The 72,089-nt window shown below is 39.9% G+C and overlaps 1 protein-coding gene across 5 annotated transcripts; it reads right to left on the bottom strand.

The window, feature by feature from the left end:
* Positions 1-15,576: 15,576 nt before the first annotated feature.
* brip1 (BRCA1 interacting helicase 1) lies at positions 15,577-70,326 on the bottom strand. 5 transcript variants are annotated; one of them, XM_086216153.1, is made up of 20 exons: positions 70,151-70,326; positions 69,369-69,465; positions 64,946-65,069; positions 64,077-64,295; positions 62,927-62,988; positions 62,239-62,376; positions 53,624-53,890; positions 47,752-47,973; positions 47,316-47,515; positions 47,099-47,231; positions 45,522-45,670; positions 43,286-43,463; positions 42,873-43,013; positions 41,818-41,979; positions 32,310-32,469; positions 29,901-30,022; positions 24,873-24,985; positions 24,719-24,801; positions 24,317-24,613; positions 15,577-23,471 (listed from the first exon to the last, which is right to left on the bottom strand). In XM_086216153.1, exons 2-20 carry the CDS (start codon positions 69,450-69,452, stop codon positions 23,056-23,058), a joined length of 3,270 nt encoding a protein of 1,089 aa, XP_086072279.1. In that variant the 5' UTR covers positions 69,453-69,465; positions 70,151-70,326; the 3' UTR covers positions 15,577-23,055. The 5 variants fall into 5 exon arrangements, with proteins under 5 accessions (XP_086072279.1, XP_086072283.1, XP_086072282.1 ...); XM_086216157.1 differs by having other exon boundaries at positions 64,167-64,295; XM_086216156.1 differs by having other exon boundaries at positions 64,946-65,057.
* Positions 70,327-72,089: the final 1,763 nt, after the last annotated feature.

Here is a 72,089-nt window from a genome sequence, read left to right as displayed (position 1 = left end):
TGGACAGGAAGAGAGAACAGGGACAGGATAAGGAAGACAAGGGGGGAGTGGGGAGACAAAAAAAACAACAACAGCAATAGCAGAAAACAACAACAACAAAAACACTAAAACAAACAAAGACAAAAAACAAATAAACAAACAAAGAAAAAGTAACAACAACAAAAGAAAAAGAAAGAAAAAAAACAAAAACAAAAAACAATGGTTGCAGAATTCCCGGTGCAGGCTTACCATTTGGTTTAATATAATTTTAAGATAAATGTCTGAGTATGTGTTTATGGGTCAGCTGTGCGCTCCATGCGTGTATGTGTGTATACGCGTGTGTACGTGTATGTGTATGTGCTACGGTTTATCTTGGATCCTGTGCGTAGCTGGCTGTAGCTGATGTGGGGGGCCAGGACATCGCATCCCCAGTCCAGGATGGCAGGTAGGTCAGGACCAGGTCACCAGAGCACCCCGAAATCCCCAGGACACGGGGAGCCCCAGGCCACCCCTCCCCCAGGAAACAGCCACAGGCCCAACCCATGCCAGGACCCATAGGAAAGCATAGGAGCAGCAACCCCCACCCGGAAGCAACCCACAGAGAGACGGGGCAGAGATGACCCCGGTCCCGCCGGGCACTCCCGCCGGGCACTCCCCCCCCCCCCCCCACAGCATGAGCAGAGCCCAGGGGCACAGGGCCCCCCAGCCCGAGACCCGACCAGAGCCCCCCAAGGGGTCCGCCAGCGGCGAGGCCGACACCCACCCACACCCCACACCCAGGCGGGGCAGCCACAGCCCACCACAACGACCAGGCCCACCGCCCCCGAACAGAGCTATCCCCCCCCCCAACCCTCGATCCCCTCTACTCATCCCCTGTTCTCCCCCTCCCCCCAGAGCAGGAGGGTTTCAGGCTATAGGGCACCACCAGCCAGCCAGCCGGGACCCCCCACTCCCCGGAAAGGTCCAGCCCACCCGCCGGGGTGAGCCGAAGTCACGCACGCCCAGGACCGCCACCCCCGGACAAAACAATCATACTCTCATCTTCCTCCATACAGGGGCTGAGAACACCATAGATGCTGATACGGTCCAGGGCACCTCAGACTTAGTGAAACCGCCAGCGAGCGATCCACCGTACAGCAGCAGGGCCCGTGACCAGCCCCAGCCCAACCACCATGCCGGGAAGAGCCCCGGCCAGGCCCCCAGGCCCGCAATGGTGCAGTTAGCAAAGGAGGCAGCACTGGACCCACTCCCTGCCCCAGCTGCCCCCCCATCCCAACATGGTGCAGGGTGCGTGTTGTGCATGGGAATGTAGATGTGATGATGTGGATGACTAGAATGTGGTTAAAATTGGCGGAGGCACCCAGGGCATGGGAGCCCCGCCGGTTGCAGACGGCAGAGTCTCCCAGTACATCCTCATGCACTCCCCCAAGCCCTAAATGTCTACGATGTGATTAAAATTGGGGGGTCCAGCCCCTCAAGGCCTAGTGATACATAAGATGTGATGTGATGGGACAGAGAGGCAATGGGGCTGAGGAATGGGCCAGACCTGCAGGGGGTCAGCTTCCAGACTGGCCCCGCTGACCACCCCGTCACCACTGCAACCAGCCAACAGGGAGTCTAGCCTCCCTGGTCCAGAGGTCAGATTGGAGCACCAAGGGGCACTGTCCGCAGATCCGGGCAGAGGGCCCACCACCGTGCAGTCAGAGGGCAGGGAGGGCCCAGGCCCCCAGTGCACAGCGGAACCCCCAGCCAGCAGCCCGTGGTCAGGGCCCCCAGTTCGATCAGCATCAAGGAGGTCAGCCCCCATCCTCAGACGTCCCCTAGCATCCTCCCTTTGTCCAGAGTGGTGGCAGTCCAGGACACCGCGCCAGGGCCCAGCCCGCCCGAGCGTGGGCCGAGGCTAGCAAACCCCTCCCAAATGTGGGTGCGACCCCCCCGGGGGAGCGGCAGGGCCCCAGGTCAGCAAGTCCCAGGCGCCAAGCAGTCCACCTCTACCTCACTCTCCAGCCCCTACCTCCCTCCCTCCCTCCCGATCCCCCTCCCCCTGACCCCCCTCCCTCTCTAACCCCACCTAACCTTCCTTCCCCACCCTCCTCCCATCGTCCGGGGGCAAATATGCCCCAGCCGCCACGGCAGGCCCCAGCACGCCCCGCTGGGGCCCGGGGACCTGGCGACCGCAGCCCCCCACCGCAGGACCCCACTGGGGGACTGGCGCGAATCCCCGGCAGCAGAGCACAGGGCCCCCGACCCCCCCATGCCGGGTGGAGGCCCCGACCCAGCCCAAGGACCCCCAATCCCATAGGGTGCCGCCATGATAGGGGAAGCCGCCCCCACGCCCCCCACGTCGTCCCTCAACAGGCGAGACCCAAAGCCGCCCCAGAAGGCAGTAACCCCAGGCCCACCAGCCCAGCGAGCCACCGGACACCCAAGGCAGCCAGCGTCCATAGCCACCCGCCCCGGGGCCAGAGCCACGAAGCCCAGCCCCCCCTAATCAAAACTATGTGATGGATTAAATTATCGGGGACCAGATTTGTTCGAACTCTGACGATCGACTTTCCTCCCAAGCAGACATTCTCTCCATGGAAATGTGGTCTAATAAAAGGTTTCTATATTGAGTAATGCTTAGGTTGTTCTTTGATTTCCAATTCATCAGGATGGCCTTCTTTGCGATGCTTAGAGCAGTGAGAAGCATGCAGGATTTGTTTACTTCCATATTAACATTAGTGAGGTCACCTAGCAGACAAAGTGAGGGGGAGATGGGGATGGGGTACCCTAACCACCGTGATAGGTCTTTACAAACCCTCTGCCAAAAATTGTTAACAGGTGTACAAAGCCATATAGCTTGCAGATAGCAGTCTGGTGAGCCAGTCACACAATATGGACAAATGTTTGTTTGTGTGAGGCCCATCTGGAACATCCTTTGTCCTGTGTAGTGTGTTCTGTGGAGAACCTTGTAATTTATTAATTGTAGGTTACCACTGCGAATCATTCTAAATGTGTTGGAGCAGATTTCTATCCAAAAGTTAGGGTGTGGGTTGATCGACAGATCTTTCTCCCATTTGGATGAAGGAATAGAGATTATAAGTTCTGTTGTTGAAACTATTGAGTTAATTTTAGACAGTAGCTTAGGGGATGAAATTTGTAAAAAATCTGTTATTCTAGGTGGAAGCTCTAAGTCTAACTGGGTAAGGTCAAACTGTGCCTGTATTATAGATTTGAGCTGAAGATATTCCAGAAATTTGTTTTTGTTGATACCATAATTTGCTGTAATTTGGTTAAATTCTATGAATTCTTTGTCTTGGAAGATATGCTCTAGATTTTTAATCCCTTTATTGGCCCATGCAGCAAAATGTATTGTTTTTTTATTTTGCAGGATGTCAGGATTATTCCAGATAGGCGTGAGCCTGCAAGGGGTGTTCGAGAGCCCATTGCTTTTGAGAAATTCCCACCAGGCTATGAGGGTGTTGCTGATGCTAATGTACTTAAAGCAGCTGTGATGCTTGATAACAGGGCTGATAAAAGGGAGATCAGATATTTGGATTTCTTTGCAGAATGTTTGTTCAATATCGCGCCATGCTTGGTCTCATGAGTTTGGCTTTAACCATTTTAGTATGTATTGCAATCTATTGGCCAAGTAGTAATTATAAAAATTTGGTAGTTCCAAGCCACCATAGTCTTTACTCTTTTGTAAAGTCTTTAAGCTTATACGTGGTGGCTTAGCTTTCCAGAGAAATTTGGAGATGTTAAGAGTCGAGTGTTTTGAACCAAGTCCGGGGAGGTTGGGTCGGAACCATCAAGAAAACATAGTTGATTTTTGGCAAGATCATCATTTTTACTGTTGTTATTCTTCCCATAAGTGATATGGGTAGTGTGCGCCACCGGGTGAGGTCGTCCTCTATTTCTTTGATTAGGGTGGTATGATTTAGCCGTGTCAAGTCAGACAATTTGGCAGAGATGTTGATGCCCAGGTATTGAATGTTTCCTGGCCGTAGTGGTACGGCAAGCGTACTCTGGAAACCTGAGTTGATGGGAAGAACAGTTGACTTGCTCCAATTAATAGAGTAGTCAGAAATGGTTGAGAATTTGTCAATGAGTGCTATCGTTTCAGGGAGAGATGATTGTGCATTCCGTAGGAAAAGTAATACATCATCAGCATAAAGGCTTATCTTATGGATCACATTTGTAGTGTCAATTCCCTTGATGTTGTTGTTTTGCCGGACTGCAGCTGCGAGTGGCTCTATGAATATAGCAAAAAGGGAAGGGGAAAGTGGACAACCCTGTCTGGTTCCTCTTTGGAGAGAGAAGCTTGATCATTTGTTCTGACACAAGCACTGGGAGCGCGGTAAAATATTTTGATCCAGTTCACAAAGTTATCTCCAAACCCAAACTTTTGTAATGTGGTGAGGAGAAAGTTCCAATTTACCCTGTCGAATGCTTTTTCTGCATCTAGGGAGACAATTATGGCATCCTTGCTCTGATTGTTACAGTAGTCTATCAGGTTGATAAGTCTACGTGTGTTGTTAGTAGAGTGCCGTCCTTTAATAAACCCGGTCTGGTCAGGATGTATTATGTGAGGTGTTACTTTTTCGAGCCTTCTAGCTAGCGCCTTGCTGATGACTTTAATATCTGCATTTATAAGTGATATTGGACGATAGCTTGATGGAAGTGCTGGGTCTTTGTCCGGTTTAAGGAGAAGGCTAATAATCGCACGGTTCATGTCGGGTGGCATGGTCGAGGTTTCCTGTATTTCAGTGAACATTTTGTAAAATATTGGTGCAAGCTCAGGCCAAAACTCTTTGTAGAATTCTGCAGGAAAGCCATCTGGTCCCGGGGCTTTCTTGTTTGGCATATGTTTAAGGGCTTCTTGAAGTTCCTCGATAGAAATAGGTGACTCCAGAGCCATTATTTGGTCTTGATTTAATTTTGGCAAGTCAATTGTGCTTAGAAAGTTTTCAATGCAAGATTTGGATGGGTTAATCTCAGGTGAGTAAAGTTTTTTTTATAGAATTCCCTAAAAATGTAATTGATTTCTTCTGGGTCACAGGTTGTTTCCCCATTGGAGTCCTTAATGGAGGATATTGTTGCTCTCTTTGTTCCGTTTTAGTTGGTTCGCTAAAAATCTGCTGGATTTATTATGTTCAAAGTTCTCCAAGCGTAGTCTCTGCAGCTGAAATTGTGTTTTGATGTCGAGTAAATTATTTAGTTTTAGTTTTAATTCCCTTAATTCTCTCAGTAGGTGTTCCTCTTGGGAGGCGGCATAAGTTGTCTCCAAGGCTTCAATTTTTTCATTTAATTCTGTTTCGAGAGCTTTCTCCTGTTTTTTCTTATATGAAGAGTAAGATATTATTTTGCCCCGCATTTGTGAATCAGAATGGCTACGCCTCTTTGCTTGGTGTTATAACTCGTTGTGTATGTGTGCGGGAACTGTGGGCTCAACACATGATTACCTGTTTTAGGTAGATGGGTTTCCTGTAATAGGACAATGTCTGCTTGTAAATTTTGTAGGTGTGTTAAAATTTTAAGCCGTTTTTCACGTGAGCCAATTCCACGTACATTCCAAGTGAGGGACAGGGACGTGGCTCTGGCCTTGCTGAACACCTGACCCAGGTCGTGGTAGATGTACGGAACCCCAGTCAGGTCAGGTGGCTCTGGAACAGGGGCTGACACCTGGAGAGAGCGAGAAGCATGGCGGAGACAAGATGCATGAATGACATGACAGATTCTCCTGCTGGCGTCGCCTCCGTTCCTCCGGAGTTAGCGATGTGAACTGCATTCGCTCCACCTCCGGCCCCCTGGAGTCAGTGACGGCAGTCCTTCCTCCGTGGGACCACTGGTGCTGGAGGAGAGCGCCCCCTGGTGCCTCTCTCGACGGCGAACCTGGACTTGGAGATCCACTGTGGTGGCTAGCTCTATGACGCCGTCCAGAGTCCGAGGAAGCTCATAGGCCACCAGCACATCCTGAAAATAGCTGCTTCTGTAGTGAAGGTGCGGGGCTGCAGAGAAAATAGCAGGGAACAATTTGTGAGAAATGCGTTACAGGTTTCTGGGTCTCCCTGGTAATGTTCCAGTGCCCCAATCCTTGGTTCGGGGCCCTCTGGAACCAGAATGGGTGCAGGGATTGCAGCAGCAGGAGTTGCTGCAGGAACCGCTGCCATTGCCACAGTGAACTGCTGCATCTCCTGGGCCAGCGCGGCTAAGGCCTGCTACTTAGCCGCCGCGGCTAGTTTAGCCTCTGACCATGCGGTCATCAAGGCCGCATGGTGCTGGAGAAGCTCCTCAACTTTCTCCAAGCGGCTGATAGGGGTAGGACTGTGCGCTGGGTCCATCGTTGGCCAGATTGTACTGTCAGGTTTCAGCAAAGGACCCACGAGCAGCACAGAGATAGAAGTTAGGGAGAGTTTATGTGTACAGTCTTAGATAGCCCCACGCTAGTAGGCTTGGAGCTAGCAGTGAAGCTGGGCCCAGGTCGAGGAGCGCCGAGCAACGGGACCGGCTGCCAGAGAAGCTCGGGCTGTAGCTCGTTGTCGGGAACAGAAGGCGAGTATCAGGGGCAGAGACAGAAAGGGCAGGTCAAAAACTCTCCAGGTTGTTTCCAGGCAGGCAGAGAAGATAAAACCAGGGACGGAAGGCAGACAGGTTTACCAGGACGGAGACGCAGGGAACAGGCCGGGAACAAAACAGGTTGATAACAGGAGATCAGGCTGGAGAGAAAGTGCTGGAGAGTCATGAATGAACAGAGGACAATCACTCATTGACTTGGAGCTTATATACTGGGCTGATTACAAAGGGGCTGCAGGTGTGGCTGGTTAAGTGGAGGTGTGGCTCAACCGGAGGTAGGTGTGGAGGGAGACACTAATGAGGAGAGACAACAGACGTGACACCAATAAGGGGCGGCACGGTGGTGCAGTGGTTATCACTGCTGCCTCACGGCAAGAAGGTTTCGGGTTCGAGCCCCAGCTCAGGCATGGGGTCTTTTTGTGTTGGATTTGCATGTTCTCCCTGTGCCTGTGTGGGTTCTCTCCTGGTACTCTGGCTTCCTCCCACAATCCAAAGACATGCAAGAGGGGACTAGGCTAACTGGATACTCTAAATTGACAGTAGGTGTGAGTGTGAATGGTTGTTTTGTCTATACAGTGGTCCCTCGCTATAATGCGGTTCACCCATCATGGCCTCGCTGTTTCATGGATTTTTTTCATGTAATTTTGCATGCTTTTTTTTACAGTGTACAGTCTGAACGCGCTTTGTGTTCGGCATCCTGATCGGCTAAGGGAGAACCGCACGTGTTCTGCATCCTGATTAGCTAAGGGAGTACAGAATGTGTTTGCAGCGCCAGGACAAAGAGGCTCCGTCAGAGGAACTGTGAAATATGCAAGTTACTGGTAATAATTTCTTATGTGTCAAACCTCGTAGATTGATCATTAAAATAAAATTTGTTAAAAATGTTTGGGCTTGAAAACAGGTTTTGATCTTTGGTTTCATTTACTAATATTGATTATTTTTTTTAAATCTGCAAAAGTTTGAACTTTGAGAGTGTTTAAATAAGAGAGAACTGTGAGAAAATGCTAATGCCTGTCTGAGAAAAGTGTATAAAAGTGTGTGGTTAGGGGTTTTACGGCCTTAAACTATGTATAATAATTGTAAAAAATAAAGCTGATTACTTCGCGGATTTCGTCTATTGTGGGTTATTTTTAGAACGTATCCACTGTATGTGTTGGCCCTGCAATGGACTGGTGACCTGTCCAAGGTGTACCCCACCTCTCGCCCGAATGCTGCTGGAATAGGCTCTAGCCCTCCTGCAACCCTTAGGATAAGCAGTAGAAAATGGATGGATGGATGGATACCAATAAGGCCAATACCAAGGTTCATACAGTACTGCTGTGTGAATCTTGACATTCAGGAATCTGTGAGGCAAGAGAGCACAAGACTCCAGGGAGGTAAGTTAGTACCATGCATATGCTGGATGTTATATATATGTAGTGAGAGGGAGAGATGCATAGGATTGCATTTTACAGTTGGTGACAGCTTTGCAACCATTAGTAACATGGGTAGTGTGTCTTACAAACATGTTTTAAATATGAAAATGATAAAAGAACTCTGCACATAAACATAAGTTTTCAAAAGCTCTTACGTCTTCTTTTTTAAACTCCACATAGCTTCTTCCTCCTCACCCCGTGAAAACTTAAGCAAAACCCAACAGTAAATCTATCCAAGTGGTGCCATAGTGCTAAATTTTTTCCAGAATCCTATCCTGGACTCAAAGTGACCAATTCTTTTCTGCTACCTGTTTTTATTTTAACCCAGGGTTATCTCCACCCTGTGCCCTTTGACCATCTGCAAATAAGTCTGTATGGAGTTACTGGCAAAACTAAAACAGCAAGATGAGGTCAACAATGGCAATGTCTTTCTGCCTCTGGATAAGGCCTTTGTATCAGACAGCTATGCTGGGATAGCAAATGAGCAGCATTAGCTTCAGGAACAGATGTCTCCTTATTACTTTAAACCCAACAACATAAGCCCAGCAGTGAGCCCTTAGCAGTTAGCACACCATTCACAGTCTAAACACGTCTCATCAAGTAAAATAGGGAAAGATTGCCCCTCTCTGTCCACAAAGGGTAAGACAAGTCACTCCACTCTGTGCTGGGAAGTGTATCAAGGGCAATTAGGCTTTAAGACTCAAGCAGAAGGTGGGCAAAGGCAAAGACAGGATGTCTGCAACACCTTCGTGTCACTGAATAAGGATTACCAGGTTGCTTCATTACCAGTATACACAGATGCACACACTCAAGTACACAGGCTTCCCTATTAGTTTGAAACCTTGGAATTATCAGCACGACAGGGGTGCAAGGAGCTTTTTTCCCCCCCAAAAAACTGGGTCATGATTGAAAAAGACAAGAGAAGATAATAAAGAAAACTGCATGCAAAGTGGTTGTGGGGGTTGGTCCTCACATTCTGTGACGCTTTGTCCATGGCTAAAATTTCACCCAGCTGAAGATGAAACTGCATTAAAGCACCCTTTGTGTTTCTGTCAATAATGATCATGTTTGCACTCTCATGGTCCTATGGCTTTAGCTCTGGTGGATTATTTGGTTGTGTACTTCTAACACCAACATGACTGACTGTTGTGTGTTTTATTCTTGTACAGGAGGATAAACTTGACAGTTACCAACTTGTTTTCTTTCCTTTGATCCTTCCATCTCTTCATTCCACCTCCAATGGCACAGGATCCCTATTAACCAAAATAAAAAGGAAATGCTCAGAGGTTAATATTGGGACTCTTTTAAGAAATGACAGGCCTTATAAATTTATAGAATTGGGCCTACACAGGAGAACAATTTATAATAAAACACTGGGCCTCTTTGAAGAGCTATTTTTCATGAAACATGACAAATCTGAATGTACTTTTTTTTACAGGAATCTTTTTTGGTGAAGTTACAAATCTTCTTTGTGACAGCATATGCGTTAATATCTAATTTTCTTCTCGGGAGCTTTTGGGCTCCCCCACTTCCCTGATCCTTGGTGCTGCTGGAGGAGGCTATAGACCTGAAGAAGCTCAAGCTGCCACCCGTAGCATCACTTCCTCACGTCTGTCCATCATTTACTTCCCCTTTCTCTCCCTCTTTATCTCTGTCCCTCTCTTTCCTTCTGTATATCCGTCTTCCTCCATTATCTGCCTTTGTCTCTGCCCCGCTCTCCTGCTCTCTTTCCCCCCAAAGCAAAGCAGATGACCATTCCTATGCAGCCAAGATCTGCTCGATGTTCCTGCCTGTCTAAAGGAAAAAAAGTTTTTTCGTTGCCGCTGTTGCAGGATGTGCTTGCTCATGGAGAATTGTTGGGTGTAAATTCATTGAAGGAGTGTGGAGCTCAACCTGTCCTACTTCCAAAGTGTCATGTGATAACTTTTGTTGTGATTTGGAGCTATACAAATAAAACTGACTTGAAATTGACTTGAAAGCAGGTTAATGCAAAAACTCCCCCTCTGATTGTAATAAAATGTGGTGAAGTGGTAGAACATGGGTCAAGAAAGGACCCACTTAGTTTCAGTTTGCAGTCTCTGAGTGCTTGTTTTTTATCTTTTTGCATTTGTTCAGCACATTGACCATGTGTGTAGTAAAGAGCTGCACAGTTCATACAGATAAAATTCTTCCCTATCCTTTATAAAAGCCAGCAATTCCATAAAGCTGACCTTGTAGTTTTATTTGTTCATCCAAACCTACACAAGATGGCAGAGGCTTATCATTTCATAAATAACACTGTTATTTAATGGTTTAATACAAAGTTCAAAATGCAAGTAAGTCCATCATTATCATGCATGCAGAGCCCATGATTCCACTAGCTGATGACAACAACCCCCAATGTTTTTGTTACTGTAGATGCATGACATGTACATGCTGGAGATAAACTTGCCAAATGATTGGTGCAGACTGAAAAACAACAGGCTAGGGAATTTTATTTGCAATGCTGACAGGCGGACAAGTCAGTGAGTCAGCTCATGTAGTTTATATCCAAGAGCTTAGTATTTCCTTGCATTACAAACTATTCTGTGACTGAAATGGAATGCTATTTCACTAGATTAAAAATGTCTAACCCACAACCCACATGGCAGAGGTGGGGAATTTTCATTTCTCACAATAAAACCTTTTTCAGAAAAGTGATGTAAACAAAAGTGCACATAAAATTTTAAAAAAGTGCACTTGCTAAGCCAAGCTTTGATTTCACCACACAAAATGAAAGACTGCTAGTTTGTGTTGAGTACATTGACAGAAATTTGCAAACAAAGACGGCTATAAGGCAAATATAAAAAGAAATGGTCTTTGAAATTTAGGAAACAATGAGTAAGAAAAGCAACCTCAGGTAGCACCTGCTATGATGCAGAAGGAGTGGAGGGGGAAAAAGGCTGAGCATTATTCTGTTGCTCTAAAGAGGAGGTTTGACTGTTTGCTTTGGAGGTGTTGTCTCAGTTGCTCCAGCAGCTATGTATTTCAAGGATGTCCATGGCTTTTGTTTTCCAGGGTGTTGAGAGAGAGTTATGGACACTGACATGAGTGAATTCTTATTACACTGTGAGTAGTGAGTATCAAGAGGACACTTGCATCATCAGCTTGAAGCTTAACAAACAACTCAGTGAGCAGGTTAGCATTTGTGATGAATAAACTGTATTTTTGCTTGTTTGTGATAGCCTTTTATTGTTTGGTGAGAACATATAGTAAAATAACATATAACCACAATACTCCATGTCTACAATGCCACAACCAAGTTAATTTTTATTTACTTTTATTTACTTATTTTACTTTTTAAATTTTTTATATTTTTATTATTATTTAGACTATTTTATTTTAATTTTTTATTATGCAGCGCTAAAAAGGTAAGGCAGATGAAGCTGACAGATGTCAAATTCATCACATTTATTTGGAATCTACTCAACTATACAATTATGAACCAAAGTTTCCACTCGAAATATCCATCAGTTTATAAAGTAAATCAGTTAAAGTTAGCAGGTTAACCCTTGAAACAAAATTTATTAAAAGATATTTACAGAACCCAATTGTTAATGTGTTCAAGGATGAACCCCATCATACATAGATACTGCATAGTGGATGACCTAGAATCATAAACTGATATAAGGAAGTTTGATAACATAGAAGACAAACATAAATGTGTGGAACTGGAGGGATCATCATAAGGGAATTCCAAAATATGTTTTTGCAAAATATGTTTGCATTTTATTAACATTAGCAGCAGCGACTGGATCTATGTATGTAAGTCAGATTTTCATAACTTATCATTTACAGTCAGAATATGATGAAAACAGGTCAAAATACTGTAGTTCTGACCAACAGCCCAAATAATCTCATCATAGAAAGCATAAGAGCAGCAAATCTTCTTCATAAAAAGTGAAAAACAAGAGGTTTTTTTACTTATAGTTTTAGTCTTGTGTTTTTTAGAAGTTTTTATTTTCTCGTCTTGAGGTAATCAGATGATTAATAGATTTTTCTTATGTTGTCTCACTATAAGCAGAAATCCTGCAAAGGCAAGACTTACAGATTGAAATGGATCTTATGCATGTAAATTGGTACCAACAGTGAAAAGGTGAGCAGGATAAGTATACATGTGAATTCAAAAAATATGTTGGGGAACTTTATAGAGCTCTGCAGCTTTTTGATTGATTTCTATCTGTCTTCACCTCTTTTCTCCAGTCAGCCAGGCTGTGAACATAAAACAAGGTTTAATTGTAATACATCAAACTGAGACAGAGAGAGCATTTGTGTGCACACGAATCACTTGTAGTCAACACTTGTGAACTGCTTTTGAAGTCTGAGCCCATTCATTTGCTACTGCTCAATTATAAAGCAGAAAAACTGCACATGCCGGGCAGCAGAGAAGGTGGAATCAACCTGTTCAAACATAGGTGGATTGAGTGTGTCATTCCCACAGAGAGGTGTGCCAGGGAGTATTGAAATTGTGATGAGTCAGGACAAGCTCTCCGGGATGTTGCCACAGAATTAAGCACTGAGAAAATCTTGTTTGATTTTAAGAGCTCCTGTTCTTAAATATTCTTTTCTGTCAACACTTTTATTCTATGTAAGAGGCCAGAACAAAGAACTTTCCTGTCATCACTCCATTGGGATTTACTTGAATGATTCCAGTGATTGTGTAAGGTGAGACCAGGTGTCAGCTAACTGGGACATTGGAGGGAAAATTATGTTCAAGCCATAACTATAGTGAGCCAATACTATAGTCCCTCATCTGTCCAAATATGAATGAACAAGCCAGGAGACTAATTATATTTTCTTCATTTATTGGCAAGCAGCATGGATCTAAGGTGTGTTTTGATACAGTGTCTCAACATTTAAAATATTGACACAGGTCTGGACCACCAACAGCACTGTGCTTTCATTCCTCCCATTTCATGTCTCTAATTCTCAAACTCCAAGCTTTGTGACAGCTTGTAATACCTTGCTTTTCACCAACATTCTCTCAAAAGAAAGGTAATCCATCATTTTGATAACAGAAAAGAGGGGCTATTAGTGGGAGATGAGTGAAAGGTTATGTTTGATCTGTTGACATACTTGCTCAAGGACACCCAAATGTCAGCGTATCAGAGGGAGTTTGCAAACATCTGCAAGCCCAGTTTGCGCAGCAAGAGATGGACCATCACTGAGGTCCAAACACTTGTTTCCCCTGAAGGTTACTAAGATATCTAATGCCACTGTCCTATGAGTAAAATGTTGATATTTAACAATGCTGTAAAACCTTGGATTTTTAGCATTAAATGCCTTCATTGACTTAAAAAAAACACTTTTGCACACATTGGTTTGATTATGACAAACCATAATGATGGTAACGTATAAAAGGAAACAAGAAGACAGTCACACTGCCACAGTGGCTCAGTGGTTTGCACTGTTACCCTACAGCAAAAAGGTATCAGGTTCCGTGTGGAGTTTGCATGTTCTCTCCATGTCAGCATGGATTTCCTCTAGGTGATCTGGTCCTCTTCCCCCACAATCAAAGACATGTTTATTTGTTAAAAAAAACAAAAAAACAACTCTGTCTGTGCACCAGACCAAGACACTTAAAGAAATAAATCCAGTAGGTGTCCAAGGGCTGCGAGCCAGTTAAATGCTTTAGACAAATTTTGTTGTATGTTCAATCACACTAAAGGCTTCTTTTCTTTTCTTCTTCAGGGATCTTGAGGTACAGAGGTGAAAATTTGTCATCAGTAAAGTCGGTAACAATCTAGTAGATAATTACTCCTTTCTCCAAGGTCAGTCAACATAGTGATGACTAAACAAGCAGAGTCTATTGGGCTCACAGCTTGCATTTTCCTGTCACCATTTCCACAGTCAAGCTTCTGTCGTGTTCTTAGTTGAGGCACCTCTCAACCTTATCTGTTCCTCTCAAGACAGATCTGCTACAGAAGCAATAGATATGCTGAACAGTTCTTTACTGTTTCAAGGTTTAATGCATACTTTATTAACTTGAAAGCGATGATCCATGCTTTGTTTCTTTCAAGACTGAAACCAATTAAAAAGAGATACTTACTTATTTATTGATTTTAAAAAAAGGCTTTAGGCCTAATTGAACTTTAACTTGAACTGCAAAGACCAGATCCTTCAGTAGTATTGACTCATTTATGGGGGTATACAACTTCTTTCAACATTTCCAATAAAAGAATGTTCACTTGGGAAAAAGCCAATTACAGAGGAAATAAGATGTAGATGGACGATTCCCTACTGTTTATTTGTTGTATAAGAACATTATTATCTTCATGAGAGAACTCATACAAATTCATATATTAAATGTGCTTTCATTATCACTTTCACACACAACTTACTCATATGACTGAACACCTCAAAAAATTATCATGCCACTGAACAAAGAAGTTGTCATTTAGGGATCAGATATTCTTACCTTGGAGAGTGTTCTAGAATAATGGGGGAAGGTTACATAAATGGCTAACTGCGAGCCCATAATGCTCTCCTGCTGAGACCCTACTACAATATGCACAACCAAAAAGGCATCAGGCTTTCAGCTGACAAATGGTTGCCACAATAACACTTATAGCATTAACCAGCTTATGCTGTAAGCACACTAAGATGAGCCCAAACAACGGATGTCAATATCAAGATTAGTCAATTTACAAAACCACAAAGGCAGATTAGGTGTCTAATTCCTCTGACCCTCTGAAATAAATCTGGGTTTATTACCCAAGAAGCTCCAAAGCTATGACACAGGCCAAGTTCTAACAGCTGCTCCAGTAGACAGACTGCTAAAGACCCTCTATTACCAGATGATCCAGTCAAGCAATCCTTATCAGGCTATACACTCTTAAAGAAATCAATTTCATTAGCCTTCTGTATATTCACCTGAAGTTTCACAGTGGCAGTATATTCTAAATTCTGTCATAAAATACATCAACAGCATCCACATATCATTTCTCAATTTAGAAGCAAAAGAATACACGTTAGTAAGTATCCTCTTCTAGCATGTGTTGTTGAAAATGCCACTTAGCCCATCTTACGTGGTAATTATATATGGTATTACTTTCCCAGTCATTTGGCAGAAATAAAGATTTTTCAGGTTTGCCAGTTTTTTTTTTCCAAACATATGCACCTATAATGTTAAAAACAGATGGTTTGTGCAATTTCCAAGATGTAATTATTATGTAATGTTACTGTTTCAGTCAAGGAAATGTTATTTCCCAAGAGAATATTAAGAAAAACATTTATGTGTTGGAGCAGATATCACATATGGCTTTGATATTTTATTCATTTTATTTGCATTTGGTTGTTTTTACCACTGAAGCAAGTCTTAATGCATCAGTGGGTATGTAACTCAATATAACATATATAAATAACCCTTCGTTCAGCGACAGAAATTCATAGAATAAGAATTAAATTATAAGTAATTTTACACAAAACTGAATACCATAAATTATAAAAATTTCAAACTTTCATTTTACATTCAAAATGAGTAATGCTCTGTCTTCTCAAGTGGATGTACTCATCTGAATGCCTTTTATTTACAAGAAATGAATCACTCAGATGAAAATAATCATCTTTAATATGCACTGGAGCATGAAGATTGGCTTTTATTAAAGGTCACTGTAAGGGAGCTTGCAAGCAACCAATCTCCTCTGTGACAAAACAAAGCACATAAAAACAAACATGGTGTTTGTATGCCCTTCTGTTTTGAAAGCATCAACATTATATATGTAGCTACTGGCAGGACAGACAGAGGAAGAGTGATATGTGTAGGTACAACTGAGTGATAAATGATGGTGGGGACTCATGGCAACAGTAACACATTGATATTAACATGTAGAAATGACAATAGTTTATGCCAGTTAAATTCTTGTGTGTCATGCTCAACACCAAGACTGTTGCATTCAGGTATTCTGGTTGTTGTCTGGCAATTGCAGCCAGACAGACACCAAAGCTGCACATGCAATATGGTGTCTGTCAAATTTACAGATGAACAGCAGGAACCTGAAATACCCCATGCAAGCATCCCAGAAACAATAAAGAGTGGAATCGAAGCCAAAGCCATCACAGTAGAGGGGAGCAGAGACGTGCAAGATGGGCTTAGTCAGATTCACACTATAATCCAGATGGCTGAGATGTTTAGGCTATTTAACAAACAAGCTGTCTGATCATGTCTGGTAGCAGCAGGAAAAGATGAAAGAGGACACTTCTCTTTGTAAAATTTTTAACGGTCCTTAGCAAAAATTCAAATTATTGAACATAAAGAATGCAACATAATAGCTATGACAGGGTAATGATTCAGTAAAACAGCAGCCAACAGTTTATTCATAATATAAAATAAACGCATTTCTTACATTTTCATGCAATAAATAGCGACAGATGCTTCTTCCCCATACACTTGGATTAACTTGCCGAAGTGTTATACATATTAATATCCACCCTAGAATCTGTGATTAGAATCAGTCTATGATTGAGCCTCCACTAGAATGATCTCTGTTAGTTTGGAATGTGTTTATCCATAAAGGTTCCTGAAAACCCATTTATTAAAACATTCACAATCAGCACCCAGTTGGATAAAATTCTGATGTGAGTAATACTTGGCAGAAATGATTAATTCATTTATTTATCAAATCAACACTTGAAATAATAATTTTTTACAATACATTTACGATACAAGTGTTGCTCTTGTTATTTTAAAAGTGTTTTTTTCTCATTGTTTTGTCAACCTGAATAATGTCATGATGAATTTGGAAAGTTTATTCTGAATTTATCAGCCAATCTGCGTTAATATATGTAGTCTGACTGGAATGATAATTTCAATGGTGTTTGACATTTAATATCTGTTGTAATGAAGATGACTTAAGTGTTGCTTATAAGATAATAATACTAATTAGACACTGATATTTATGGCCAAGTAGCCTTCTACAGCGACAGTTAAAGGTGCAGTGAGTGATTGTGATTCAGTACAATTTTTTTCTGTGTTCAAATTCATCAGTCATTGATCTCATCATTGTGTCATAGGTGCCCATGTGTGCTAAAAAAAAAAAAAAACAGACAAAAAAAAAATACCCTAACTCCTGTGAATGGGAAACAAAGAATGCATCTTGGACAGAATATTACTATTCTATCCAGGCAGCAGCAGGGGGCACTTTTGCTTGTACTTCAGAAAGGACAGAGTTACATGCAGAATGTCAGCAATGGAAAAATATCATGAGGAAAATTATCTTGCCACATTGATTCATAACTTTTCAGCCATTATGGTGCAGCTAACATTCATTGTTGGTAATGTTGTTGTTGTTTCACATTTGCTTCAGTTCTACCAAAAACAAGTCTTCTGCATTTCATAAGGTTTACAAATTGGTATTTATGACCACAGACAGTCTTAATTTTACCATAGTTTTGGTATAGTCAGCAAGCCCACTTATTATTAGTATTGTTGACTAGGCAAATGTGTATCATTGGAATTGGGGGGAGGACCTCTTGAAAAAGCTGTAAAATGAGGGGATCTATTTGCTCGGTGCTTGAGTTCAGATATCACCAATCTGTCTCCAAAGTGGCTTTTTCAACCTTTAATTGTGAGGACTCACATGGTGTTTAAAAATGTCAATTTACCAACTGAATTAGACATGGTCAGTTGTCGGTTGGGAGTGGTATCCACAGAATGTAGCATGCTCATCATGGCACCAGTTGTCAACCACACATCCCGACATGCCAGGAAAAAAGAAATAATAAAAACTATTTTAAAAATTGTAAAACAATATTGCTGATACAGAAATGAACATTTCAGATGATACATATGTCAATTGTCCCTGTGACAGACTGGCAACCCATCCAAGGTGTACCCTGCCTCTCACCCAATGTCAGCTGGGATAGGCACCAGCATGTACCACGCAACCCTTAAGCAGGATAGATAATGGACGGATGGATAGATGGATGAGTGGGTGGATGGATGGATATGTCTCAAATAAAGCACAGTAGCATGTTGAGTATTTAAATGATACTGAACAAAACAGGTCATCTCTTTTATCCCTTGAAGATATGAGATGAATGAATATGATATATTGAAGTGTAACATCAATACTCAAATACAACTGCCACAGGAAATTAGCATCAGGTCCAAAAACTACAGTGAATCAACTTAGACCCCACTGAAAACATAAAAAGTATCATAAGATTCTTTAAAACTGTTCTTGAGTCAACAGCACTGGCACTCGGGCAGTCGGTGGATCCAGCAAAAGCATAGCATCCACTTCATAGTCCAGCACAAAGGAAAAAGATTGCATTTTGCTCTGTAATACTTAAAAACATATACCAGAAAGTGTACTGGGTCCGCAATGCTAATAAAATTTGCAATCAGCAAAACAGCTAATGCACATATAACTTGCCCCAGTTATTCACAAACCAACACTTTAACTGAAGTTTAAAGGTATGTAAAGGTTGCTGCAAAATACAGAATTGCAAGTAACACACACAGTATCACACAATTTTAAAGCCACAATACATTTTGTTGAACTTTATTTTTTACATTTTTGGTTTTCTGCTTTTTGGTCTCATACATCACTTTTGTTATTTATTCAATCAAAAACATGTTTCAATAACTAAATATTGCACTAAGGCAGGTCCTGCCCGTAAACCAAATAATTAAAAGATCAGCTTAGAGATTTATAAATCAATGAGGTTGTAAGGTATTTCTACAAGCTGCGATAATTTGTATTGTGTCTCTGTCTTGTTATTGTTGTAAATCAGATTATGGATGAGTGGATATTGATTGATTTGTGGCTACTGACACAGCAGGACCTTGCAAAAGTTGGACATACAAGTGACAAACAGCTAAAAAAAAAAAAGCAGTACAATGACATTAAATACAGATAAGATAGATAGCAAATATTTAGGTGTAAAGAGCACATTACCATTTCTAAAACTCAGATTGCTACCTACATCTGTTAATTTGGAAAATAATTTCAGTAAAAGTATTGTTCCAGGTAAATTCTTGCCTCCATTTTCACTTCTTTTACCTTCCTGGATTCCTGAAGTCCTCATTAGCCATTTTTTAAGGATGAAAACTACCAAATCAATAGGAATCTCCCTCATAATTTTTTTCCAACAAACTAATTTACGACTAAATTTACAACATGTCTCACTAAATATTTATATATCGATAATGTATAGCTTCCAAACTTGTGCCACAGACCTCCATTTTTATTCAAAAAAATCCAATCACACAAAAAATGAGGCATATATGCAAAAATAGCCAAAAATATTAGAGATCCAGTTTATATCATACTGAATTCATGTCAGTCAAGCGTAATACCATGTGATAAAATAGTTCTTGTGTACAGTGCAGACATGGACATAAAATATAGTTTACCTTATGTGTTTTGACACATACAAAAACTACACAAATGTGGTATTTGAGGGGAAATGATTGATGATATGAATGATGCAACAGCTGGTTCTCAAGATTTATGGATATAATAACATAATTTGGACAAAATGACGGACTCAATAAATCTGCATCCTTTGGGAATGCAGAAAGACCATTTAGCAAGAATTTGATGACAACTGGATTAACTCAACAGCCTCTTGGTTGAGCAGCAAAACTAGCAAGATTGATTGTTTAGATGCCTATCGACTGATGTACATAATTTTTTCTCCAAAACTGTAGCTTTTAAATAATCTGAAAGAGGGCTGCCAGCATAGGAGTCCCAGGAGTCCAAGATGGCATATGCTGCACAAACACATAGCAATGGGGAAGCGTGTGTGGTTTCATTTAGAGGAAAACAATATAAAATCATTCAAAGTGAAAGACTGACATTTCCATTCATGCTAAAATTTATGTGCACAAAAGACATAGTCTGTAAGCCCTATTACTCCATCAATCCATCCATTTTCTATACCACTTATCCTCAGAGGCTGGAGCCTATCCCAGCTGACATTGGGCGAGAGGCAGGGTACACCCTGGCTGAGTCGCCAGTCTGTCACAGGGCTATCAGGAGCAAGGGGTTCCACAGCTTGCTCAAATATATTTCCACATGGTCACCAGGAGAACTGATGATCAAAACAGTGACCCTTCGGTTGCTTAACAGCTACTCTACCTCCAAGCTATTTCGCCTTCTCAGTCTGTAATGCCATTAATGCCTAAAAAAAAATTAACCCCTGCTGATAAAAAAATGTATTTTTAATGGGTCACGGAAAATCATCCATGTCTATTTATAGTTGTCTCATGATTGCTAAAAGGCTAGCACACATTTGGGAGAAATAGTCAAAATATGTTATCAACTTGTTAAACCGCAGGGGTATTTATATTTTGTGAGTAGCACTGAATGTAAGTTTCTTGTATACCTTGGAGGAGCACTGAATGTAAGGTTCTTGGATACCGGACCATTAACAACATTATATAGAGTAGTTGACCTTTTGGGGTGTTTTGTTTGCACTGGCTTAACGATTGACTAGTAGGAGCATGTGATATTTCAGCTTCTTGTAGACCCTCTGTGCTTTTTTGTTTGATGGTCACAATTCCCTGTCCTCATGGAACTAAGAGGGCAATAATCATTTTAAGAGCTTTCTGTTCTCCATCCACAGAGGGACTGACTTTTTAAGGTGTACATTCTATTTTAAAATGATTTCTGTCTTTCAAACAGCTGATACTGCTACATCCAAGCACTGCTTAACACAAAAAGTATTGATTCTGCTTCTTTTAGGAACCAGGAAGACACGTGATCCAAGAAGAACAGTTTGGCAATTTCTGCGTTTAAGAATGACCTTGGAAACTCAACTTTAGACAAACTTGTCCATCAGGCCACTTAGGGCCTGTAAAAATCATTATATTCTTGACAATAAGAAAAATGAATGACTTAAAAATGTAATATGGTTAAAAGCTCTGGAGAAGCTACCAATGGACTTTGAAGAAATAAAAGCTTATCAGCTGCTGTTTCCAGCGTCAACAGAAAATATTGCAATTCAGTTTTTGACCCTTTTAGACAGGATTTTCTACCAATACTGACCTGATTCCTAGAGCTGGTGTGTTATCACAGCTAAAACTGAGCTTGTTCCATTGAGTAGGACAAGGAAATCTTTTGATGCATGACTCTCTGAAGACTAAAACAGTGCCCTCAGAGTGGTAAAAATTTGGGTAGTCTGTAGGGGGAATTTTGTGTGATGAAGGAATTTGTTAGTCACAAGAAACAGGCTGGAGTCTCAGAGATGGCTTACACTGATGTCCAAAACAGATGTACATGGTTCGCTGTGAGATGAGGTTGAGTCAACTCCCCAGAACATCTGAGTTCCACCCCTTGTAAACAGTCATACTAGTAATGTCAGACATGACCAGACATCCTAGTTGGAACATCCAGCACAATGTCATCTTCACGCAGTCTAAATACAGCTACGCATCAGGATAACGCTGGCGTCGTAAGCGTCAGCTTTACTATCAGTAAGTATTCTAACAACAAATTTCATGATTATAAAAGAACTTATGGAAGATGCCACAGGTTCACTCCCAGTCTCAGGACAAGGTCAGATAAGCTCTTAGCCATACAGACAAATTACGAGAATAAGACCAAGAAAGCTAAAACAAAGGATGCCAGTTGAAATTCCTTATCAATTCCAAACAGCTATCCTTTATTTTTTTACTTCGCACAGCTGCAGGTTGGTGGGAGGTACAGTGTTTTAATGTACAGCCAGCTTGCTGCCCGGCAGGATGCAAAGGATCAGGCATACATAATCTTTCATATATGAGTATTCTGGATACAAATATAAGGGTTTAATACAGTAATTACACTCACTTGGGAATTTACGAGGTCCATCTGGATAAAATCTCCGAACACTCCAGCCATAAATTTAATATTTTTAGCAGGAGATGATCTATTTGGATGAATATTGTTTTGTGAAAGCTGAGCTCTTTTTCTGCCCACATACTGGCTTGAATACTTAGTAGTGCACCAAAATGTTCACCCCTGGACAGAATAACTGCTCTAGTTGATAAGTGTAGCCTGTCTGAGATTACAAGTGAGTTTAAAATGACTCTTTCAGACAAATGACAGTGGTTAGCACTGTCGCCTCACAGCAAGAAGGTTACGGATTTGAGTCCCCGCTTGGGCACGGGATCTTTGTGTAGTTTGAATGTTCTCCCTGTGCCTACGTGGGTTCTCTCTGGGTACTCAGACTTCTTCCAACCGTCCAAAGTCATGCAATTGGGGACTAGGCTAATTGGATACTCTATATTGACCATAGGTATGACTGTGAGTGTGAATGGTTGTCTGTCTATATGTGTTGGCCCTGTGACGCACTGGTGACCTGTCCAGGGTGAACCCTTTCTCTCGCCAGAAAGCCACTGCAGAAGAAAATGGATGGATGGATGGATGGTTCCAACCGCCGTGTCTTTGTGTGACAGAGACAATGTGAATGGATGGTCTCTACAAGCATGGATCCCACCTTGACGCATTAAGGAGGAAGTGTGATGGTGTGGGGGTTACTTTGCTTGTGACTCCGTTGGGGATTTATTCAAAATTGAAGGCACACTGACCCAGCATGGCTACCACAACATCCTACAGCGACATCCCATCCCATCAGGTTTGTGTTTAGTTGGACCATCATTTATTTTTCAACGGAACAATGATCCCAAACACACCTCCATGCTATGTTAACAGCTATTTGACCAAAACAGAGAATGATGGAGAGCTGTAACAGATGACCTGGCCTCCACAGTCCCCTGACCTAAACCTAATCAAGATTGTTTGGGATAAGATAGACTGCAGAGTGAAGGCAAAAGGGCAAACAAGTGCTCAGCATCTCTGGGAACTTCCTTCAAGACTGTTGAAAAACAATTTCAATTTAACATTTTAGGAAAACCACTGAAAATGATGTAACAGTGGTATGAACTGGCATCTCTGGTGGGACATTTGCCACTAGAAAAACTTTATTTGTACAAGGCATTCTGCTATGTTCAAAATATTTGATGTTCCCAAATCATTATTTACTCATTGGAATTGGAGGAGCTTCCTTGAGCCAACTCAGAGCCAAAAAGTTACTGTGAAAGCAGGGCCAAGCTCTCTGCTCCTCAAGCAATGCAGGAAAGTGGCTCCATTTTTGTGTCTCACAATGGGCTGTCCTCTTCTCCCTCACCATTGAACAGTTCTGGGGTGAAGAAGATAGTCTGGTCCTCGTCCTCTTCATTTGGATTGTGTGCTGGTGATAGCTCTCTTTCGTAGCTGAGAGGATCTGTTTCTGCAGAAGGCTCGGGAGCAACAATTTCCGTCTTGATGTTACAGGATCTGTTACAGTCCTCTCTCTTCATTTTCACAAAGGGGATATGCTGTTTCTCTGTGTGCTTGGAATCATGAGGTGTTTCTAAGTGCTGGCTGGATTTGCTGGGCCCTTTTTCTTTAAAGACTGGCTTCTTGAAGCACGTACTGACAGGGTTTGAGGTGAAAATGCTGTAGAGACACTGAGCTGAGCTTTTAGGACAACAGAATATCTCTGCTGGGGGATGGTGCATCATCTTCTGACATTCTGTATTGAGGGAAGAAACATATATCTTCTTATCAATTCCAAATAGACAGACAAGAGAGTGAACACATTAAAGGTGCACTAACCGTTGCTGCATGGATTCAGTGCAATTTCATTTTTGTCTCAAATCGTGGGTATCTCCCCTTGATCTGCTATCTGCTGCTGTTAAGTGTAAGATATTTTTATGGTTGAAGTTACTCGTCATAAAGTTGTAGATCATTTCAGCCTTTCACCATATTGCTCTTTTGGTAATATCTCATTGAGCTTGGAAAGTTTGGTTTGCATTGGAAGCTAGTTATTTTTTAAATTAGTGTGGAGTGTGGTGTTAGACCTCCTGTTGTAGTGTCATGAGATAACTCTCAACTTCACCATATACAGTGATCAATGAGTAGAGTTTGCCAATGGACTGGAACTGTTTTCACTTTCATTGATTTAAGTGTCTGTTTTCTCTGTGCTAAGTGCAAAAAAATGTAAAGAGGGAGAGGAAGCATAGTAAGGGTACAACCATGACATCCCCCTTTTGATAACTTGGTGGAATAATGTTGGGCTCAGACAAAACTACTTTATTTTATTTACCATTTAAAGTGAAAGAGCCATGTACTAATTCCATAATTTTCTTAAGCGCACACATGATGAACACATACAGAGAACTATGAGGAGGCATTCACAGACTTGGAAAAAGGTGTTGGATTGCAATCACTACCAGTACGCAATGGCAGTGGGCCTTACCAAATGAAAGCAAAAACCAGTTTCAAGGAACCAGAAAATAAAATTGCTATGTTCAGAGCTTTGGAATAAATTCAGCATACAACAATAAAGCTTTTTCTATTCATTTCAGTTTGGCTCACCTATTTTTTCATTTTGTTCAGCCTTCAACAGTGTAGGAAACAAAACAGGGATATTCGGGGGACTTCTATCCTGGTGGGGTTCAGGCAATTTGACAGCTGATTGGGGTGTTTGAGGCTCCAAAGCCTTCAGCAGACACTGTCCCTCTACAGCTTCTGGCAGAGGGCTGGAGACAACACAGGTTTGGCTGTCCACAGGGGTCCTACTCTGTTGCAGCTGAGTGAAAGCTACCAGAGACTGCATGACATTACTGAAGGTAACATGATGCTGGACGAGCTGGCGAACCCATTTGGACAAACCTGAAATATAACAAAACATATATTGAAAGAAAAAAATATTGTAATGGAGCACTATTGCCATCTACTGTTCATGTTTTGGAGGAAGAGTCAGCTGTAAAAAGTTACCTGTAGTGTACTTATTTGGATTATTCCTGTAACGGTCATCCACAAGAATGAGGGCACCCCAGTCATTCCTATGGCGAATACACCTAAAAATGATGTTTAATGGTTAACATTCCAAATACTTCAATGAAAATCTCAATGTATGACACATATTTACCTCCCCAGGGCCTGGTTTAGAGCTCGGTAGGCCTGAATCTCATACCAGCGATGGCCTGGAAGAAGACCTCTCGTCCTGCAGTGCTGGTCATTGTACTTCATCTTTAGTTCAACCTACAGTATTCCAACATAATAATGGGTCTATACATATGATATGGTTCAGTAACTGCTCATGTCCATCAAAGTTACACCTTCCACAACATTTCCATTGTCTGAGTTTGTGTTTTCATCCATTTGTCATGTGACTAATACACAACAATAAACAAAGTATGCACTAAAATAGATAACTAGCATTTCACCTACAAGCACCAATGGAGGGGAGGGAAAGACAGGAGAGGATCTCGGACCTTTGAAATTGACGGTATCATATTTTGCACTTATGATGATTCATTTGCAGATCATTTTCATGACTGTGAGTAAAGCAAATCACTGATCAACTTTGACCTTGTGTATGATTCACAGCACAACTCCAGTATAATAAACACTGGTAAATCTAAACGAAGGAGACCATTCACAATTATCATTCCCATATAATGACTCCCTGCTGGGCTTTAACATATCCTTTAAGTGTTTTAACTGAATTTTTTTTTTCAATCCTAGAAATAACTCTGTGTCGAAGTTGTTTGATGATAACAGGTGTGTGGTTGAGAGGAAGCGTATGTCTGACTGCAAATGAATGCAAATTAATTTTGAGATGATTTACTTGTCATGACAATAAGCATATTAGTGGCTGATTAGTGAGCATATGAGAGCACAGTAGGATAAGGATATTTACCTGCATTTCCCAAGGAATCATTTTTAAAACATGATACTGTTGCCGTTTGCAAATGAGCCTGAAAATAAATTATTTTTTGGAACAACAGCCCCAATTGTGTGGGTTTTAGGAGTGTCTTAAGGATTTATCTGGGACATGGGAGCAACCAAGTAGGCAGAGTTAAAAGAAAACCAGATCCCAAACAAATACAACAACCTAAACAATGGCTTGAAAATGACTGCCCCCACAGACAGATGTGTGCTGAAAGGGAAGCAGAGGGGCGAAACAGAGGCCGTGACAGAACAGAATGGAGGTAGGAGGGGGAAAACAAGGTGGTCTAGGGTGACATGAAGCACCCCTGCACAAAAATGCCAGGAAAGCACCCGTCCATTTGCATCTACCTCTTCTGATTTTAGTGCTAACCTTTCTGAATTGACAAGTGAAAAGTTCAGTTGGCGTCTGACGAGTTGCCATGAAGGGCAGGCTGCTGAACAGGGCTCTAACTGCTTTTGACAGGTACCATGTGTTCGCCCAGAGCCACCAAACACAGGGCCGTGGCAGGTACAGCCTGTTCCCTCACGCGCATCACGCAATGCCACTGTGGCCTGTCTGGGCTTGTATACATAAACAAACAAGCACAGTCACAGGAAATCAGAAATGTCATCCCAAAGTTGGACTATGACTAATCACACCTCCCCTATGAAGAATTCAATGCAACACCTGCAACCAAAGCAAAATGTTGAAGGGACTTAGATTATGAAAATAGATTTGGAGGTGTATAACATAGGTCTGGCCACGTTATATAAATATACTACAATAGTGAAATCAAACTTTGGGAGACAAATTATATAAACATGTCATGAAGAGTTACAAATGCTACTGACCTCTTGGTAAGATGCACATGTACAGTAAGAGACACCAGAGCAGTAATAGAATACACTTCTCAACCTGCAGCTCCAACAGAAAGGCCAGTAGCCTCAAGCTGTCAGTGTCATCTAAATCTAATCACAGTACATTTCAGTGTTCTGGCCATCACATCTGTGGTCTTTACCATGTCATCATCCAATCTAACATGACAGGTTACATATGTGAAAAAGCCAATTCTGGCTGCTAGCAAATCTCACAAATGTGCAAGAAACCACAAGCTAGAAGGGATTAGTTAAAATGTCAAGAGATCACTCGCTTGCTTTGGCCTTGTCCTCTACAGCTACCTGTTCATCCCGAAAAATATATATTTGACCACTAGGCATAATTCATAGCTGAGCGCATCTGTTTGAGCTACATTTTACACAGGGTGTTGAGGGGGGGGGGCATCAGTGTCAGTGTGCCCGCCTCTGGCAGTCCAGGACATCTTGTGCCTGTCAGTGAGATTGCTGAGCACCTCATCTGTCACATTAGGCTGAGGTGAAAGCAGAGTGGCTCATCTTGAAGTTAGATGTGTCTCTGTGTACACACTCACTAAGACATCAGACCTGTCACACTTTCTTCTCTCCACCATACTGTTTGTTCAGATGTTCATTTAAAGGCTTCCTTTAGCCAAAATTGTTGTGTTTTTATTTTTTACCACAATTTTCCCCTAAAACAGTCAAAGTAGATGGCCGTTCCCATTGAGCCTGGATCTGCTCAATGTTCCTGCCTGTTGAAAGGAAGGTTTTCATCACTGCTGTTACAAGATGTGCTGGCTCACGGAGAATTTTTGGGCGTAAATTCATTGAAGGAGTGTGGTGCTGGATCTACTAAATTCAATTCAATTTTATTTGTATAGCGCCAAATCATAACAAAAATTACCTCATGACACCTAACAAGTAGAGCAGGTCTAGTACCACACTTCCATGAATTAAAGCAGCAGTTGTTATTCTTAACATGTGGATGCTTCGTCATTTCACCCAGTCAGGAAAGTAGTTCCAGTTATGTATCTGACTCTAACATCTCATAGATTTCAACAGCTTTTTCACAGTGAAATACACGTGTGCACAGCCCTACTTCAGTTAATGTAGGCAAAGCCCATTTTTGGGGAAAAGTGTATTTATTGACAATATAGACAGTATGCCCCCTGGCTCTGTGTCGTCTGTTTTTGAAAAAATGTGGCAAAGCAAAAATGCATCACTTGCATTTAAGGCCACCTCAACTTATATTAATGCTCTACAAGACGCTTTCTCATAGTAAGACACTTAGTTTATTAGTTTCAATGATTGGGAACTGTTTGTTTGAAAAATTCTCCTTTCATTAATTTTAAATATCAAACATAAAAAATATATTGCTTTATTTTATTTGTATTGCAATATTAAATTAAATAGTTAATTGTTATACAGTATTTATCATAATAGTTCATTGAAGAACACCAATTTAATATCAAACTTTTTTTTACACCTTTTGCTATTGTTTTTTTTTTAGAATAGCACTCTCTACATAACCCTACTGGAAAAATAGTCATTCTGAACAGTTTTTCATGATACAAAGATTAGAGAGCTTTGTAATAATCAATGTTTTCTAAATGTTACTTTGTTTGTGAAAAATCAGAGAGTGGATCTCTGGCTAATACAGGCTTACATATGTTTTGTGTTAATCAAATATTTACTGTATGTATAACCTTTTATCAATACCTTATTTTCTCTCTGACTCAAAATATGACAGTGAGGGGAAACTGAAAAATCTCATATCGCATGCTGTGTCGCAACCTTACAATCACCACGGCAAATAAACAAGACATTAACACACCGTATTTCCCGAAATTTGACACAAGGAAAACCTTTAACTGCGGTTGAAGCCTCCCACTTGATTCGGATAGGCTTCTGGATACCTGTGGTCTTAACTAAACACTGGATTAACATTTCTGTCAATCTAACTGCTAACCCATGTCATTATCAAACACCTAGTATCAACATTTTTTTGAGAGTACCCTGCTGGAATCCTGCCTTTCACGTTTAATACGTGATACAATACATATAATATACAACATACACACGATGATTTAAAAAATAAACTATTTCCTGGGAGCTGAAACTGACAGCTTTGGCTATAATTAAAGGGTCTGGGAAGCTTCTATCAAGCACTCATCTTGCCACACTGACAGAACAGGTTAGTGAAAGCTCTATTGTGCTCTGGTAGAGGGATTTGGGGGATAAGCAGTGGGGGTGGGGGGAATCAAAAATAAAGGTCAACTATCTATCTGCTAAGGACAAGGCAGACACGGGAGCATCGCTTAGGGATTTTTTTTCACGGATCACCAAAAAGGGATAGTATTATTTGGAGTTGGTTTGAGTGTATGAATGTCTGATTACTTTACTCTATTAATAATAAACAAAAGTTTGAAACATGACCAAAAAGCAAGAGGTGGACATCATACAGGGTGTGTATCTATTGGTGTGTTTGTATGTGGGGGGGTGTTTAACTTGCTTTTATTCAAATTATCAATTCCTGCAAATGAATATTTGATCATTTTGTTCAACTCCCTAAATATTGCAGAAATAGTTGTTGCACGTGGCTGATGAAGAAGAGCTCATGTATCAATAAGAGCAAACTGTAAAGAGCAAAGGGAACATTTCCGTATCAAAGAAATCATAGCATACAGGAAGCATGTGTCACTAAAACAATGACAGACAATTCCATCATATCTCAAATGGTAAAGTGACAATTCCTATGAGCCCCGACACAGTGAAAAAAATTGTTGATTATTAGTTGTTATTACAGGAAAGTATAATAGACACATCTAAATTTTGTAGTTATTCACACTGATTTGCTTTGATAAATATTAATAGATAAGTGAATATAAATTAGTTTGCCTCAATAACATACATGAATAATTTTTTAAAATTTCTTTCAGTAAGGGTGTGTGTGTGGGGTCTTCTTGTATGCGTGTTCTGCCTCCTTAATTAAAAGGTAAGGAAAATACCTAATTTCAAGTACAAAGACTCACATTTTTATAGCTTTTGGAAATTTCTCTCTCTGAACAAGCACACAAATTGTTGAGTTTTATTATCTGAACCAGAAGTTCAAAAGGCCCTTGCATGAAATTGACATTAATTATCTGCATTGGACCAGATGAGCAGATTGGACAGTGTGATGCTTACTGTCCAATGTGTCATTGTTCCCCTTCGCCCACAGCATATGGTCAGATCATGATAAATTCATGATTACTGTTACATAACCACAGATAATTACAAAATTTTCCATTCATACCCTTATCTCAAAGCCCAGAGGAGAAGGTTCAGAACCCCAGAAAAGAAAAGAAAAAACTGAGGCAAGATAGTAGCAAACTGCTTACCAACTACCTACCTGGAGGTCTTTAAAGTTTGGAAAGGGAATCCCAACCGTGACAACTGCTCTGGCATAGTCGTCTGCAAAATCCAGTCCTTCACTCACTTTACCTCTACAGACCGCAATCAGCAGAGCACCATCTACAAGTCATCCAGAGCAAAGGATGAACAATTTATAGCAGCCCTCTAAACAATTACTATCCCTGTTCTACACTAAACTTATTTCAGGTCTAACTAGGAGGACACTGTAGAGCACACACCTCCGCCAGGGTCATAAATGAAAAAAATGTAGCTTGAGAAAAGGATCTCCCACAAAATTGACTGGGCTCCCTCCCTGACCCATGCTTCATCTATGGTCCAAGTTTTGGGAAAATCAACCTGATATTTTTTGCACAAGGTGGGTGGGTTATTTTACGATTTTGTCCTGTTAAGGCGTGTTCACACCAAACGGGAAGCGAATTTGCGCAAATTTGATCGCTGGATCATTTGTTTTTTTTCACATCGTTCATGCAAACTTTTTTCCCCTGCGAGGAGAATTTATTTCTGACATTTCTTTCCATCGTCAAACATGGCTGACGTAACAATCGTTGCTGGCTTGTATCTGTTGTTGAAGTCCCAGATACAGCAGAAAACCAAACCCCCCCCCCCCCCCCCCCCCCAAAAAAAACCCTGCTGTATCTGGATCCATGTCATAATCCGGAGGAGCACATAGCTGTGTGAATTTCACCGCTTTCTCCAGGAACTGCGCCTGGATGACAGTTTCCAACAGTACTTCAGGCTGACGAGGGCCCAGTTCGATGACCTGTTGGCGAGGATCGGTGCCAGGATATCACAGATGGACACCAACTACAGCACCAGGACCACTGACGTGACTTCACTGACACCAGAGTCAACACTGATTGGCTCTCTCGACACAACGTCACGCAAATTAGTCGTGCAAGTTGAAAAATTCAACTTGCGTGTAGACACGAATACACAAAATTTGCATCGCAAAATTCATGTCGCGAAATTGGCGTCGCCCGGCAAGTATACACACAAATTCACGTCTAATCACCTCTCTACATAGACTTTACATGTAAACTTAATGTGTGAAAAATTTGCACTGTTTGGTGTGAACATGCCTTTACAGTTACAAATTATGTGTTGAAAAATGAGGTGGCACGGTGGTGCAGTAGTTACCACTGTTGCCTCACGGCAAGTAGGTTCTAGGTTCCAGCCCTGGCTCGAGCACAGGGTCTTTCTGTGTGGAGAGTCCCTGTGCCTACGTGGGTTCTTTTATAAATGACATGCCCATCTAAAAATGTGTTTATAAAATTGCTATGTGCTGTGAAATTTGTTTTTGGTGTGGCTGCCCCTGCTGGATGGTTGAGGATGAGAGTGAGTGGTGCATAGAGAGGTCACGTGACCAGGAGCAAAGTTAATCTGGAGAGGGATATAGACGGAGCAAGACTAACTCCAAAATTTGTCTTTTGATTTATGGTTAAATAGTGAAAGACAGGAACAGAACCCCATAATTTCTCCTAAACTCAGTTTGGAAGGAGAAATGGTGTATGTGTGTGCGTGAGACCATCAATGTTGTATTCTATTTTATGTTATGATATGTGCATATTTTATATTTTGCATTTGATTATTGATGAGGAGAGCTAGCAAGTCTGGCATAACGTTACGTTAGTTAGTAAGAGAAATGGTGTCCTTGTGTTGCATGTAGCTAATTATTGCAGTGTGTTGATGTGAGAGGTATGATTCATGTGTGTATTTTGTGTTACAGTTTTTCACCCAAAAACAGTGGTTCTACAGTGGCTTGAAGGAGAAAAATGTTTTTGCACACTAGTGGTTGACTCGTCAAGTCTGACTGAACTGAGGAAAAGTTTTGGGAGCAGTTACAGACAGCAAGAGGGGACTAGGTTAATCGGATACTCTAAATTGACCATAGGTGTCACAGAGTGAATGGTTGTCTGTCTTTGTGTGCTGGCCCTGCAATGGACTGGCGACCTGTCCAGCGTGTATCATGCTTTTGCTCTTAGGCAGCTGGGATAGGCTTCGGCCCCACCGCAACCCTTAACAGAATAAAGAGTAGGAAATGGATGGTGTTGAAGACTGTATTCAGTAAATTATCCCAACATTAAAATAATGTAATCTGGATGCTGTCAGTTACTTTAGGATCATTTCCAAAATACAAAAATAACACCACAGTTCATTGTAAAGTAACCCCAAGGCTGTTTCTGTAAAATTAGACCTTAAATGAAAGACTGATATTACATTCTACCTCAACTACAAGTGCAACTACACAGCTTACAATGATTACTCTCCAAAAAAATTCCTCATTAGACTCATTGTACAAGGAAGCAACTCAAATTTGTGTTGCTCAGCCATTATTAAAATTCATCAAATCACAATAGTGACATGTAATGATGTGAAGCTGTCTCACCTCTTTCCCCACAGTATTTAATGGCATCATAGTAAGTCTGAAGTAGTTCATCAAAATCCCCCTTGGCACCACCGCGGGGCTCTGTAATCACAGTTTTCTGATTTTCAAGCGTCTCCCAGAGGCCAGTACTGGTCCATCGATCCCGTAGCTTGTCCAGCATCTGATTAAGTTACAGGATATATCATGATGTAAATGTAGACATTTACCAACATGTGACAGACAGCCAGACAGACAGACTACTTTATTAATCCCTTTTGGACGTTCCGCCAGGGAAATTGCACTCTCCTCAACATTCATTCACAGCACTGTTATCATAGAATAGACATAAATGATACCTTATCAAAAAATGTGTTAGTTTGTTGTTAAATATAATGTAGAACTGATCACACAGAAATCCTAATTATGATATTAAACTCGCAAAACAAGAGCAACATGACAAAGGAACTGGCAGGTTCCTGGTCACTGCATACATACTGCAGGGGGGTGAACGATTGTGACATTTCACTGAATATTCACCCCATGCCTCAAGTTTGCTTGATACTCACCAGGATAAAGCAAGGTTTTCTCTGGAACACAAGCAACACATCTCTGTGGATAGCAATGTCACATAGACCACCACTTTGGCCCACAAGATGAAACCTTCTTTTTTTATGTTATCTTTATTAAATAAGGACTTTGCACAACAAATATCTCAACGTAATAGATGCTTTACAACAGATTTAGCAATCGGGTCATATGCTGTCCCTGGGGGCATATACACAGGATCTTTAAACACACCATACACTGAAAGCATAAATGCAACACCAACTTAAAAAATATGAAGACTATTACAGGTGCACATCAACATAAAAGCACTTTCATTCAGTATAACTAGCAAATCAGACAATTTAGTAAATCTGACTCACAGCCAATTGAATGTTAATGCAATATGTATTTTTGATGAATCTTGTATAAAAGTGTTTGTCCAACTGTTTTCTGGCAATAAAAGCAGATTGTTCATAGAAAGTCCTTTGCAGTACGCTGTATTGTGCCCATTTCAAGTCTGATTTTAGCACAAATCAAGAGTTCTGTTTTGTTAGAGCAAAGCTGGAAAAAAAAACTTTTTGTTGGGATTTTTTGTATTATGATTTAGCATATAAAACTGATGAGACTAAACTGCAATGACAATACAGTTAATTGCTTTTTCAGTCCATTATATGTGACTGGATTATATGGCCCTGCCTTATCCCCTTTTCTGTCTTTCTGCTCTGCAATAAATACATTAACAAGTAAGATAGCAGAGAGACAACTTCATTTTATCAGTTTTAAGAATTATAAAATCATATTATCGGCCTCTGGTGATTTTCACTCATATCTAATACATTCAAAAATCTTTGAATTTGCTCATGTTTATTCATATATCATATCAGGTTTATGTGCTCCACTTGCCCTGAAAGCTGGTCTGTTCAAACCACCTCTGTAATAAAATCACTGTTGCTGTACTATTGCAGGTGCAAAAGTCAGCTGCTCTCTGGGGAAGCACATTGATCTAAAAGCCTGCATCCTTGCATAGCATCGCTCATGTCTGTGTGTGCACATTATATCCTTGAATAAGCATGGCTTCACAATCAAAAGAGCAGCTCCAGTGGCTTGGAAATGTGTTATAAGGGTCGAGTGGAAGTTCTTGTAATAGCAGAAACTTTTTGAACACTAATAGTATTGTAATCATGAGCCAGATGTAGAAGATAAGTAATATTTACTGAAATCTTATCTTCAAAATTAACCATGTCCTGTTAAGACACATGTATATCCAACTAAATTATTCCTGAAAACATCACCTGCATGAACATAAAAGACTGTTAATTGTTGTTTCCATGCCAGTGTGATTGCCTCATAATAGTGAAATGAAGCATGGTGAAGCTTTTGTCAGGTTGGTGCCTCCTTGAAGGAAATGAAGCCAAGATGGTTGCATCAATAAAACATGGCATATTCACTAAATACGCAGTGTTACTTCAACAAGGACCCCATTCACATGCATCTTAAACTCAGCAAACTGTTTGTCCTGCAATTGCTTTTCAGTGCAATCCTGAGAGAAAGATGAATAATTCATGTTATGTACTTTAGGCAGGTCTACCACCAAGCAATTATCTGCCAGGGTACACTTGGTAAGGAGCTGATTCCCGAGTGTACAAAAGCAAAATGGTCTGACTGACAATGATGGAACAAGGTCATCCAAGGCACATTTAGGGATAATGTCCGGCAGACAATATCATCATATCTGCACAGCTAATTTGTAAGTAATATTATTTCTGACAGAAAAAGTTCAGCACAATTTAAAAAAAATAAGAAATACTTTCCCTATGACAGTAATTTCTGAATGAATAAAAGTTATGAGTTATGGCCAACAATATCTTTAATGTGCATTTTTTTGCCTGTGTCACAAAAATTCTTACAGGAGAAAATGTTCTCTTTCCTTTAAGGATTTGATCTGCTTCTCGATATATTCTTGCACTGATTGGTTGGCTTCCCACTGATATGACCACTGCCCACTGGCATATTCAAAAATCCATTTAATTTCCATGGCCCTGACACCGAGGGTTGATAGCAGACAACATACTCTCGTAGTTTGTTTGCTCACTAGCCCTAACTTTAGTGGTAACATGATGCATTGTAGATCTAATTTGATTCATGTTGGTAAAGCACCTTGAGGACAAGCTTCACTGCCTGCATGTTAATATTTTCTGGTCTATTTTTTCTCTATTTTTCTTTTATGTTGTGTTCCAAATCACTCCATTTGATATAAAGATCATATGGACCAACCACTGCACAAATCAAAAATGATATCCAATCTGGATATCTTGAAACCAAAACACAAGCAAGCCTACTTTACGCATATGTCTGTGCTACAGTTAGTATTTTTCAAATTAGCTCAACAACAACACTCATTTCATTCACCCATATGGTTTAACCAACACTTTGTTTGTAAGTCAGAAACACAAAATGGGTGCTGTTCCAGCAAATCAGGAGTACATGCTCTGAAAGTGACGACAGGTCTTTTTGTAAACATGTAACTTATAAAATAACCCACTAATACAGAGTAGCTCTGAAACATATTCTAAGTGCATCTGTATTGTTGCCATAGCGTTCTGGTGCGAGCTGATACAACAACAAAAAAGTCTTGGAAAGACAAGATTTACAAGTACACTAAGGCTGAAACTACTGAGACTGCATGGTGTGTTATTATTTTTATTACAGTACATGTGTTGCTTTCATCGAGTTCAGCTCTGACCAGCAATGCCTTGCTGCTTCAATCAATTCAAATGTATGGATGTAAGTACAAAGCTGGCCCTTCTACTGTGTTGTCAGATGGATCTTCTGCACCTTCAAAAGCTGTCAACCATGCAAGTGTTTAAAAGGCTCACACAGAAATATGACAAGAGCATATTCATAAATAATTTATGGAAACATCTGAGAGACCTGCTGTTAAGTTGGCAGGGTCGAGTGGATCACAAAATATCAATCTACACATTTTTGTACGCTTTTTCTTAGAAAATGCCACGCAAGTAAATAAATAACAAAGATTAGTATAGCTGAGAAACAATATCATAACCATATCATAACTAGAGGGCAAAGAGACAATACTTAAACCAAGCTGAACAAAATGTAAAGGAACATGAAGTGAAATCCAGTTTTTCACATTGATTAGTATTTGAAAGTGTGGCCAATTAGTCACAAACTGTAAAATCCCATATAATATTAATCTAACCCTTATATTTGCATTCACTATTCCTTGTCATGGTCTCAGTCATATTTGTTGTTAACACATAAGATCACCAAATGAATCCCTCTGAAATTCTATTTGGTACAATCTAATTCACAAAACTACTGGTTGAAAGGGCAACCTGAAAACCCTCACCATCATTGCTGAAAAAAGGCTACATAAAGATGCTATGGTGAGTTCCCCTTGTCTACAGTGAATTTCACCACTAACGGCTACATTGGAAGGATTTGAATGGAAGAGAACTACTTTACAACTGATCTTCTCTCTAAGATTCATCAATAACTGTGCATGAGCTACTAAGTTTAGAGTCAAAGTTTGATAAGAATCATCAGTTGTGAGGTGCTCTTCGACATGAATGGTCTATAATTTAAATTTATAATGTTCCCTTGACAAAGCAAACTCTACACTGTTCTTTATTAATGTGTTTTAAGCGCATATGTTTTACAGATATTTGGCCCATAAAAATATTTTCAAAGTTGGAAAATGAACATTGACTGTCTAAACTGCAAGCACATAAATTGCTGAGAGCCATTTATTGTTTTCAAACACTGTAAAGCCAAAACAACACTATAAAAAAAAAGGACAAGCAAAAAATATGCTATTCATATGCTGAATGAATTTGGTAGAGCTTCAGAAACAATTTTCTAGTGTGGATGCATTTTTTTCAGACGAGGTGTGTGTTACATGAATGGATAAACTGCACTCTGTTGGACCAGTGTAAAATGATCAGCATATAATGTAATGAGTTTTGGCCCAACAATGAGAATAGGGTTTGGGTAATATTATAAATATGTTTTAGTATTGGAGGAGTATTGGAGTATAGGAGGATGCAGTTACAGGCTGGCCAAAACACACCTTTGTCTGAAATATTTTTTTTTATCTATTGCCCTGCAATAAGGTCCTGAAACTGAATGTCATTTGCCAGGCAGGATGAGACCTTTGCTTCATCAGCAATATAACAAAACATTTTAAAGTTCCACTTATGCTAACATATTTTTTGTGTAAATATAAATCATGCTTTGCTGCAACACACTCTGAATCTCAGGTTTATATAATCTGAACTTCATTGGATTTCAGTGCAACTCTGAGATCTATGAGAGAATTCTATTCATCTTTGAAGAACGGTGTATTTGTCAATTGAAAGAAAGATTGTTATGCACTCCCTATAAATGGGAGCACAAGAAACATAAGTGGAAATGAGTCGTATCTAGCATGTTAGAGGGCATGACAAAGTGTGAATAATTTATTGTCCTACTATCCCTGGTAGTTGCAACACTCAGCCTATGCCTGTAATATGGTAAAGTGGGCCATATCATCTTGCCAATTTGGAGGGGGTGGTGAACTACCAGATAGAGGCAGTGCACTGTAGTTTTTCTAATGCTTTTACACTTTCTCCTGTCCTTCCTGTTTCATCCCGTTTTCATCCAGCCTCTCTCCATCTCTTTTCCCATGTCCCTAGTGTCAGTGAGCTGTGTGGCGACACATCGCAGCTCCACTAGTTCCTGATGAATTATAGAAAGGAATTGGAGGCAATGGCATTAATGAAACATGCAGCCAGGAGCCACATTTCAGTGTAGCAAGGGAAGATGTGTTGTTGCGGAATAAATTATTCAGCCTCAAAATATCACAGTAACCATCACGCCAAGAAGGGTGGCAAGAAGCCACCTGCCACCTCTGGCCTGCCACTCTTCTCTTGTTGTATGCTCTACACATTCCAGCCAGAGTAGTGTTGACAAAATAAATAAATAAATACTGCAAAAGCACTGACAACTGCCTGGAAACGAAGATTGGTATGTCGTCCTTTTATTCTTTTCAAGTCATTGAAAGGTGAAGTAATAAACAGAACTGGGTAGTGTATGCAGTTAATGTATGGTTCTCATTTCTCAGAACACCTTCATGTTTCCTGGAAAACACACGGTCTCCATGTGTTTTCAAAAAAAAAAAAAAAAAAAAGATGAATATCACACACTCACTATTCACAGTAGAAGAATTTCACAAACATACACTCAAATCCAATTTATCATTGAGCCAAATTATTCCCAAAAGTTTGGTGCTCTGTTTATGCAAAATGCTTTCAAGTCCTGAACAAGTTGGTGATCTTGTTGATCGATCGAGACACATGTATATATTTTTAAATAATACATGCACACATAAAAACATATGTATACATACATATAAACACATAAATATGAGTATGTGTACATATATATTACATACACATACATTACCAGTCAAAAGTTTGGACACACCTCTCCATTCAATGATTTTCCTTATTTTCATGACTTTCTACATTGTAGATAAACACTGAAGACATCAAATATATGAAGCGAGATATATGGAATTATGTAGCAAAGAAAAAAATGTTAAATAATTGCAAACATGTTTTATATTCTAGAGTCCTCAAAGTAGCCACCATTTGCTTTGTTGACAGTGCTGTAAACCCTTGCCTTCTCCCAATGAGCTTCATGATGTACTCATCAAATGGTTTTCACTCCACAGCGGGCCTTGTCACCTTGTTATCTGGATCCATGGCATAATCCAAAGGCACACACAGCTGGGTAAATTCCAGGAACTGTGACTGGACGACGGCCATTTCCAGCAGTACTTCAGGCTTACAAGGGCCCAGTTTGATGACCTGTTGGCGAGGATCGGTGCCAGGATATCAAGGATGGACACCAACTACAGGCACTAGGACCGTTGATGTCAGTGACGTCACGCCAGGGGAATCTCAAAGCTGAAAGGCTCTCTCGACACAACATCATGCAGATTCACGTCATGCAGATTTGTTGCTCAAAATGAATATTTTCAACTTGCATGTAGACAAGTCACGAATTTTGCATCTTCGCATCGTGTTATTAGCATCATTTGCGCCCCCCAGAGCGTCTAGTCGCGTCACAACATAGACTTTACAGGTAATCTAAACGCGTGAAAAATTTACGTCATATTTGGTGTGAACACACCTTAAGGGATATTTGGCCAAGAGGGGGAGTGATGGAGTGCAGCGTCAGATGACCTGGCCGCCACAGTAAACAGTCACCTAAACCCAATCAGATGGTTTGGGAAGAGATGAACCTCAGAGTGAAGGCAAAAGGGCAAACTAGTGGTCAGCATCTCTGGATCTGCATTTGCAGTCTGCAGCTCTGTTGGAAAACCATTTCAAGTGACAACCTCATGAAGCTCATTTGAGAGAATGCCAAGAGTGTGCAAAGCAGTAATCAAAGCAAAGGGTGACTATTTTGAAGAATCTAAACCATAAAACATGTTTTGAGTTATTTCATTCTTTTTTATTTTACTACATAATTCCATGTGTTCATTCATAGTTTTGATGTCTTCAGTGAGAATCTACAAAGTAAATTGTCATGATAATAAAGACAAACCATCAAATGAGAAGGTGTGTCCAAACATTTTGACTGGTAGTGTATATATATATATATATACATATATATATATACACATATATATATATACACATATATATATATACATATATATATATACACATATATATATACACATATATATATATACATATATATATACATATATATATACATATATATATATACATATATATATACATATATATATATACATATATATATATATACATATATATATACATATATATATATACATATATATATATATACATATATATATATATATATATACATATATATATATATATACATATATATATATATATATATATATGTATACACACACACACACACGCAGAATATATATGTGTGTGTGTGTGTGTGTGTGTGTGTGTGTGTGTACATATTAGGCCTTGGCGATATGGACTAAAAATAAAATCTCAGATTTTTTCACAAAAAATTCAATTCACTATTTTTTCTGATTTTTTTAAGAAAATAAGAAGTACAAAGGACAGAGAGAACTCAAAACAAGTTCTGGTTTTACTTTATTAAAAACTTAACTAACCACTGTATATATGGGTACCATATCTTTAGCAAAGTGCAAAGGGACCACTTCAGTGTTTGCTGTCCATCGTGCCCCTTTCTTATCTTACATGGTCCCGTGGGTAAATGATTCCACCACAGTAAGCTGTTTTTTAGTGGGAGTTTGTTGGTTATAGCCGTCTTGTTCCCCTTGCAAAGAGTGGCATTTCTCCCACTTGGCTGGATGCCTCTGTTTTAGATGCTGAAATAAGTTCGTTGTGCTGCTGCTTTGTGTTGCAATGGGCTTAAGACAAACTTTGCAGCGTGAAGTTACTTGTTCAACATCTGTCGCTGCAAACCCAAGTTATACTGCTGCAACTGTCGTCCAAGTTTATGAAGTCAGTTTTGTGTTTGTTATCTTGGTAAATACATTGTGTACAAGGCACAACACTTTACAAAGTATAATTTTAGTCAGTTAGTTTACAGTACATGCTTGATAATTTGCTTACATGTGCAAATGATAAAATCCACACCTGCACATTGCCTCAGTCTTCAAATCATTATGTATTGTCTATGAATGAGTCTAATAACCTTTAATTGAAGGTCTCAGGCCTCAATCAAATAACTTTTATGCAGGAACACCCAACTGTTTCTTACAGGCATGAACAAAATATAAAGCAGCTATATGCTGGTGAAAAAATATTTTTCATGTCATAATTTTACTTCACTAAATAAATTTAAACTCCCAAGCTCTGCGTTCTCTGCTGTATGTTATATTGTGAACTGGCAAGTTTTACTAAAGCAATTTTAGCAAGTAATGTTCATCACATCAAAATGACTGATGTCCAATTGAGCCTTAGTAAGCTTAAGTGACAACCAAGCTACAGTGGATATTAATCATTCATGACCAAAAACGGACAACTGACAAAAGAGAACAAGATGTCTATGAGTGTGCTCTTAAGAGCACCCTTATTAATTGAAAGAAGATACAGTTCAGAGAGACTGACTGCATCCAAGTACTCAACAAGTACCTCGATTTAAATGTAGGCCTCTAATGTAACATAACACCAGCAGCATCTGTACTTGAATCCAAAAACTGTAATAAAATAGTTGCATGAAGAAACATAATCAAGAACTAAAGCAGCAGTCCTGACTACAATGTTTGGTCTCTAGCTCCTCCCAGTGGTCAAATGTAAAAATTATGTTTTAATTAAAAAAAATACCTCTACCAATATGACACCTTTAACTCAGAGAATCATTACTGTATACCTCCAAGCTTCACAATTCCTTCAATAAAAGAAGGCACGTTTATCTGACTGTTACTCACTGCAAAAGAATGATGTTGGTTGTCTATGCCCTTGAAAACAAAGAAGAATAAGAAATGTAATTTATTTTTAACAGGTTATAGGCTGTCAGGCATACCTTTAAGCTACATTGTTTCAACATTATTTTCACACTGTGACTTAATAAAACTAATGAAATCTAACTCTTTTGTTGCACAATTAAAATTGATCAGGAATCATTGAGAGAATTGTATTCTCTACTTAAACCAAATGCATAAAACAATGCAGTATTTAAAAAAAAATGATACTAATGATTTTGTAAAACTATTTGCACACTACTGAAAATGTGATTTAAAACTGGCATCAAGCTTAGAACTGCTTAGAACATCCTCAAAGGACACAAAGTTTAAATGTCAAAATTAATTCCTACATTTTAAAAGCAATAAGCATATCCATCATGACATATTAAGACAGTTTAATGGACATGTACACTTCTTACTAATGATTTCATAGCCAGCTATGAAGAATTGTTCTAGTAGAAAATGTGCTAGAGGAATACTTACCTTGTAGGAGGGCAAAAAACAGAGCACACCCTTGGCAACAACTTGACACACATGCAATAGCAGGGCACCCAGCTCATCTTGGAAGGCAAATGTTTCAGCATGCTGATAAGTAGCACAGAGTTTTCTGCCTTGGGGTCCTGCACCCACAGTTCCAACCCAAACCTGGAACAATTTCATATGACATTATATTTTCATTATGATGTGCATGCCTGCACACCGACATCATTTAAAAACCTACTAAGTAATGCTGAGTAAAGTCTAAGTCATCATAGTTATGTATAAGTCCTAGGTCCTTTGTATATGATTTCAACTCACATTATCCGGGACATAATCTTCATAGTTTTTATCATAAAAACTGACATGCTTCTCCTGCTATTACAGCATCTAACTTAAACAGTAAGACTTGTGATTATCCACAAATGCCTTCAGCTGACTGCAAACAAATGGCATGACTATGACACCTGCTGGACAATGTTTAGCACACATAATCCATTTTTCATACGGTATAAATTACTTTTATCAATTTTTGCTAAAATTAGATTCAGTGTTCTCCAAAAGCCTAACCCAACATTAAATAAACCCACAGGTTTGAATGCAGGTACATCAATGTAAAGCATATGAGCATCAGAGATAGATTTTTCACCATCTGTTTTATGTTTTTTTATCTGCATTTCCACAACTGTGGTTCAATTCTGTCAATAACATACATTATTAATAGTGACCTGCACAGCTCCCCCAAAGAGCCAGCTGCTGGAACCTCATTAAGGTCATGCTCCCCCTATTTGTTTTCCACTTTGAAGCAACATATAAATTATAAGTAGAGGAACAATTGGCACATTTTAGCTTGACGAATGACTCTGCTCACTGAGGAAACCAAGTAATTGTGCAGAGCACTGAGAGGTAGCTGCATTCATGCATAATCACTAAAAAAGTAACAATAAATGAAAAGTAGACCTAGTTGAAATACTGCACTACGACAAAATAAAAAAGCAGAACTATGCAGGGACATACATAAAATGAGACTTCCTCAAGGCATAGTGACATGGCATACTGACCTGGGACTTGTTGATAACATGATTGGCCTCCAGCTGAATGGAAAATTTCACCCCAAGTTCTGAGGAGAAGGATTCCATTGGTGCCAGTGTCCCTGAGGTTAGAATAATGCTGTGCACTGTCCCATGTAAGTCAGAAAATATCTAAGAGACAAAGACACAATGAAAATCTGGTAGGTGCTTCAGCTGTTATCCTCACTTCCTATCAAAAGGATGTGATGGCTCATTTGTGATTAAACAACAGGAAGTCTTTATATTTTATAAATATGAAATGACATTTTACTTTTATCTTTATCTTCAATGTCAGACCTTATCTCTCATTCTTCAAGGTATAACCTCTTCATCTTTTAAGACTTAAATTATATACAAGTAGACTAATCTGGACTACATGGCAGGTGTGCCATGTCTGACCTCACCATAGCAGGGTTGAGGCACCAGAAGCTCAGTGTCAGGACTTCTGTCTTGATTCGGATGCTTTGGCGTTGTCTGTGGCGTGGCCGGACTATGAAGCCCTGTGCATCAGGGATGTCAGGTGGAACTCTGTTCATCCAAATGTAGCTCTTCTGCAAAGCAATTTGGTAGTCTTCAGAAAACCTGCAGACATAAAAAAAACTGCACTGAGCTAATGTTACATTCTTCATTGTCTAACACTGTGAGCCTTGCTTCAAACAAAATAACAAATGCACCTCCATAAAACATCCCTCATCTAGTTACAACACATCTGATGTAGCTGTGCATCTTTTTTTAGGGCCTGAGCCAGAAGGTACTTCTGGCGAAGACCCTATTATGTTTGCTAGGCAGAGCAACACATTAGCAGCACTAAAAACACTAAAAACACACACTACACAGTGTCCCAGGCCCCCCCAACACCCATGAGGCAACTGGGTCAGATGGCCCGGAGCCAGTTTTCACATACACACCCATTCAAAACCTGGTATTATACTGTTCTTGCTCTCAATGAGTGCGCGCTATATGCGCATAATGCGCATAACGCGCATAATCTAATTTGACCCCCTGAACATGCATGAAATTTGCTGAAATTCGGCACAATCGTTCGGTATGTCTCAACATTCACTAATCAAAAACAAAAACGCCACAAAAGTCTATAGCGCCACCGAGGAAGCCACACAAAAAAAAGATAATTTTTTTTTAATTTTGCGCGCTATAACTCCTCACACAAAACTCCCACAAACATGGGACCAACACCGTTGGACTCATCTCATCAAGACGAACAATTCTTACACTCTGACCCCTCGCCTATCTCCAACAGAATGTCCACAAATTGGACAAAACTGTCAAAATCAGGACTTTTTTTACTCCCCGAACAAAATCTATCTCCTCCTAAACCGTAAATGCCAGGGCTTCCAAACTTTCACACATTACTCTCCCAACTGTGCTCTTCAAAAATCTTTAAAGGCTAATATACTACGCGCTCGGTTTGGATTTTATAAGCCCTCAAAGTGGGGGAGACACGTTTCACGCTTACAATGGAAGTCTATGGGGGGAGCGTGTCCTCTCAGGGTACATACTCTCAAACAAATGCTTCTCACGTCTATACCATACATCGCACAGCTTTTAAAAACATATCACTGTATTCCTGACAAAAATCCCTACAAAAATATGGTATTTTGTGTTACTTTTGACCAACGTAGGCCGAGTTATTCAGCTTTTACACACTACATTTCTCTGAATCCTCCGCTCTCTCCACTCTAGCACAGATCAAAGAAAGTGCAGCGGTGGAGGGATTTTAATGAGCCAGCTGGCAGTTCTGCTCTCAGCTCTGACAGAGATGGCAGAGATTTGTTTACTGTAGTCATGGAAACCACAATTGGAGCTTCTCTGCCCTCATGTACATACTCTCAAACAAACACTTGTCGCTTCTAAATTAAAACACTCACACCTTCAAAAAGCACACCATTGAATTCCTGAGAAAAAACTCTACGCACTGATGTCTTTACATTACACTTTTGACCCATATATGCAGAGTTATGACTGTGTTTCACAGTAAAACTGTCAAATCCTCCTCTACTCTCCACTCTGACAGAGATGGCAGAGAGCGAGCAGAGAAGGGAGGGGCTCTTAAAGGGCCAGCTCTCAACTCTACACTCACACTGTGCAGCACACTGAGGCTCGTATCTCCTAAACTACAAGGCCTAGGGATTTGCCGATTACACCGTTGGATTCGGGCCGGTGTCAAGGACGCGGCCGTAGGCCGCGCGGGGGCTCAGGCCCTAACAACGCTGCTTGCAGCTTTAATTTTACTTTTTTTTCCCTCTGTATGTCCACTTGTTTTCAGCAGAGTTAATATTTTTATAAATGGAAAGATTTTTTTTCTAAAAGGGTAATGAAGATTTCATGGGCTCTTTATGACGGATGCTGTCATAAAAATAAAGCATTTAATAAAAAAGTTCCTAATTTCCAACATCATTTCAAATGTCATGCATTCAGTGATATTATGGGTGGAAATTGAGCCTTGAGCTTTGACCCTGTTTGCTGTGCACCCAAAGGTGTGCAGACAGCATTGATACTGAAGAAAACAAAGCAAAACACATTTTGAGCATCCTGTCTTTGTTTTATGCATCCTATCTTCACCTCCTTGCAGTTGAAACTGTGTACAGTGTTTCATCTAGCAATCACTGGGCTGTCTCCAACCTGCAGTTATCTCTGTAGAGGAAGTTGAGCACCATGAAGAGGCCTTTGAGGACAGTGGATGTGGAGGAACTGATGGTTGCGACCTGCAATGTGTCCTCTTTACCAACACCAACACGCTCTTCTTTTTCTAATACTGCTTCCAAGTTTTCCTGCCACACAAGAACACAGCAGAGATGGCATGTGAGACTTCTGTTAATACCAGAATATCTGCATTAAAAACACAACATTAAAAAAAACAAGATAGGTTTTTTTTTGTTGTTGTTGTGTTTGAGGGTGAGACACTGCCCTAACATGAGCATAAACATAAGAAGGCGCAGGTCTGTTAGAGCAGACTAGATACACAGAAATTTCACAATTTTACATGCTACAGGCAAAACATTTGCACACCTGTACATTGACTGGTGAGGGAGAAGATCGTAGAAACAATTGAAGATAAAACTACCGTAGTGTCTTGCACTTGCAAATAGTTTGTGGGATTTTTTATCCCCACACGTTACAGGTGTTAAACAGAAACATCAAAAAAGTTATTTTTCCCCAATCACACAGCTAAAACTGAAAGAAGGTAACAGATTACCAGTAAATTAGGGCGTCCCCCTTATATTTAACTTTGCCGAAGGGGATTAAAGGCTGCCCTTCGGCAAAGTTTCCCAGTTGAGTACTACAAACTTATTCCAGCATTTAATCCACTAGTCAATTATGTTTATGTCTATTCAGCTGTTTAAATATATTTCTTAGGAGGAATCAGAAATGGATTTTAACTGGATTGAGGAGCTGATATGTGGTCAAATGGCAAATTAAACAGTAAACAAACTCTTCACCAAGTGGATTAAACTCTTCTGTGGTTGAGTTACAAATGTACACTCAATGACAAGCATCAACCATTCTCTTCTGTATCATTATCTGATATCCCCATACACAACAATACTTAACTGTTTACCTCTTTGACTGAGGATATATATCTCTTGTTACTTTACCCTCAAGTCCCTTTGCCCTTGAATGTACATGACGAAGCATCAGCTAAGCCAGAGATGCAGAGCAACTACTTCAAAAGTTGTTAAAAGTGTTAGTGACCAACAATAGAATTGGAAGATTTATTATTTGCAAAGGCATTTAATGTTCGCACAATATAATTAAATGATAAGTAGTTCATTCAGGGGGCGGCGTGGCTCGGAGAAAGAGTGGCTATCTAGCAACTGAAGGGTCATTGGTTCGATCTTCACTTCCCCCGGTGACCATGTCGAAGTATCCTTGAGCAAGACACTGAGCTCCTAATTGCTCCTGATGGCCCTGTGACAGACTGGAAACCCATCCAGGATATATGTAACGTTAGCTGGGACAGGCTCCAGACCCCTGTTATTTGTGAGGAGTGACATCCTTTACCTTGATACACACAGTCAGGTTTCAGTTTGGTTTTGAAACCTGATTGGAACTGCACTGTGGAGTTGATATGTGCTAATAGCTGTAATGAATGGAGAGGTTAACAAAATTAACAGTCAGCTAGCAATTTACAAGAAAATAAGATTTGATTTGTAAGCATTTGGTCAACCTTATACGTAAAGCAAAGACTTTTGTTGTACCTTCAGCATGCAAAAGGTGTCAGCATTGATGCCCAGGCTGTGGAATATGCCAAGTATATCCTTCCCACTCCAAACTTTACAGGCGTTCTCATGTCCTCTTTCAGTCATTAGGCTTTGGCTCTCCTGGATCCAACTACACCATGAAAAAACACCAAGCAATTATCAGCTAAATTTTTAAGGCACAGAATATCAAAAGTGTGCATTGCTAATCACCAACTTCAGCAAAATATAGCAGAAGTCCCGAAGGGGCTCGTGTTTGGAACGTCTGATATTGCTGTTGACCATGCCATCAAGCTCGTCCCTGCACATCTGCAGACTGTTGTAATTCAATGTGAAGCTGGCACTCTCCCTAGCACAGTCCTCAATATTATGGGCTTCGTCCAGCACCACAATGTGACCAGCAAGATCGATCTCCATCTGTTGTAGGAGGACAATGAAAGCAGTGAAGAGAAGTACAAGTGTTCATCCCTTAACTGTATATGCAATATCAATTTGCAGTTATCACCTGTAGTTACTTCCCTATCATTTGAAACAGGGTAATTGTTATATCATGCCTACTGTGGTATATTTTAAAGCTGGTGACATATAATCAACATCTGTACATCCATGAATCTATTAGATTATTAATTCCTGCCGCTCCAAACTCTACTTACACTCTCCCTGATCATCGGGTCCAGCAGGTAGTTATATGGACAAAAGATGATATAGGCGCCTTGCATGAGTTCACGGGCAGCGTAGTACGAGCATGACCGGAGCCGTTGGCCCAAAGAGACCAGGTCCTCTATGTCCCAGGCTCGATGAAGTTCATGGACCCTCTGCAGCGTGCTTTGGTCCCGCATTTTCTGGACACCATGGTAGAAACGGCATGATTTGCCCTAAAACGCAGACAACCTTTTTCAGTGACATAGTGACAAATAAGATTTGATATGATAGCATTTGTTAGTGGTCATCCAGATGGAACCTGGCCAGACCCTTACTTTTAGGGTACTGATTCAGAAGTTTTGGTCACAACACTAAGACGCTAAGGCTATGTATCCTATTTCTGGACAGATTTTACTCTTGACCAAAGTGACACACCACCAAGACAAAAATTTCAAGTTAAGAGCGAAAGAAAAACACGCACACTCAACAAAATGTCACAAAAAAATTCAGGGGTGCAGGGCACAATAATACATGAAAGAATACACTTCTTAAGATCATCATCTACTGTTGATCTTAAGAAGTGTATCAAGAAATATTGGTACATTCTGAAGAGTGATCCTCAAGTAGGCCATGTAATTCAGGAGACCCCCAATTTTGCCCAAAAATGTGCTCCCGATTTAAGTGACTGATTGGTTAGAGCAGGTTATTTTGCTCGTCTTCAACATTTCCTATCATGTCTTCCAAATGGTAACTTCTCTTGTCATAACTGTGTTCAATGTAATACTATGATTAGAGGTCATCACTTCTCCCATCCCCATTCAGGGCACAAATTCCCTATAAAAAGTAGAATTTCATGCAGAACTAAATTTGTTGTATATCCACTTAAATGTCCATGTCGCCTATGTTATGTCGGCAAGACCAAGAGAGAACTTAGAAGTCGCATTTCTAAACACAAGTGTATCATTAGGAACTCTGATTAGAAATCTTGTGTAGCTAGACACTTTAATAGTGCTGGCCATGGTGTGTGCTCATTGAGATTTCAGGGCATAGAAGAAGTTAAACTTCTGAAGAGAGGGGGAGTGAATGAGAAGCTACTGTTGGGTTGTTTTCTATAATGCTATATACTCTGCTTGTGTGTGGGTTGCATTATTGTGACAGTGTATCTTGATATGTGATTAATATTATGTATGTAAGGCACTATAACTATTCAGCGCTTTATTGCCTGACTGTGCTGATCTGCTTTATCTCTTTATATTATAATAATTGACCTGCATTTTTTTTTTTTTTTTTTTTACTTTAGATAGTCATCCTTTGGTATCGTTGATAACTTGATGCATTTATCTGACTTAATGAATATCTATAATTGATTAACTGACTGACTACTGCTGCGAGTGTGCCTGCTATTTAAATGCACCACCCCCGTTTTAGGCTACACACTGATGAAGACGCTGTCGAAACCAGTCTGTGTTAAGCCCTATGTGCATTAAAAAGCTCTTTTGAGTTTAGACGAACACAAGTGTTGCTGGCCTTTCCTCTTCTTACAAAATTTTAAGTTAAAATGGTTTTAACTATTTCACTAAATGATAGCAGACAGGAATAAAAAAGATGGCATCCTCTGTCAACCAAACATCATTTTTGAAAGAAAAAGAAAACTGCCTCTTTTTTTGTCACATCTGGTCCACAGAGAATATAAAGTGCCTGTAACATTTTCAAATTTTCTCCTCTTCTTTCTAGTTTCAACTTTAAGCAGAAGTAATGTACAGTATTTCAGATGCTGCTTTAGATCAGGTGTCCCTGCTTTTGAAGGGGGTTACATGTCTTGACACTTACACAGTGGATATAATAGATGTGTGAAGAAATATCATCTAATAAGCCGCAATTATTGGATCACCAGAGGTGCTTTCTGTAGATGTACCACCTTCTTTACCCCTAAAAAAATGCTTCAGATGACACTGTCACACAAGTACTGCACACTATTGCACTCAGTAACCTCCAGACACAATTGTAATCACCTAATGAAATAATGGCTGAATTAACTGACTGAATAGGAGTCATTGTCCTTGTTCACATTTTTGAATGAACAGCCAAACTCTCATCTCTAAAAAAGTATGGGGCAATTTACTGCTCTATCAAAGGACAGTAGTACAGCAGCAGGAAAGAATTTAGTGGCATCTTAGCACAGGGCTCTAACTAAACTAACTTTTCAACTACTCGCACTGGTCCTACCAACTTTCTCAGTTACACTCTCATTACAATTAAAATATAATGTAACCCGATCAAGACCATTACATTATACCCCAGTCTCCCTTCTCATTTTTCAATTACTGTCTATATTACTTCTAGTTGTGCACAGTTAGTCTTAATAGCAGTACCAACAATGGTACTGGTAAACACCCCCGCATGTGTTCTTGAATAGTCACTCAGTGTGACTCTGAGAAGTTTCTGGCAGGTTTTGTACCAACAAAGTGCTTTTTTTTTTTTTTTTTTTTTTTCAGCCTTACATGTCCAAAACCGAGCATCTTGGAAAGCAATCTGCTATAAAATATCTTTGACTTGGACCACCAAAAATTTTCCAGTTCATCCCTAATCCCAAGAAGATATTCGTGCAAAATTTGAAGAAATTCCTTCAAGGCCTTCTTGAGATGATGCTTTAAAAAGAATGGGGCAGATGAACAGACATATAGACATACAATCTGAAATCATAAAGCTGCCAACTCTCAGCTAAACCATGCAAAGGCATAAATCCAAGTCAGAGTTTCTGTCATTTAAGATGTTATCAGGCTGATGTACAGCATGATGCAAGAAAAAGGGTGGTATGACATCACATCTCCAACACACCTCCCAGGTTCTACACGGATTCTTAATTCACGGAGGTAGCTGTAGTTCTTCAAGACATACATACAGGACAATCATAAGAAATTTTAGCTGCTATCCTCTGTTTTAAGTTTCTTCAGATACATAATTTGTCTTTAAGGTTAAAAGCTGGCCTGACCCCATGGCCTTGACCCGGGTCGGGGGAGTAAACCTGTAGTGCCTTTCATAATTGTAAATTTGAAGTCAGATAACTTACTGATAGTGAAGCTGACACTTAGGGCACCAGCGTTGTCTATAAACGTAGCTGTGTTTAGACTACATGAAGGTCACATCTGTACAGAATGTTCTAATTCAGAAATACTGGGTAGTGCCTGACATTATAAGCATGACTGTTAAAGGTGGTTGGACAGAGATGTTCTGGGGAAGCTGACTCAACCTCATCTCAGAGTGAACCTTGTATATCTGTTGTGGACATGTCCAGTAAAGTGGTCCAGAGTAACCCATCTCTGAGTCTGCAGCCTGTTTCTCATGTCTGATGAATTCCTTCACCACAGAAAGTTCCTCTACACCACCTTGGTACCGTGCTGCCCTTTAGAAGATGCTACAAAGCATTAGAAACTTGCACTTCAAAAATTCAGAAATGTTTTTACCAAAATACCATCAAATAAATAACAAGCTTAAGTATGTGCAAATTGTTTAGTGTATATCACATATACAATACCATCCTGACATGTTAAATATCTTGCTCATTACAATTACAAAATTATGATACCCTACCAACACAATGTGCAATAATAAGCTGCTGCTTTTCACACTCATATTTAATTGTGGTTAATGACAATGCAATGATGATGACTTGAAGTCAATTGAATTGATCTTTGTTACATGTGTGACCAAGGAACGTAACAATCTTAAAGTGGAAAGGAGATATAACAAATTTTCATAACCATGATAGCTAGCTGTTTTACAGAAAAACAATCATTTGTGGTTGAGATAGACAGGACTATTTTTGGCTTAACTGTTGTACAGTGAGATGATGTAGGGAAATCTCTTCCACATCTAATATACAGTCTCTGCTATATTGTTGTGAACTGGTTTTTAATCCAATTTCTCTTTTAATTAGTATATGGACAAAGTTTGTTCAAGACTAACTGTCTGCATAAAAAATATGCAGAGACAAATGGGGGACAGAATCTTCCACCACTGACCAATGGCAGTCAAAGTAGCCATAGTGCTGTATTATTATCTGTTTACAAAGGACAGCCAGTTGTATGATGTGTCATGCCTCTGACTGCAGAGCACTGGAAGAATATACAGAATCAAACAATGGGGTAGCAAAAACTCAGCACCATCCCACTGTATAAGTGGCTATTGTATAAGTGTACTTAATAAAATTATCCTTAATTTCAGATGATTGTACACAAATACAAATACAGTTTACATGGTAATGTATATTTAGTTCCATTTTTGCCCCTCGATCCAACACAGTGGACCTTTAAAACAGGGGATGGGTCTTCTGACTGAAAACATAGAGAACTCATGAACAATATGCATTTTTGTTTATGAAGTACTGTCAGTAAAGCATGGGAACTTGATAATGACTAGACAAGCCCTAAGGCAATGAAAACCTATATCATTAGTAACTCCCACTTGTGTGGGGTTATGACTGGGCCAGCCCTTTCATATGTAAGAGTGAGACGGCTGCAATGAGGGGCAAACACCTCCAATGACAGCATAATTGTCCTCATTACAGTACGTGTCTCAATTTTAAGACAGTACAGGGGGTAACGAGTGTCTCAGGTCTCTGAAAAAGGTTGCTCAATGGCTCTTGACATTTCAGTTTGTCAAAAATAGTCTGTTAGAACATTGTAGATGTTGTAACAGTATAATTGCAGCTCTGAGGTTATATTGTTGAAAAACTTTCGTGTCCAGCTTCAGTTACTTGTCTCTTTGTGTTACTGGGTGAGTCAAAAATTGTGAGTAAAGGTCTCTTCACATTACTTTATTTACGGTACAATTATTTGTGTTGTAATTTCTTCAGAAATATAAAATTTGGGTTCTGCTGGTGAGCAGTTAAAAAGTAGATGTGTTCAAGTTTAAAAATATCAGATAAATCTAGAATTAATTGGTTTCTTTTGGTCATTTTAATCTGTGCAATGTCATAATTCCCAAACATGGCATCACAACAATCCCTTTTATGAATCAGCAGGTACTGTACTTTACTTTAGGTGGAAGTATATATATACTCCTATTCCATGTTCATTGGGAACTATTTGAACATTTTTCTTCGGCTCTGGAAGAGCCATAGCAACCCACTTTGTCTCCAAAGACACAACTCCCCCAATATTCTCTGAATTTGGACTTAATTGGATCACAATTACGGTTTGTATTTTAATGCATGCTCCTGGCCTGACCAAATACAAGAAATACCTCCAAATATAATGAAGCCCAGTTCAACACAACAGCAATACAGCCTCAAAAATAAATATATAGTTAAATTAATGAATCTTTGACAGCATCACTTGAAGATGAATAATATTCTTTGTGAAAGAAGAATTCATGGCAAAGGTACTGAATTGGGTCACAAAGTGAATGTCACTTTACAATTTATTAGATATTCCTGAATAAAAGTTAATAAATCCTTGTTCAGTTTTTACTGAACTGTTTGTGATGAGGTGTATTTCGATGGTCATTTTAGAGGATGCCATTTGCCTTGTTGTTGAACTCTTCCTGACAATACGGATAGATGTTCCTAATACTTTGTTCATCCCAATATATATATTTGTGATGTTTTTTAAAGATTCAAACCTTAAATTAAAAAACCTCAAACAGGCTGCAATCATCAAAAAATATAGAAATGGACTAGAGTTGTGATGCTTGTCGCAGGAAATACACTAGATTGTAAACACATCCATGTGTATTGAAGATAAATACAGTTGCTGTCAACCATTTTATTATTTAAAAAAATCAACCTTTAGTATTTAATAACAAAAACATTAAAAAGCTACAGTTAAAAATTTGGTTACACTGTGTGTGTGTGTGTGTGTGTGTGTGTGTGTCCATTCTCACATCCTTGCCCTCCAGTAGGTCTTTGCAGCGTTCATTGCGGTTGGAATGGGGTGCCACCTCTGGATTGACACACGTATGATCTCTGCTGGATAGGATGGTCATTGGCACACTTGAGTAAACAGTGCGCTTCAGCTCATGGGTAATCTGCGTTATCTGTTTATGTGTGCGTGTGCCAAAGAAAATCTTTGGGATCTTCTTTTTGCCCTCAGGGTCCTTCACTCCATCTTTAGCAGGATAACATGGGCATAGGGTGCATGGTTCAGAGGACTGGATAATGGAAAAAAACAGAACAAACGGTAAGACACTCCTCAAATAGTATGCTTGCTAACTATGAAGTCCATTAATACTTTTAATTCATTGGTAAATGATGTAAACAGCTGCATGCAGTGCTATTATTTTAAGCAATCATGAAAGTTGAAGTGGAATCAAACTTAAGGGCAGTTGTATGTTAAAGTATTTAAAGACCAAAGCCTTCCAAATTACTGGAGTAATTTAAATTATCACAAAGCAAAAAAGATGGTGTGTAAACTTTGCGACATCCATGGCAGTCTGCCTACTTGACATATTGCATATTCAAGAAACAAAATAAGTTAGGTCTGCATTAAAGACCTTTACTGCAATGCCATGCTTAAGAGAAATTTAGTTTTCAATGAGTGTGTCAAGCAAACATAATAGGGTCTTCGCCCCGGAGTACCTCCAGGCTCAGGCCCTAATAAAAAGATATTGGTAGAACACCATATTCTGCTAGTGTAATTACGTTTTGCACTTGAAATATAAACCATTGTTTATATTTTTTGTTTTGCATTAAATGAGAGATTTTGATTTTCCAATGCACCATGCATACACTGGCAGGAGTGAACTTTAATTTCAGAACCCTCTGCAACCTATTTCATGATGGCCTATGGTTAAGTGGTTAAGAATGAGGACAGCACCCGTCAGTCGAGATTCCCGGGGTTCTCTACTCTCCATTCTACTGTTCTATTCATCCATTTCTCACACAGTGAGGATGACAGCCATATTTTTGTTAATAAGGCAGAAACCTGAATAATACCCCTTTCGCACTGCACCAAAAAAGTGGGTAAACGCGGGTTTTTCGGCACTCTGAAAGGGTTGACTCTGTATTTCGACCCGCATCGACCGACTTGCCAAGCGAGCCGGGTGTTTAGCGGCTCGGCTCGGCTGCAGTGTGAAAAAGGCAACCCACGTCGTCTCAGGTTTCAGCCAACCTTCCTGTCGCATCCTGATTTTGTCACTGTGCCGCCTGTCAGGCTTTGCCTGTATCTTCTTCGGTTCCCTTCCAGACTAGCCAAAAACTCCATCCTCCTTCGCTGCATTAGCACTCTGACATTTTCCAATTGGTGCCAAGTTTGTATGCTTTGCAAAAGAGACAACATTGCAATGCACGCAACGACAACGCTAACGTTCGACTCAGACTCCACGTTGCCATTCGTTTACCTCTTAGTGTTCCGGCGCAGTTCTAGTTTATGTGAAATGATGACGTCAGCGCAATGACGTGCGAGAGAGGAAAACACAAGCATGCAGCCCTCACAGCGGGAGTTCAGACCTGGGTCTTCTGGAAGCTTGAATGCGCCCTAATGCCGAGCAAACGCGGGTCCAAATACCCGGTAAGGGTATAACACAACTAGCATTTATCAATTTACACACTGGAATGATGTGTGCTGTCATGCATCACAAGTTATGACAGGGATTAGAAGGTAGTACTTCCGATGACAAACAAGTAGATAGGATTACACAGAAGCTCAGATTTTCCAAGCATGTTTGGCCATCAAATATTACGAAGTGTGGTGGAGTGAAGCCCAAAGAAAGCCCCTAGAGGGCTATCTCTGCGTTAAGAGGGATAACTAGCCCTGAGCAGATGTGAAAAATAAACAGAGGGGCTATAGGACCTCAACACATGATCAAGTTACCTTTCTCCTCTGGAAGTTACACTCCATAGCCTAGGCCATGGGCCTGATCACCTTACCTGCTGCTGCCACATTAAACAGAACCATCCAAATATCCTGCCACAAGATGGCCAATAATTACTTATTCATGGACAATGGGTGGGGGGGGGGGGGATTTGGGCAGTGCAGAAGAGCTTGCTGATGAATAGGGGCCCTTGTCAAAGCTACAGCAGGAAACAGCTGACACAGGAGTATCAATTTACACACCTTCCTCCTGAGATGCCAGGACAACAAGGTTTTCATGCATGCCCCCCAGCCCTTAGCAGACACTCCTTAGAAAGGAACGTAGATAACTGGCAAAGGGCACTAACTGGACACCAGCTCTGTTCAAAAAAAGAACGTGAGCTCTTTCAGTGCAGGACAATCACACTGGTGTTGTTAATTGGGTGCTGCGAGGAAAATAAGAATATGGGGAAATGCTTTCTTATCAACACTTTATTTAAAAAGGTGCACCGCAAATGGAAAGTGAACTACTAATCAGATATATACCCAGAGTTACAGGTGTAAATGTAATGAAAAAACTATGTGGAATTGACAGAACTGATATTTCAGAATATTCACATTCAGCTGATCGTTACTTTAACATCTGCTAACACATGAGAGATTCAGTTCTCACACGTCAAAAGGCTAATCAGAGGGCACTGAGAGGCCACATGCAGTGGGTCACTTTGGTATCACTTGCACCCCTTGCTGGACTTCAATTTGCTCTTCATTCCACAGCTTTAGAATGCTAGTGTGTGTGGTCATTCCACAGCTTTAGAATGCTGTGGAATTCATTCTAATAAGCATAGGATTTGAAAGCCAATGTCTCAGAGGACATGACACCAAACACCTCCTCCACCTCCTGATATAGTCACACTGTGCAGGTAGGGTCCCTGGCAAATATCTGCCCTCCAAAGCACCTGTTTATCCCTCAGGCACAGTAACCAGCGGGTGAACCCCATTCAATATTTATCCCTTTAGCTTTCACAGATCAGCAGGCCAGGCGAGGCAAACCCTCTTAATTAAAACTGGAGCTTGCTTCAAAGGGCCCCATTCAGGCCATCAGTCAGCACTAGTGGGACAAAGGAGCCTGGGTCATGTAGCTTCAGGGGAAACCAGAGACAGACACGCTTTTTTGACTTCACTTTCCCTCCTCCTCTTTTTCCACAATCCACAGCTCCAAATCTAAGCCACACACCTGTGGCAGGTTTAAACAAAACGGAGCAACAGCAATCTATGACTGAGCATGTCTAGTCTGTGTGGTAAATGATTGGTCTTTGGGACCAGGACAGAACTCAGGAACACGGGATTCTTCACATAACATCATATTGATATTATAAAGAACATGGTGCAATACCATGGACCTGCTTTTGGTTGCTTCAGATTATTATTTTACATCACCTTCTTCGTCATACTGACCACAGATATGATCTTTAGCAATGGTGGATATTGCCTGTTTTTTACCGATATGTGATATTTTTATTCTGATCTTGGTCGAATATTTAAACTGTCACAGTCCAAGGACCAAAGCACCTCAAAAATATGACAATGAATTAAGTGTCATGGAAGTTCGGCACATTATGAGTAATATATAAAACATATGAGTACATTACCATATGATTGGCTTATTACAATTTCACATTTTTCAGCATCTACTTATTATTTATCCAATTATAAAGTTATACAATTCAATTATGGTTAATGGTTCCAAAATGATATTACAGTAATGATAAGTTATCAATGTTTGGCTTGTATTTTTACAACGACTAAAAAAATATCATGTTATTGACAGTCGTTACATTATTAGAAGCTCCATACTTATCCTGCCAATTTATTATGTAATTGGTTTGTGTATTTATATCAGTAATTACATTATCAACTACTCGAAAATCATAAAGAAAATCGAGTTATTGGCAGTTATTATGTTAATGGCTGCTACATGGGATCAGTCATATTTCAATTCATTTTCTTCTACAATTTGAGAAATTTACTGTGATTAGAGCTGATTTTCCTGAAATTCATAAAAACTGTACGATGAAATCAGACAACAAATTGCCTGCTGATTCATGCCTGATTTTTCAAAGTAGTGCAATAATATATATTATTGAGCAGACATTTCATTGAGCCCTGTCAAAACAGGGACACAATAAATAAATATCAACTTCCTTATCATTATACACATACAGCAATGACCTTGCTAAACAACAACTAAACTAAACAAACTAAAATTCGCAAATTTCAATATTCTTTTTCAACTAAACCTGACCCTGCCATATGCTGGAATTCCAACTTTCCAGCACAATGGTTGCCACAAGTCTTACAAATGGTATGCAGTCTATGTAGCTCTAGAAGTTGTTTACCTATTACATTTCTTAATGTCAGTATTCAAAAAGGTCAAAGGTGATGCCAAATTCTCAAGCATTCAGGCTCCAGGGGGAGCCACTCAGCCAAGAACATCATGGGATATGTGCAGGCTCTATTGATGGGATCAGGATAGACAAGAAAACTTCTTGATTAATGTCCCCCCACAATTATCTTCCCTTTACAAATGTCAACCAGGCACATTCTCAGGAAAATAGGAACATAAGTAATTTAAAACCTCATATTCCAAAAATGAGCTAGGAAAAAAGAATGGATCAAGTAGTAAATTTCTGAAAGTTGTAAGGAAACAGAGCTGCATAATAGTAATATAATACTGCATCATTCACCCATTCAGACTCACATTCATACATTAGGGTGGTGAATACCATGATTTATCATTCCATATCTGTCCCTGCAATTCTTTGAATTAAGGGTTCCATGTCCTGCTCAAGCACAGTCTCTGGAGGAGCTAGCATATGGATTAGTAGACTTTAGATTAATAGTCAGACACAACCCCAAGTCATGACACCCCACACATGCAAAATCCACTGAATAAGTTTCTCAAAGGGATATTACCATTAAACTGTTCTACCAAGATTGTGTTTGTGTACCTCTTTCAATAAAACATTTGTTTATAAAAGCATAAATTAACTATACTGTCAAAATATTGTCCATTTTAAAACAACATTAGAACACACTGAAGCATTACAATTATAACCATTGGGTTAATGAATCTGGTGGAGTACACCTCCACCCGGTGGTGATATAATATATTTCTGATTTGGTGAAATCTTACAACTATAAAAATTACAAATGTAAACTACACCCCAAACTATTGGCTGGTATTTTAGAGAGCAGAGAGTCTGGTTGTTGATAAACTGTATAAGCCCATTATCACATTGTTTGCAATTTAGGACATCTGATAAAATACAACAATTTATTAATAAGAATTGAGAAAAATGATATTGCACAGGCTCAGTTTTGCTGACTGCCATCATGGACCTATTTCATTTCCATAGCAAACTGACAAAGTTTGTTAACTCAGATTAGATATTCCTTTTTTAGTCCTACGACGGGACAATTCACAATGTTGCAGCAGCAATGTGGATCGATTAACAATAGATATATAAACAACGCAAGTAAAAAATTACATAAAAATAAACACTGTACAGGAATATATAAACACAGACAAAAACAGTTGCACATGGGGTATTGAAAATTACAAAGTTGAATAGTAATTATTGCACGCAGAACATATTGCAAAAGGGTCAGCATGGCTCAGAGGTAGATTGACCATTTAGTAACTGAAGGGTTGCAGGTTCAATCCTCACTTCCCCTGGTTACCGTGTGGTAGTAGCCTTAAGCAAGATACTGAACCCCTAATTGCTCCTGAGGGCTCTGCGATGGACTGGCAACCCATCCAGCGTGTACCCCGCTTCTCACTCAATGTCAGCTGGGATGGCTCCAGCCCCTCCTTGACCCTTAATGGTTAAGTGGTATAGAAAATGGATGGATGGATGAAAATGTTGCACATAAGTGTTTCACAGTGGTTATGTGATGGAGTCCTTGTGTGTATGTGGTCTACTGAGAGCAGTGCTGGGTGTTAAAACAGTCTGAGAGCAACAAGAAGGAAGGAAGATATCGCTCCTTCACACATTTGGGGTGAAGGAGTCCATTGCTGAAGGAGCTACTCAGTGTAGTGATGGTGTCCTGCATGAAGTGAGAGTCATTGTCCATCAGTGACAATAGCTTTGTTATCCTCCTCCTCTCTCCCACCATCTGCTGGTGACAGTGTATAGAAATGTGCCTAAAGTCTGCAGTTTAAAGGGTGAAAAGGAAAGGAGACAAAACTATTTCCTGTCGAGCCCCTGTGCTGCTGACCACCATGTCTGAGACACAGTCCTTAGTCCTCACATACTGTGGGCGGTTGGTGAGATAATCCATGATCCAGGATGTGAGATCATGATCCACACCTGAGAGCTCCAGCTTGTCCCTCAGAAGCAGAGGCTGGATGATGTTGAAAGCACTGGAGAAGTTGAAGAATGTGATCCTCACGGTACTTTCAGGCATTTCAAGGTGGGGAAGAGTTCTGTGAAGGAGGAAGATGAAGGTGTCATCCATTCCGATGGCAGGCTGATAGGCAAACTGCAGCTAGATAGTCCCACCAGAGGGCGGAGATGGACGAGGACCAGCCATTCCAGTGTCTTCATCAGGTGTGATGTCACCGCCACTGGCCTGTAGCTGTTTAAGTCCTTTGGGTGTGGCATCTTTGCCACCAGCACCACGCAGGATGCTTTCTACAGTTGTGGAACTCCCCCGGCTTCAGGCTCAGGTCGAAGATATGCTCCACAACCCCATAGAGTTGGTCTGCACGGGACCCTGGAACTGATGCTGTCTGGACCTGCAGCCTTTTTTGCTTTGATCTGTCTGAGCTCTTTCCTCACCTGATCAGTAGAGAGGGACAGATTGGGGCTTGGGGGTAGGGTGTTTGGAAGTGTGAGGGGAGTTGGAGGTGTGAAAGTAGGTGAGAGTGTCGGTGGAGGGGTGGAGCACTAGAGACACAGCCTGGGAGTCCAGTTCTTTGCGTCCTGAGATGGTCTTCAGGCCTCTCCAGACTCCACTGATGTTGTTCTGCTGCAGCTGGACCTCCATCTTCTTCCTGTTTTGGCTCTTCCCCTCTCTAATCTTCCACCTCAGCTCCCTCTGCACAGTCTTCAGCTCATCATTGTTTCCTGACTTAAAGACCATGGTTTTTCCTACTTAAGAAGGGCCTTTATATCTGGATTAATCCAGGGTTTGTTGTTGAAGAAACACAGTACAGTCCTGGTGGGACAGTGTTGTCTTTGCAGCAGAGTTATTCTTTAATCGTGATGTGCCCAGACTCACAGCATCTGCCATTTAGAAACACAGTCAGCCTTCCTCCTTTCCTCTTACCACTCTCCTTTGTCCTGTCGGCCCGTTGTAAATTAAATCCACCCAGTGAAACATGAATCTGTCGTCAGTGAGTTCAGTCATGTTTACGTAAATAACATGATGCTGCACTCCTGATATTCTCTCTGGTGCCGGGTCAGCACCGTTAACTCGTCCATATTATTGGGTATAGTTCTCACATTTCCCTTAATGATGGACAGGAGGACAGGTCTATACCATCTTCTCTTTGCACAACATTGAACTCCTGCATGAATCCCCCACCTCTTCTCCTCATCAGCTCCCAGGGGACATCAAGTCTTTCATTGGGCAGCACTACTACATTGCGGAGCGCAATATGCTGGAGCCTATCCCAGCTGACAATGGGTGACATACAGGCTACACCCTGAACAGGTCTTGAAGAATAAATTAAATTACTTAACTAAAAACTACTGAAAAAGAGAAAAATCACTCAACTTGGAGTTAGAGCTGCTGCAATTGCAGCTGCTTGGAGCAGCGCATGTGCAAATAGAAGAACAACTTATGGACTAAAAATGAATCTCATTTCAAAAGGCGAATTATAATTTAAAAAAATAAATAATAAAAATAATAATCTTTAAAAAACCATTAGAAGATAGAAGACATGCTTCTCTTGAGACACGGCAACAAGTGACTGAGGAGCAAATTAGAAAGTATTGAATAAAATGTAACCCGACAAGACATTCACACCTATGTATGGGCATTGTCTTTCCTCCTTGACCCTTAATTTCACACAGGAGAATTGTGACATATATCTCCACTAGAACAGAGGTTTGAAAACCCCGTGGAATTTCATGTTATCATCGCAGGGAAAGGCACAGGTGTAACAGTAAAATCAGTTGCATGTTTGCTGGCTCCACACAGAGCCGTCTTTTTTTTTTTAAATGTGTTTAGTTGTGCCTTTCTGGCTCTATAGTTCTTGTGTTTCAATTACTGATATTTATGTACAAATGTTGACATTATTTTTAATTGTGTTAGCTTTTTCAGAAAACAGCTAAACGTGACCAGTTTGATATAAAACTGCAGCCTTTACTTCACATTGTCTTATAATATTAATGCTGATTGACTCCTTTCACAATCACTAGAGTTGTTTAAGTACTACTTCTGCTGGTAGGTAGAAATAAAACATATGAATAACTACTCCTTTGGACAGAACTCAGTCAGACGCGGGCTCAGTCCAACCCAATATAACCAGCACTGCACTCACCAGCTCTAAGTGATCATCACAGCTGCTTCAAATCAGTGATGTCATAGAAGAACCACAGTAACCACTTGATAATTGACAATGTTAATTGATGAAAATGCTGCCCCCAGGTGTTAATAATACCACATTACTGGTGTAATGTAGGCCATGTTACTCACACAGGATGAGGAGGACAATTGGTCTGCCAGGTTGTTTGACTCCACAATCCAATTCTGAGGACATGGAAGCTGATTTTCTGGCTCTGGCTCATCTCCTATAAATACCACTCCCTTCTCTAGACGCTGCCTTTTATGGCTCTGAAAAACACGCAAAGAAATATAAAACAGCATGTTTTAACTATAGCATTTTCAGTGCTTATCTGTACACCTTATCTTCTTCATCAAAATAAAAAGGTCTGCCACTTCATTCTCAAAAAGTGCACTTGTCCAACTGACACTAACATGGGTAATGGTAATGACTATAGAGAAAATAATGTTTTTTGGAAAATAATTGTCTTATTTGTTCTATGTTATGAAATAAAAATCAATACCGTTCACATTCTATTGTCAAAGTATTCGTGTACTTACAAAGCTTTATATTTCACAAGAGAATACAAAGGGTTAAACTTCATTCCAGAATACATGTTCTGAACATAATGAATCAAAACTACACTGGCATATTTTTAAATAAACACTTACACTTATATGCATCATAGATGGTTGTCTTGCTGTAATACAATCTCAAAGTATCACACAATTATGTTGTATAACGATGGCTGGTGTAGCCTAATGCCACAAGGCAAAAAATGTACATATTTACACATTAAATTTCTTTAAAAAAAATTTACTTGATATAATCTATGGCTACCTTGTGTTCTGCAGAGCGAAGGCGTTTCCTGTCTTGCTGGAAGTCATCATCTGTGTCTTGATCTGAGTTAAGGGAAGAATGGAATTTTTCAGACAGACAAGAGGTTATTGATGCCTTTCTAGGCTGTGACTGCAAATAAAACTTGAGACATAGCAAGAATATGTTATCACTAGGGCTGCAATCAACCAAAGAAATTCTTGGTCGACAGAAACCGTCAAATTTCGACTAAAAATCGACTAATTTTATATATGAAAAATATACTGTGTCAACTATCAGCACAAAACCTGTTGAGGAATATTTAGACAATTGTTTTTGTCATGTTATAATAATTGACCGACACTATCATTTGTCCTGCGCACAGAGCGAGACCGAGCGGAGGAGCTCAGCATTGCGGAGACACAAATACACTCCTAAATTAAAACTTTACTCTTAAACACAAAAGGCAAGTCCACGGTCAGAATTTTTACAATCAAAACAAAACAATTATGAGACTAAAACATTGAAATATCAATTCTGATATGTTCATGTTCTCAAAACTGACGGGGCAACCTAAGGTGGACAAGTTAGCTTACCGTTTTTAGGTGATACATCGTTGTGCTTGTCGTGGAGCTGTGATATGCAAACTGTTGTTTGCAAATTTTGCCTTCGACTTTTTTTTTCATGATCTATTTTCATGAAATGCTGCCACGCTGCACATGTCTTTGACATGGTGGATGAGGACTGACTTTAAATGAAACCGTCAAAATTAAATATACATTCATCAAACCACCAGACATTGGCCTTCTAGTACTCTTCAGTTTGTCTATCTCCAGCGGGTCGGGCAAGTCCAAAAAACCAAAAACAAGGGGGGTGTTCAAAAATAGATTATCTGTGAAACAGGGGTGCTTTCGGTACTTTCCTCCTGACGAAATTAACGTGGAAAAAAATCTACCAATCAGAAGTTTGGTCGAGCCAGAACGTATTGACTAATAAGGGAGATTACAGCCCTAGTTATCAGTATACTGCACGTGGATATGTATATTCATTAAATTCAAGTTGAAACTGATGACAGCTTTTAAAAAGAAAAGTTTAACCTTTTTTTCATCTTGAAACAAAGTGTAGTATGAATTTTATAAATGATAACACAATTAAACGATGGACTGAAACATACTGATTTCAGATGCTGGGTGTGACTGCTTCGGTTCCTCTTTGCAGGGTGACATAGTAAGGTCGATAGCCGCAGGTGTGGTTGTTGCTGTACCTGAGGGTCTGCTGACATTGCTGTGGCACACACACTCGCAGGGAATGGAGACAACTGACTTTTTCTGGTCTCCAGTGGATTTTTTTGACTGGCTCTTATCTTCTCCAGGGCATCCTTGCTCCAGTTTACCTGCCAACCAAAAATAAGGTTCATAAGTATGACACAGTCAATAACACTGACTCTCAGTCTGTACTCAGAGTGGACCAGCAAACCTCACAACTGTTGCTTTAAAAACGCCTTTGTTTCCACTTGACTGGTGAAAATGACAATGCTATAAAAAAAGAGGCAATTCCATATCCTAAAACTCAAGCTGTTGTGGTGAAGTAACTCCTGCCAAATGGTGGCTCATCTAGCTTGCATTCAATCAAAGTCAAAACCCATCTTGCTCCCCAGAACAGTTAAATTCAACATTGTGATGAAGTATTTGACATCTACTTTAGCAAGAGTATGGTTTCAATTCTCATCACAGCTTTTACTTTTACAATTTGGTTGAAACTTAGCTATTAAAAGAACATGGCAATAAAGCAACAGTAATGTGGCAGTGTATTAGCTAATAATTTCTACATCTAACTTTTGCTGATAACTACATTTTAATCAATGCTAAACTCTACATTTTCAGAGCCAATTATTTATGATCACTACACACAGTGGTTAACAATTAGTTAACTATGCATTAAGTATTAAACTATGTACTGAAGTTTTTTTCAATGTGAATGAGGAGCAAGGCATAGCCATTAACATTAATACATTGTTTGAATGTTCACAGCTGGCAGACTTACCAAACTTTGCCCATTGCCAGCCCAGAGTTGAGCAGAGCAAGGCCAAGCTCTTTCCACTTCCAGTTGGGCTTTCGAGTAAAGAATGCTGGCCTGTGTTCAACCCCCGAATTATCTGCAGACACAGCTATACAGTCATATAACTTTATAAACATTTTCATTACACTCTTACCTAAATAATGTTTGGAAAAATATAGCATAAATACAGTGTGTTGTGCAATACCTTGTAGCAGCCAAATGCAACAGATGTGGTTATAAACATGGGGTAAGAAATGATCAACATTTATTCAGATATGCAAGTTATGCCAGGAAACGATTTTTTTTCCAAAGACTTCCAAATCTTGGGCCAGACAAGGAAAATGCATACTAAAGAACAGGGAGAGGGCAACAGTGAAATGTTAACTGGCTCAGCTGAACTGGAATAGGACTTCACATCAAAATTATTGAGAATACAGAAATGGAGGATGAGCAGGAACCAATTCCAGATCTGATAATAGCAGGAATTTGATTTTAAACTTTGACACTGGTGTAAAGTGCCTTGTAATGGCAGTAGAAATATTAAACTCAAAGGATTTTAGAAGAAAAAAAATGAAAAAAATCCACACACAAGCAGGAAACACTTACCTGTGTGTCTGGAGGGTAAAAACATGGCAAGAGTTTGAGAAGGAACGAATGACACAGTAATACTGTAATACTGGGCAAAGCAACATGCACAAAGCAAAACTTGGTAACGCAAGTGATGTTGAAAAAGAATATGACCTTCTCAGAGAGTGGATTAATATTTTCTGGATTAGGGTATATACCAGGGAAACATCATATCCAGACTGATCCATGTACTGCACCAATTGTGCATGCCCCAAAGAAAAATTCCTGTAGTTCTAAGTAATCAAGTTGGGGAGGAGCTACACAAAATGGGAGTCACAAGGCAAAAAGAACCATCCAACTGGGTGAATATCACTGTCCCAGTGGTCTCCACAAAAAAAGACAAGAGAGAACATTATCCACTGCTCATGGTTGAAGAGGATTTTTCCCACATGAAAAATTGAAATTAATTTTCAGTATTACTCACCAGTTAAAAAAAAAAAAAACTTTCAAAATGCTTCTAGGGAGATTCCAAATACTAAAAGATATTTGTTTTGTCTTACTATTTGGAATTTCTTCCTTATCCCAGGTATTCTAGAGATCTGTGACACAAATGATTGTAGGCCTAGGACAGGGTAGCCAACAACAGTGACTGAACATTGTTTAGGGTGACACTACTGAGGTACATGATTGAAGGCTGAGAAAGCTCCGCACAGAACACACAAGAACAACCTAAAGCTGAAAAAAGTAAATACATGACCAGAACTGAAGTTACATGTACATGTACACAGCATTGATCAGCCAAAACCACCAGAAAGAGCTGTGGTATAGCTACCATTACCAGGAGACAAACAGGAACTATTGAAGTTCATGGACATGTTGTACATATAAGGTCAGTGACAAATAATAAATGGCACTGGGAAGACCAACCCAGGAAAAGTTGGACTTTTGACACATTAAAGCAGTTGGTTTAAATGCGCAAACACTCAAGTTATGATATAAATAAACTGATAACATTATTTGTTGAATGCCAATACAGAGGAGGAGTTTTTATATTGCAGGACGAGAGACCTGTGGTGAACAGATCACAAGCATTTAAGGACCATCAATATAGATGTCCACCAACAGAGAAAGAATGGAATCCTACAGTATATGGGTGTGAGAAATTCCTTCAACATGTACAGAATAGGGCCTGACCGATATAGTGGCCTATCAAATATATATCATATCAGCATATGTAGTCCACTAAGCATAAATATAAAATATAATAATAAAATACAGAAAACAATACCGATGGTGATTTAAAATTGGTGCAATGTAGTGCGTCCAGCAGACTGAACACTAACTGTACAGTACTGTCTACATCTACCCATACTCTAGATTTTGCTATTTATCTTAATTCTTTCAGCAGTTGACAATACGTGAACAGTACTTTTTCACCATTTATCTTATTTTTCTTCTTGGTTAGCGGTTTACTTTAAATTAACATACTGATGTTTATTTTGCTATTTATCGTATTAGTGGTCAGCAGTTGACTATAAGTGAAAAATACTGATTTTTATTTACCATTTTCTTTTGGTCTTGATTTGAATGGTCATGTATGACATAACTTTATCCAAAAAAAGGAATTTGTTTAAGAAATTTGCTTTCTGTTTACCTTTACATAATCATATCGGTACGAAATTGGCACACAATGAAATTAATCTGCTCTAAAATCAGTATTGGGCTAAAATATCCCTTATCAGTCAGGCACTAGTTCAGTATATGGCAAATTAATTCACTTGGGAGTGAGATCACAAACCACTTGAAAGCATCTTCAATAGGCAGCATCACAAAGCTCCAATGAGGCATTGCTAATGCTTTTGTACTTTGTTTTGCACGTCAGGGTGGGCACTGAAATTGTATTAAACAGCTGAATTATTCAAGACCAGAGCATTGATATGTTTAAGTTTAGGTATCAATTATTACTATACAGCTGCAGTGTCTCTCCTCTCTGCATCAATGCAGTTCTTACATACACATGGATGCAGTACACACACACACACACACACACACACACACACACACACACAGGAGGTAAATGCGTTTCTCTTACCCTGTCTGTGTCTGATCTGTTGACTCTTTTCATCAGCAGGATGTTTTATAAAGCCACCCCAAAACCCAACACATTTATTTTTGTTTTCCTTGGAGGAGACTTGTTATTAATGTCGGAATTTGTTAAAACAGTCGAAACTACCATGATGGTGAATGACATCAACAACAACCAGGTGTACTTATAAGATTAAACAGCTATATATAGAGACCTTTACATTAAACAGGAGAGTCTGTGTCCCTGTCAGGAACTGTCAGACCTTCTCAGAGCAGAGCAAACAGGTGAGGGAGGAGAGGAGGGCAGACTGATCACTAATCAATAGCAGATGCATGTAATTATTTCCTTTTATTGAAAAGACGTTTTTATTGCTTTTATTGTACTTTAATGGCTCCCTTATTTGGTGTTTTTTGATCATTAAATACAGACACGCAACCTCATAAGAGGAAGCTGGCATGGTGAACCAATCCCCTGTAGGACCCTGTCTGTACTTCAGGAAAAAGTAAAGTAAAAACAGATCATTGTTACTTTGCTTTATTAAAATCAAATTTTAAAAACAAGGCAGAATGCGCAATACTTCTTATCCGATTACTCAATTAACCGTCAGAATAATCGACAGATTACTCAATTACTGAAAGAGTCCATAGCGGCAGCCCTACTTACATCAAAGAGAAGCAAGAGGAGCTCCTAGGTGCTATAAATCCTATGAACAGGATTTATGAGTAATAGCTCAGGATAATAACGTGTAAAGGAAGACCAAGGAACATTCTCTACTGGCCAGACATGTCAACTCAGATAGAGTACATAACTTCTCAGTGTGCTGTCTGCAATGTAAACAAGAAAGTAATCACGGACAGCCTCTGCTCCCCCACACACCGCAGCAAAAACTATGAGCTAAGATTGGCACAGAAATATGTGTGGATTCAACATACACTGACATGACCAGTTGTAGTGTTATTACAGCCATGAAATCAAATTTCACAAGACATGGTGTTCCAGCACATGTGACAATAGCAATAGTGAGTTCCCAGTGTTTTCAGTGACGTGTTCAAACTGTAAACTTTACAGCTTGCTCACAGTCTTACAGTGTAAAGAATATGATCAAAACAATACAAAGCAGGGATGGTCAACTTTACATTGCAGTGACTGAATACCGCACAGCTGTTTATGGGGCAGTCCTAAGGCCAAACTGCAACATGCATGATTTTTCTGACTACCGTAGGTAAAGCTCAAATACAGGATGAGCAAAAGCACACAAATCTGAAGCGCAAGAACTAGTATGACAGAAAAACAAGACAGTTGCTTGCCCTGTCAACAGGGGAAAATGTCAGATAAATAAAGACGCCTTGCTGCCAGCTGTGGTTGTGGATGGACATCATCAATCAAGATCCTTCAGGATAGAAGATTCCACAAAAGAAAATAGGAAGCATCAAATGAAGACAGACAAGAGGGGGTGTCTACCTATATGTGCACAGAACCTCATCACATGTACCAACATTGAGGTCAATGGGAAGCTCACACTGAAAAGGTAGAAGTACAGTTGTGTCACAGGCTGGGAGGCAAGTCAAGCTTACAGCCAGACACAAAGACGAGACGTGTACTGTTTCACACAGTTTCAGGCAAAGATCATTGGTTTCAAGGTGTAGTAAAACATTTGTTGACAACACAATGGTTGTCATGCACAAATGGCACAATTTAAAAGGATAAAATGTTATGCTGGTGCATTTAACTGATTAGTTTAGGAAGGTAACTCACAGAATTCATCATAGCAAGTTGGGATGGGTAAGCCTTACAGGGGAAGGAAATTTTCACCCCTCCTATAGTGTACTCCACAGACATGTTCCTCTCCACCCTGGAAACGGAAATAATTTGAAACCATGAAACATGCCATAACGGATGCATATTGAACGTTAAGAGCACTTGTTATGTAGGTAACATACTGCAGCTCATTAAAAGTTGACGTACAACATAAGTAATCGAACTGCAAGCTAAATACGGGCTTCACTTTTATTCAAACAGCAAAATCTTACCTCTTTATCACTCCGAGTACTCACTAACATTCCCGCTCAGAGAACCCAACAGGACGTTGACATGTATTAGCGTCATATTTCAAAATAAAATACATACCGATGATATAAAAATATATCGTGAGAGAAATTGTAATATTTTTTAAGAAAGCGCGAGCATTCTCGTTTATTTTCTTGAAATTTTTCCGCAGTATGTCAGTTTTAAAGGAATATCCCAAAACTTTCAATATTATTAGCGGTGCCACTTTTTATGCTTTTATTTCAAAGTCGTACTACGCGGTCGACGGCAAACATCGGAAGTTACGTCGGGTTCGAGTTAAATTTATGCAAAAGCAAGGTGACATACATTTCTGCAGACTCCGAAACGACATTTCTAACCAGCAACCGTTCTTGTGTTAATATAAAACTTTTTCGCTATCCTTTGGGACATAGCTCAACGTGTACCTCACTTTAGTGACTGGTAGTTCTACAGGCACCTCATGCCTGTCTTAAACAGACTGCTTTCCACACCTGTACAACCGTCTCCTGGAGCCTCGTAAACCTGAACTAAAACATAAATCGCTGGATCTTGACCAGATAATCACTCATTATTGGCTTTAAACTAACACGTTGGATGGATTCCCTCCTAATTCCTGCTTCGATTACCACCGCGGTCAACTCAGCCGTTGTTGACTTTCCGTGGACAACCTAGCCGTCAGTAGATTTTTATCACTCTATACTTTTATTTTGAAGGTTGTCGGTAGACACTTGCCATTCCCGTAAATGTTGCAATACAGGGGAACTAAGAATGTACTGACGGTTAGGTTGACCACGGAAAGTCAAACGACGGCTGAGTTGACCACGGTGTATTACCTGCCTGTTAAACATCCAGCCTGTCTGAATGTCCTCCCCCGCTCTACTCTCCTCGGTTGTGCTGTTCTCACTGCTTCTCTTAAACACATACACACACTTTATTCACTCTGCGTGCATCGAACTGTCGAACATTCATGCTCTGGTCCTTAACTTTGCGCGCTGAATCATAACTCTGGAGCGCTATGGGGCCAACGCGCCTTCTTTCTCTTTTGCACTTCGCATCGTTTTGCGGGAACTATGGGGTTGATCGCTCCAGGGACTGCACACTCCGCAATGTTAACTCACCGCAGCTTTTGCCCAGACCCCTAACGCTTTCAAACTCAAATCTTAACTCAAAAGTAATAGAAGTAAAGTCAATTGTAGGGTGTTACCCCATCTGCAACCAAGGAAACCTTGGCATCTCTATTTGATATACCCTCCAAATGACCTGAAAATGAACTGATCCGTTGCGTTGATCTAAATCTGGATTGGGAGTCTGCTGCATCAAATAAACTCGAGGTATAATGTAACTCAATGAATTTCACCCAGCTAATTGATTCACCTACTAGCCCAAATGCTTAGTGTCCTGAGAAGTCCACTCTCATTGGTTTTTTTCACAACGAATAATCCTCCCAAGTATACCCAAGTCTGTGGTTTCCCCAGTGATGTGAGTGATCATTGTGTCATAGCCTGTGTTAGGGACACAAAAATTCCAAAGACCAAGCCTCGGCATATCACCAAACGTGACGTAAACCATTTCAATGAGCAGGGTTTTTAGCAAGATTTGTATCTCATTACCTGGTGCAGGGTTTCCCTTATACCTGATGTTGAGACATCCTGGTTGTTTTTCTTGATCTGCTTATGACCATTGATAAGCATGCCCTACTTAAGAGGTATGTGGTCAAGGGTAGGGATAACCCCAGGTTCTCTGAAAACTTTACCTGATTCATGAAAGAAACCATATCTGGGCAAAAGCAAGTAAAACTAATTCAGAGTCACTTTGAGCCATCTTTAGATGTTGAAGGAATAAATGCACTGCCCGAATTAAAATGGTCAAATCCAGCTACTTTCTTAATTTAATAACAGAGAACTTAAACAACCCTTGCAAATTTTGGCAGACAATTAAATCCCTAGCTCCATCAATCCATCCTTTGGTCTTCTGCCATGCATTATTTCAAACACCGCAGTCTATGACAAAGCTGAGATGCTTGATTGCTTTAATAAGCACTTTGTCTCTTCTGGCTTCCTATTTGCCATTATTGTCATTGTATCACATACAACAAAACTGGAGTGCAACTCCCTTGGTGCAATTTTTCAAACAAAAGTGCAACAGTGGTTTTATACATACATACATATATATATACACATATATACATATACAGTATATATACATATATACATATATATACATATATACATATATACATATACACATATATACATATATACATATACATGCATATATACACATATATACATATATATGTATGTATATGTATATATGTATATATATATGTATATATATGTATATATACATATATACATATACATATATATACATATATACATATATACATATATATACATATACATACAAATACATACACACACATATATA

Source organism: Aulostomus chinensis, chromosome 10 (genome assembly GCF_037954235.1).
Source record: "Aulostomus chinensis isolate RoL2024-O1b breed Wild chromosome 10, RoL_Achi_v1.0, whole genome shotgun sequence".
Lineage (NCBI taxonomy): Eukaryota > Metazoa > Chordata > Actinopteri > Syngnathiformes > Aulostomidae > Aulostomus > Aulostomus chinensis.
The sequence above is the reverse complement of the archived record's forward strand: the minus strand, read 5'-3'. Positions and strand labels throughout refer to the sequence as shown.

What these genes read in the sequence shown, in the direction of transcription:
- brip1 (XM_086216153.1), bottom strand. Translation starts at nt 69,452, where the DNA reads ATGTCTGTGGAGTACACTATAGGAGGGGTGAAAATTTCCTTCCCCTGT. An exon ending in GGTGCCTCAACCCTGCTATG is followed by an intron (nt 43,014 to 43,285) that starts GTGAGGTCAGAC and finishes TTTGTCTCTTAG; the next exon opens with ATATTTTCTGACTTACATGG. An exon ending in CAAACTTTAAAGACCTCCAG is followed by an intron (nt 24,986 to 29,900) that starts GTAGGTAGTTGG and finishes GGAATACTGTAG; the next exon opens with GTTGAACTAAAGATGAAGTA.